The sequence below is a fragment of the Onychomys torridus genome, chromosome 11 (assembly GCF_903995425.1).
Source record: "Onychomys torridus chromosome 11, mOncTor1.1, whole genome shotgun sequence".
Lineage (NCBI taxonomy): Eukaryota > Metazoa > Chordata > Mammalia > Rodentia > Cricetidae > Onychomys > Onychomys torridus.
The window spans coordinates 40,355,992-40,428,080 of record NC_050453.1 but is presented as its reverse complement, the minus strand read 5'-3'; the positions used below and the strand labels follow the sequence as shown (position 1 = coordinate 40,428,080).

The 72,089-nt window shown below is 45.0% G+C and overlaps 1 protein-coding gene across 1 annotated transcript; it reads left to right on the top strand.

Annotated features, from left to right (window-relative positions):
• The first annotated feature begins 32,567 nt into the window (after positions 1-32,567).
• Positions 32,568-37,205, top strand: Znf648 (zinc finger protein 648). The gene is made up of 2 exons (XM_036203086.1): positions 32,568-32,605; positions 35,349-37,205. The coding sequence occupies exon 2, from the start codon at positions 35,410-35,412 to the stop codon at positions 36,994-36,996; it is 1,587 nt and encodes a 528-aa protein (XP_036058979.1). The 5' UTR covers positions 32,568-32,605; positions 35,349-35,409; the 3' UTR covers positions 36,997-37,205.
• Positions 37,206-72,089: the final 34,884 nt, after the last annotated feature.

Below are 72,089 nucleotides of genomic sequence, written 5' to 3'. Positions count from 1 at the left end.
GCAACAAAGGGGTCTGGTTGTCCTGGAAGCAAGACCATCAAATAAGACATCACCTATGGAGTCTAGCAGAGTTCAGACTCAGAGAAGGAAGGGGTGATGTTGGCTCCTTCATCCTTACTGCTCATAGATGCAAATCATCACTGAAACGCCAAGGCCGAAGGAGCATCTTTTCTTTATTTCCTGTTTCTTCCTAATAGGTTTCCTTTTCTTTGGGCTGTGTATTATCAGCTGCATTTATTCATTCTTTGTAAGAGATGACATCAGACACAGGTATGTGACCCGCCATGATCCTCAGTGCACAAAGATGACTAAGAATAAACAGGTAGGACAACAGGTCTAAAGCCTCGAATGCTCTGTGGAGAGCTGTGCCAGGTGCTGAGAACTTCAGGGAGGGGTGTAGTGTGCCTTAACAGGAAGGATTTTCAGCATGCCTGACATCTGAGATGGATGCTTGGGAAGATGAATGGGGTTTGCCTGGTGGACAAACAGGAAGAGGAGGCATTTTAAGCAGAGAAACTAACTCATTAATTCTTTCACTTATTTAACTAATATTTACTTAGTACCTGCTTGAAGACAAGATATGTCCTCATTAGTAAAATAAGAGAGAAAAAAAGAAACTCTGTCTCTGCCTTCGGGCATTTTACAGTTTGGTTTGTGATACAGATAAGAAGGAGGAGGAGGAGAGGAGGAAGATGGGAGGAGAAGGAGGAGGAGGAGAAGGAGGAGGAGGAGAAGTAGAAGAAGAAGAAGAAGAAAGAAGAAGAAGAGGAAGAAGAAGAAGAAGAAGAAGAAGAAGAAGAAGAAGAAGAAGAAGAAGAAGAAGAAGAAGAAGAAGAAGAGGCACACAGCAACATATATCGGAAAAAAACAAGAGTACAGGAGAAAATGGATTGACCAGAGCTGTTTAGAGGGCGCGAAAACCCCAGTGAAAGTTAATGCCATTGTAAGCTTAGGGACCCGGGTAGTTAGAGCAGAGGGCTCCAGGGGAAGGCAGCTGGAGAAGGCACAGTTAGAATCTTGGGTTTTATTCCTTAGGCAGTGGGGGAAGAGCAGTGAAGACTAAATAAGCCAGTGCTGTGATCCTATTTAGACACAGGAAAACTACCCGAGAGGAATACGGAACACTGCCTGGAGGGGCTCCGTGCAGAAGTGGGAAGCCTATTAACGACGACTTTAACTAATCCTGACTTTCTTCCATATCTCTCTCTCTCTCTCTCTCTCTCTCTCTCTCTCTCTCTCTCTCTCTGTGTGTGTGTGTGTGTGTGTGTGTCTGTCTGTCTGTCTGTCTGTCTGTCTCTCTCTTTGAGAGAGGGTAGCCTGAAACTCTCTATGTGGACCAAGTTGTCCCAAACTCAGAGATTTTCCTGCCTTTGCCTTCAAAATGTTGAGATTAAAGGTGTGCAGCACCATACTTTGCAGAATGTGTAACCCAGGCTGGCCTTGAACTTGTGATGCACCTGCCTAGCTATTGGCCATTTTAGCTCTTTATTAAACCAATCACATACATCTTCACATAGTATACAAATATCCTACAACACTCTCCCCATCCTGCCACACTAGGCATAATGCCCTCCATGTTCTAGGAACACACTGGCCACACGTCTTTCTTGGGCTCTTTAGCTTAGGAATCACATGGCTTAAGAAGTTCTTCTGCAATAAAACTTTACCTGGCTCCTGTCTTTAAAAACAAAGTCCTCCTTCTCTAACACTGTGTATCCTCAGGCCCATTTCTTTACCATCCCAAGTCTATAGCAACCAATTTATTAAAATATTTTCTTGACTTAGAAAGTTCTATCTATCAATCTATCAATCAATCTATCTATCTATCTATCTATCTACTTATCTATCATCTATCTATCTATCTACTTATCTATCATTTATCTATCTACTTATCTATCATCTATCTATCTATCTATCTACTTATCTATCATTTATCTATCTATCTATCTATCATTTATCTATCTGCTTATCTATCATCTATCTATCTATCTATCATTTATCTATCTACTTATCTATCATCTATCTATCTGCTTATCTATCATCTATCTATCTATCTATCATCTATCTATCTACTTATCTATCATCTATCTATCTACTTATCTATCATCCATCTATCTACTTATCTATCTATCATCTATCTGTCAAGAGCACTCACGTCTCCCTGGTATACCTATCACTCTGAAGAAGCCGTGGATTACTGTTACTGTTTACTGATGCATTCCTGGGCCCAGTATGGAACTCAACATGTGTAGCACACATGTCAAATAATCATGCAGCCACAGGTTTTGCCTGGTGTTGACAGCATTAAGAAATTTCACCTGTTTTATTTTGAAAAATAAAATGTAGCCATTCATGTCCATGCCTTCTGATGGCTGTGATATTTCTCTGACTGCTTGCACATCCCTTGTCCTTTGGGAATTTTAGCCTGTCATGCTCCTGCTTTTTTTGACAAATAAAAATTGAAGGATTCTTTTTCCTGTCACTCACTAACATCTCACCATCTATTCCTGGGGGCAGACCTAAATTCTTCTGTTCTACTCAAACAAAGCTTTAAAAGGGCTCCCACACCAGCGTCTTTCAGGCAGCCTGGTTCAATGCCCCCATGTCATCTTTCAGGTCCATGCCAGTCTTCCATGTTTTTACGCTGGCTGTTGGTCAGTAGCCACTCTTTCTGTCTTGTGTCCTGGTGCTGTCTGTCATGAGGCTCAGCTGAGCATGTCCTGGGTAGCCACACGAGAGCCTGTTTATCCACACTCACTAGACTGGTAGACGTTCTACTCTTCCTTTGGACTTGTTTCCCTCCATTCCTCCACTTCAGGAACAGCTGAGATCCTGTTAATGAACCTCAATCCACAAAGTCTCTTGTTGGGAGCTGGCATTCCTATTTGGCTGAGGCTACCATAGTCATGCTTCCTGCCCACGTTGTGCAGTTGCTGGAAAGAATGCTCCAAGGGAAGCTATGCTATCCAGACCCTCTGAGGGCAGAGGAGCCTCAAGGTTGAGCCCTGGACAGTGTAAGGTGGACCAAAGTGCTAAGCGATGCACACCATTCTCCAGACCGGCTTGCTGACTCTCCATGCCTGCTCATCTTTATCTGAGGCTAGGTGTATAGACTCCCACTGAGTCTGGAAGCTGCTTGTTGGAGAACACCTACCTCCTCCGCCAGCGCCAGCTTGAGTGCCTGGGAACATCCCCAGGCTGCATTTTGCAAGACAAAGAAGTAAACATCTATTGTACTAAGTCACTGAGGATCGAGGATTTGCATATTATAATAGCGGAGGCACCTAACTAATAGGAATCTTACAATGCTTTTTCTTCCATAAGTCTCTTGCAATCCTCTCTCTTGAGAGGGTGTTGCATACACACAAGGGACATATTTACATCCTCCCAGCCCTCTGTTTCCACATCAAAACCCACACAAAGGTCCACTTGATTTTCCTTCCCCATAAGCTTCACCTCTGGGGGACAAAGAAAATGAAACAAACAAACAAAAACAAACAAGCAATAGCACCAGCACCTCTCTGGGGATCCCGACTGGGAAAGAGCCAATTGGATCCTGTGTGGAGGAACAAGAGAGTAAGGAGAGCACCCTAGTCAACCAGCATCTAGGTTCTCCCCATTTGGAAGCCTCCTGTGAGCTCTAGGTATGAAAACTTTCTGTTGGACCCTCAGAGCCAGGCCAAGAAGCAAGTGCTTATCTACCCTGCATCTGAGACAGCACCAAGCTGCTGGCTGCCTGGCCACAGAGCGGCTTCTCCTGGGCTTTGTGTTGTGTTTATGCTGCACTGGGCCCTGCATGTTCCTGGGACAGAAAGGTGGATAAGAACAGAGCCTTGGGGGAGAGAGGAACCAGGCTGTCTGCACTCCTCAGCCTTAGCGACTGTTTCTAAGAAGGCCCAGTTCAAATGCCTGGCTTGGCTTCATAGGCGCAGTAGCATGTGGCTGGGGGGGCTAGAGCCTGCAACAATTGCCTATGGCTTGCCGGCTCTTCATAAATAATTGACTCTCCCCTTCTGCCCCTTCCTCCTCCTCCCCCTCCCCCCTTTCCTCTGCTGCTTCCTTCTCTCCCTTCCTCCTCTTCCCCTCTTCCCTTCAGCTACTCAGGTCAAGCCCTCCTCTTCCTCCCCCCTCCTCTTCCTATGCTTTAAAACCTTCTAACATAAGAATAAGGTTAGCCGGGTGGTGGTGGCAAACGCCTGTAATCCCAGCACTCAGGAGGCAGAGGCAGGTGGATCTCTGTGAGTTCGAGGCCAGCCTGGTCTACAGAGCTAGTCCAGGACAGGCTCCAAAGCTACAGAGAAACCCTGTCTCGAAAAAACAAAAACAAACAAACAAAAAAAGAATAAGGTGATTATGCAGAGAACAACTGGCATTAACAAGAATAAACTAAAGACAGTGTTGACTGTGCCAGCCACCGTCCTGAGTGCTTTATGCTGATTTACCTAACTCAAAGGAATGTGAAATGGCTACCTTTTCTAGTCACATTTTATAGATAGGGAACTGAGAGTCAGAGGTTTTACATCTCTCTCAGGTTCATGTCACACAGGTAGTCCAGGCAGTGTATAGGTTGTAAACCCAACTGACTTCTGATTCCACGTTCTCAGTCAAGGAGCTTGCCATTAGACTAATGGCCCAGTAGTACTCCCGAGTAGTACCTGGAGGAACACAGGTACTGTGCCTGATACAGTGAGTCTGACTACTCCTGGGTCCCCCGCCTGCCTTGGCTCCATGCCAGGCTTCAGACTAGATAAAGTACACTATTTGGGGTTTCAAGAGAGGAAGCTTTTATGTGGTGCCAAAACACTGAATTGAGCATCAAAAGACCTATGTCTCTGTTACTTTCGTGGTCTTTGGCAAGTCATTACAGCAATCTGGACTTCATCCCTGCACTTAGGAGGAAAAAAAGACAAAACCAACAAAATAGCCTTGTAGTGTGGTCATGTGTCCCAACCTGGAAGATCTCTTCATGCTCCCAGCATTTAAGTGAGTTACTCGAGTGTGAACCTGACCCAGAATTCAATTCTAGGTGAGCGAAACATTGAGGCCCAGGCAGGGGCTCTGGCCTGGAGAAGCTTTACCACACTGATGCTCTTCTGGAGTATAAATGTTGATGGCAGTCATTATATTCCCCCCATTACTATTACCCCCCCCCCATTACAGAGAAGCCTTATTACCCCCATTCCCTTGACTGTGGGACACAGTCTCACAGGCATAGCTGCCTCATCCATTCCCTCCTCTGGATACTCAGGTCAAGCCAATTTTTCAGAAGATGAGGCAAAGTCTGCTTCAAATGGACAGGCTGCGTTCATGAGTTATCATAGCTGCTTGGCTGTTCTCTGCCCACAGGCTGCCTCCCTACCCTCCGCCTTCCCCAGAGCCCACATTTAGATGCTCAAATTGGAACTGATGAGGTCTTCCCCCCCCCATTCTCTCTCTCTTTCTATAATAACTGCTGTTGAACGTGTGCTTACAACATGGCTGAGGCTAAGGGGTTCCACAATATGCACTGATCCGGCCTGATGAGATGGGACATGGAGTCTTTGGTACCCTATGTGGAGTTTTTCATGGATTCTCATTCATTGGAGGTATAGGATTGAGCTGTACAGTGAGCCATCACAGTTTTTAGGGTTCCCATTCCCTGGGCATGGCTGATGCTCCACAGGCCTGTCTTCCAGGTTTATCTGTACTATAAGATGCTCCATGTACGGCCGATGAGGGCTCAGGTGAGGGCCTGTATCTTTCTTGAGTATGTTTGTGACAGGTCTATGAGGTTTCAGCCATATCATCCAGCACTCATTTAAGCAGATACCCAGAAGTAGATCAAATGTGTATTAGTTTTTGTTACCACAATGAAACAGCCAAAGCAGACTACTTATGAACATTTGGCTCATAGTTTCCAAGGTCTGAGGTCATAGTGTTGTTCAGCTCTGGTGAGGGCCATCTTGGCTGTGTCAAATCACACAAGGATGGATGGTCATGGCCAGAGTGTGTTACAGAGCAAAAGAGTACTTCTTGATAGAGGAAGCCAAGGAGAGCTGTCTGGGTCAGGCTTACTCCTTCTCTAACACTTCTTTCTTGGGAATGATTTCAGAGAAATTCTGTAATCCCGTCTGGGGGCACACCTCTCATGAACTAAGTTCTTCCCACTAGGTCTCATCTTGTGAGGGTTCTACTAGATCTCAGTTCTGCCACTGCAGGCATTGAACCTCCCCACACAAGAAATCTCATCCTAACCATAGCAAGGAAGGAATTGCTAGCCCCTGTGGCTGTCTGGGGAGATATCCTGGTTTCTTACAGCAGTCTGCTCCTGAGTCAGCTGGGACCAGGACGCCAGTTGTAGAATGCATTTACCAACAGGTGCAACAAGAAGCTTCAGAAACCAGTGTCTGCAGAACCAGTGGCTTCCCAAAGGGGAATCTGGGCTTCTGGGAGGGAACATGGTAGTGATCTCACCAGTTGCCTAGGATGGTGCCAATCCTGTTATGCAGCTTGGTGGGAGAGTGAGGGAAAGGTGGTGTGTGTGTGTGTGTGTGTGTGTGTGTGTGATAGTCGTTGTGTGTGAGTTGAATACAAGAAGCCAGCTCAAGGTAATGCTTTTCCTTGATATTTTTCCAAGCCATTTATTAACACACAGTCCATCATCACACAGTGCATCTGACACACGTTGTCTCTGTGTGCAGAATCTTGTATGCTGCAAGGACTCAGGGAACAACACTCAGACTCTGGAGGAGATTTTGGGAGGAAAGAAAAAGGAAGAGAATACATTTCTTAGGGCTCCTGCACTTAGGGCCTAGGAAGAAAATCTTCAGTAGGGCTCCTATAGAGAAAGGTCTGAGCAGCACACTGCCCAAGCAGCCGAGTTAGAGTAGCAGATGGATAGATAGCAAGGGCTCCTGGAAGCAGACACAGAGGAAGGGCACATACTTTAACACGCACCCACTGGGTGCCTGGAATGGGCCAGGCGCTGTGATAAAGAGTTCAAAGCTAAGGAAGACCCAGAGTTGCTGTTGGGGAAGCACATGCTGCGTGCATGTGTGTGTGTGTGTGTGTGAGAGAGAGAGAGAGAGAGAGAGAGACAGACAGACAGACAGACAGACAGACAGAGACAGAGCTGGTATCCAAATACACACATAGATGTCAACAACATGGTTCACCCTGCCTGCAAGTAGGAAGCACTCTAAGCAAGGAGTCTGCGGTTCGCTTTAAGGTCAGTGGCTCAAGAGTCTGTGTCCACAGCGTCTCCTCCACCCCAGGGCTGCACAAGCACCAAGATAGCACTCCAGTTTGGATCTAAGCATTCTTTTTTTTTTTTTTTTTCCCAGCCAGAAGATGCCCAGGTAGGTAGCACCACACCACTCAGTGGGAACTAGGAACCTAAGATTGGAAGATTGGAAGAGCTAGGAGCATAAGAGTCCAAGGCAGGCAGAATGGAACCATGTACAAAGGTGCTGCCTCAGGAGACCAGCTCAGCCACGTGGTGCAGTTAGGAGAGGGATGAGGCCAGAGGAAAGATCTGGGGCCAGTGGTGGTACTCTTTTGTGGGAATTCACCTGGTACCACTCTGCCCTTCCGGTTCCTCTTTGTGAAAAGGTTTTGGAAGGTGCTGATGTCAGCAATGGCAATCGGGCTTTTCTCTGGGCTTCCTGCTGCTACTATTCCCAGGGCCGCTGCTGTGGCATCCTCCTGCTGTCTCAGGAACAGGCCGGGATTTCAGCTTCTGTCATAACTATGCCTCCTTGGGCTGGGACCTCCACCTGGGGTGACAAGCTGTTTGTTTTCACTGATGTTGTCCTGGTTACCTGAGTGACTCACGGGAGGCAGTGGAGGAAGGCCTAGAGCAGAGAGGAAGGGTGCTGGCTGATGGCCAGCCAACCTGGGCTCTGAGCAATGGTTATCCCAGATGCCCAGATTGTACCCCACTGGGAGGAAGGAGCCTGCTCCCACAAGGTTATGACTTTTCTGTTTATCTGAATTTAGTAATGTGGCCTGATAAAGGAGAGGCTCTGAAGGAGGAAGAAACACAGAGCAGGGAGATAGGGTTTTTTTTTTTTTTTGGAGAGGGCTTCATCACATTGTGGGGAAAGAAACACACATTCTGCCCTTGAGTGGCTGTTTTCTCCAGACGATGGGGGCAAGACCAGACAACTGAAGGGCACAGTGTTGAACAAGTTACAAGCTTACAACAGCATACTTTGTCCACATCACCCACACCCACTGTGGGGCTATGGCTGGGGCAGCTGTGCGGGGAATTCCTGGTTGAACCTTCCTTGTCTTTTACAAACTCAGAAAGACACGTGGGAGCACAGCATTCAGGGTGCAGCACAGGAAGGGACCGGGTTTATTCACCCTGTTTCCCCTTTCTCCATCCTACTCGCTGACTTCTCCAAATGTCTCGGCCTCCACTGAACAAAGACCCCAGACTTTTGAAGGAAAAGGAGCAGGTTGTTAAAATCCAGAGTCTGCCAATAATCTACTTTAAGGGCAAGAGAAGAGGGAAGAAGTCTCACTAAAGTATGGTGTTCTGGGCTCTGGTCCCAGGGATGCTACTGCTCATGACTCCCCTCACTAGTACTGGGGTACCACTTTGCTGTATGGCCACCAGGCATCATCCCTACAGCCACTTTATCCAAGGCACCCTGGATTGGAGGTCCTATGTCCTTCTTTGGTGTGAAGTGGACCTGGAACAGAAATCTAGACCCTACTGCCCTTGTGTGCCCAACCTGAGGGTTAACCTAGGGCATCAACAAGATTATGGATGCTGGCTGGCCTACCCTACCCATGGACCACTGTTATCCCACTATGGAATTCAAAACAAACATCACTTCAGAAAGGATCACACACACTGGTGACCCTTCAGCTCATCATGCAATCCGCTCTTCAAGGCCCAGGTCAATTCCTCCATCCTCTAGGGTGAAGCCTTCACTGCTTCCTCATCACCATCTGCTCCCTCCCTGCATACCCTCACAGTGGTTAGCACTTTTTCCCATTACTTACCGTGTGCCAGCTCCATCATGTTCCCACAAGCCACCAGAGGCAGAGGCAGGGGATTTAACACATTTTCACAGATTTATCTCTGTCCCTGGGAATTGCTGCTAGTGCGGCTTATGTGTAGAGAAGGTGTTTACACATGGATTCAAAACAAAGGCGCAGGAGCTGGAAGACAGACTACCCCACTGACAAGGGAGGGAAATTGAAGACTCCAGGAGGCATCTGGGAAATGATGGCCTGAAAACACATGATCTGGATGGTGGGTGGGAAGGGTCTCAGTGAAGGAAATACTTCTTGGCAGAGTGAACAAGGGTGTGGAGGCAGGGATTGATGCTTGTGCAGGGAGCCACTGAAAATGGGCTCCTGCAGGGCCCAATCTGGCCAGCTCTCCTAAGTTTCTGTCATGGCATCCGTGCCTCCTTCTCTGGGTTTTACTGCCCAACACTGTGGTAGCGAGTTGACAAGGCACAAGAAAGCAGTAGCAATAAGACCAGCTTTTGTAAAGACCAGAGACTCTAGACCAAGGCTTTCCATGAATGGGTAGCCTTGTCAGCTCGTACCCCAGTGAACCCCGAGATACTCAGCTTGAGCCTTGGTGTCACAAGGGACTTTTGGAAGCATTGCCTGCCAGACAGGAGGCAGCTGACTGGGAAATAAAAGAAACCCTCAGCATGGGTTTCTTCTTCATACTCATTGTCGACTGGGGTGAACATTAGCTGGCATGTGGTGGTGGCATGAACCATGTTAGGGTGGCTACCCAGGAAAGCTGAAGAAAGAATGGGAGGAGAGGGAGGCTACTCTGGGAAGGTGACTGTACTCCAGAAGGCTCTGGCTTTCCAGGCGTAGCTCTGCTGCAGACTTTAGGAGGCCAAGAGTGCATGCTGTGGCCTCTGTTCGCTTTCCTAATGGACACTCAACTCTGGGATTGCAAGGCAAGACCTTTGGGTGCCAGTCTCACAAAGCAGTTCAGCTGCCTCCCTCAGGATCATCTGGGGGTTTCCAGGAGGTCCCAAGTCACTGGTTCGAGGCCAAGGTTTATGTTTGTTTTTCCTCCAATTCAAGACACCTAAGCTTGGAATAAGAAAGAATTGGAAGCATCAATGGTTACGGACACATACTATATGCAGAGTAGCAGGCACCCCAGCTTTGTCTGTGTCTCCAGTCACATGCTCAGGCTGGTGCTCAAATCACAGTCATCTTTCCCAGGGCACAGAAAATTCACTTTGGGGTTTGTCTGGGTGTAGGGAGTCCCTCATCCATGTGTGAATGCTGCCACCTGCTGGTTACTTGTAGACAGTCCACTGTTCTTCCCGTGCCTGTTAGGCCTGAAGCAGGGTGGGCTGGGGCAAAGGCGCTGGAAACACTCCCCTCCAATCTCAGTCTCTCTCTCTCTCTCTCTCTCTCTCTCTCTCTCTCTCTCTCTCTCTCTCTCTCTCTCTCTCTCTCCTTCCCTCCCCTTGTTGATTTTCCTCAACAATGGTGTATATATAATGGGTGCTTTTATTGTTTTATTAATAAATAAAGCTCGGGAGTCAGATATTAGGATATAAATATGATAGATCCACAGAGTGACAGACATGATCAGCTGACCCTCTCCTCCACCTGCCCTGATTGAAAAAGCCTGAGACTCTTTCCAAGCCCCCTTCTTATTTCTTTCTGTGTCTATCTTCATCTGGGTCCAGCAGGAAACTCTATGGTTTATTCTGACCCGCTGAACATGGACTCCACCCTCTGAATCAAGGTTTTTAACTCCATTGGCGGTCCCAGAGTGACAGTACAAACAAGTCTCCCACAACAGGAATGTTGTGTTTTGAGAGCTATAGTGTCTCACGGTCATGTGCTTCTCTTGGTGCCTCACATGTGCTTCCCTGTCCCTCCCAAAGAGCCACAGCCAGCAGGCAGATCTTGCTCACCCAACTCCTTGTCTTCATCTGGACCACCTGATAGGAGCTAAGCATGGGCCCAGAGAGAATCTGAATTGCACAGGAGGGGCTGGGAAGTCAGAGTCATCAATGAATAAGAGCAATTTCTATCTGAAGTGTCATCTGAGCAGAAATCTAAAGTATAAACTGGAGTAAGATATGTTGTTTCCAAAAGATGGACTATGAACATGTCCTTTGAATTTCTGGGCAAATTGAAGAATCAAGCAGAAGTGAAAAGAACTTCTCAGTTGCTAACAATTAGATTCTGAAGCTAAGGGGCTTCCACGTCTGTTGTGAAAGGACAAGGGCTGCAAGAACTATATCATGGCTGGAGGTCACTGCAGGCAGAGAACGCGTCTTCCCCAGCAGAGAGTCCTCCAGACCATCACAACAAGAGGAGTCTAGATCACTACTCCCACATTGGTCCCTACATACCTCAAGGCCAGTGTCAGCACTCCAGAAAGAAATGGATTCTCTCACAATGAATATATAGCCTTGCATGATTTTTAAGTTCCAAGGATGGCAGAGACATCTTGGAGCCAACAGGCCTATGACTTACAGATTGAGAGGGCCCAGATGTGACCCTGGCTCTCCATGTGGAAAACACCCAAGGACAAGACCTCTTAGGCTTATGAAGGATTCAAGAACCTTGGCATAACCCTAGAAACAGAGAAATACAAGTTCAAATCAAGATGAGAAAATACAAGAACTTAATGTTCTGGCAAACCTAGGGCTGACAGCCGATTTGTGCAGGTCACGGTGTGAATAAGGGCAAAGCAGGACCTCTGCTCTGAGCAAAGTTACGAGAGCAGTACAGTGCTGGAGGTATCGTCCTGTTGGCCTTGGTGTTGTCTCTAGTGATAGGATGGAAAAAAAAAATGTATGACCTCGAAGTCTATGGGGGACACACCCAATGTGTGATGGAAAAGAAGAGGGAGGGACTCCCAAGTCGGTTAGTGTCCAGAAAAGCCTTCATGACTGGCTTTGGAAGACAGAAAGAATCAGAGAAATGATAAAGGCCGCAGAGTTGAGGTGGTGCAGAGTGTTTGCAAGGAGCTGGCGTGCCTGGACTACAGCACAGACATGCCTGGCTTGGACAGGGGTTTAGAGGGAGGAACAGCACAGCCAAGGAAGAGGCTGATGGGATGGGGTCAGAGGTCCACCCTCTAAAGAAGTGGAAAGGGCAGAATGTAAAGTTAAAGAAAAAAATATTCATCACACCTATCCTTCCAGAGTTTCTTCTTTGCTCGATGCTTTCTGGAACAACTCAGGTGCTGTATTCTCATCATTGACAGTATGGGGTGTGTTTTCATTGGCAGTATGTACATGTGCCAGGAGGAAGGCACACAAGGCATCTACGGCTACCACTACATACACGCTATTGTGGACTATGTAACTTTTTGCTACTGGCCACAGAAAACAACTACTGAGATCCTTGCTGGCCAGGCCAGTGGTAGCCAAAAGCAAGCAGCCTTCCTTCTACAACCCACTGCCTGCAGAGTTTTGCTCTTGAGTCCCCAGGCCTGGTCAGGAGCAAATGCCCCAGCAATGAAGTGTTCTGGTCAGTGATGTTTCACATATGAAACATGCCTCATGCCTGTGCTGTTGGATTAGCACTTAATCTTATTGAACTTAGAGAGAACCAGATTTAGAAGTGGTGTAAGTATCAATGAGACCGTGGACTCTGGAATCAGACTACTTGAGTATGAATATTTGCTCTGCCACTTATTAGCTTGAGAGAATTATGGAGCCGGGGTGCCCTTGTTTTCTCTTAAGGAGACACAGGCAGCATACTCTGTGTTAGGATGTGAACCCAACACCTGGGAAGTGCCTAACTCATGCAGAGAAGTGTGGTCTTGCAAGGCTTTGGGTGCTACTTTGTCATGTAAAACTAGAGAGAGGAAGCTTAAAAGTTTATTGTTTGTGTAGGAGACCTGGAGAGCTCTTCAATGACTAGTTAATTGGTTTCTTAAATTTGGCTCTGGCTTTAGAATCAAATGGACAAGGTGGGTAATGAGAATAAATGGTGGGCCAGAGGCCCAAAGTTCAGGACATTCTGTGGCTCAAGAGGTCCTGGAAATCTGTCCGAAATTTCCCCCAGCATTTAGATGTATTTCATCTTCCAGAAAGCCATGCTCATCTGAGGCCAAACACAAAAAAGAGAACAAATTTGATGCTATTTTTAGTACATGAGTTACATACTGTCTAAAGATTAAAACACACACACACACACACACACACACACACACACTTCAATGCCTTCTCATTCTTGGTTCCAATACATCTCAAACACCTAGGCATGCCCCTCAGGTCCTGCCAGGGTGCCCCTATCAATAAGAACCCCTGTAGCCCCCAATACTCATCATGCAGAAATGTTCACAGCTCCTTGTCTGAAATCTAGAGAGTTAAGTAGCAGGGCCACAGGATTTGGTTTTCAAAGCATAGTGGGAAGGACCGACGTATGTTACAGAGGATGGGACAGTTTCATGGCCTCAGGACCACACTTTCCCCTTCTGCTTTTATTGAGCATGGCTTTCTTTTGCACCTTCTCAAGCAGTGACTTTTCTTCCACATCCTCTTGAGGGGCAGGGTGGGGGGTACCTTCTTCACACACCCTTGCAGTTCAGATCATTCTCCATCTTTGTCTAAACAGCCTAGCTTTGGGCCAGAAGATAGTCAGTGGGGGAATACTCTTGCCACACATGCCTGACAAGTTGAGTGCCTGGAGCCCATGTAAAGAGCTGGACACAGTGGTATGCATCCATGATCCCAGTGTTCCTCCTGTGAGACAGGAGAATCAGCTGGGAGCTCCTGCATGAGCTAGCCTGGGGTATGCAGAAATGACAAGAGAGACCGTGCCTCCCCACAGTGGAAGGTAAGAACAAATTTTCAAAACTTGTCCTCTGACCTCCACACATGCATGGTGCACCTTTATGTGCTCATGCAGCATGTATGTACACACACACACACACACACACACACACACACACACACACACACACACACATACACAGTAAATAATAGCTCAGCTTTGAATGCCAAATAGCCTGCAGTATTCACTGCCTCTCAGTGCTGTAGTGGGTAGCCATCCCAGCATTGGCCTGGAAGTTCCAACCCCCACTGAGGCTTTGGTAATGGTCACGCCCACAAGGCGGGGCGGAGGAGGAAGCGGAAGACGAAGGATCGGGAAGAACTCACGCTCTTGGTTCCGGGACGCGGGACGCTAGAGGTGGACCGAGCAGAGTTCTCCAGAGAACGCTGCCGGACTACCCTATACCTTTGCCAGACTCTGCGACCTACCCCTTCATTTGTAAGTTACCCCACAAAATAAACCTCCCTTTTAACTACGTGGAGTGGCCTTAATAATTTCACCAATACAGTGCTGTTTCCCAAGGGCCCCTGAGTACTTCTCATTCATTCAATTAGCTTGCTTTTGTTTGTGCAACAAAACTCTGTCTTTCATAAATCCTGTGCCCCATCCTTACGTGCACCCAACAAAGCTAACCTTGGCTAAAGGAAAGCACATATTCTTCGTAGCCCATCTAACTTGAACTCACAATCCTAACCTCAAGTGGGCCTTTCATGATGTCTGGCAGTTACACAAACATTAAACATCCTTTTTCTCTTTAGACTTCCCACACCTTCTTTCCCACTGGCCATCTCAGCTGACCACCTTGGAGAAGAAGTAGCCCTCACAGTGAACTTCCTCAATTTGACTCTCAGCATCAACCTACACACCTGATTGGTGTCTGATTCTTACCCTTTCCTCCTACCACTGTAGATGGACTCCCTGGGCAGAAGACACTCCATCGCTAGGACCCTGGATCTCATTCTTCATCATTTCCTTGAGTATACCACCACGTCCCTGTTTTCTTTGCAGAAGAGCTCTCCAAATGATGTGTTTTTCTCATTGGCTGTGATTCCTCTCCTGACTTACATCTGCTCCAGTCAGGCTTTGCTCCCATGTGACTAGGTGAGTGACAGTTCTGAAGCCATATTAACACGAATTCTTCACAGTACTGTACACAATGGGCCGTGCCCTTCCCGGCCATTTTCTTCTCTTGAGCTTCAGGACATCACATCTTCCAATCTCTTTTCAAATTCCTCTTGCTCAGTTCTCTTTGCCTCTTTTGTGGTATGCTTCTCATTTCCTCTGTCTGTTCAGATTTAATTGGCCCACAGTGAAGATCTTGAATTTCTTGATCAATTGTGTGGAATTGAGGACCCACATATAACCCTACATTCTTACAGCCACATGATTTTTGACAAAGAGGCCAAAAATGCATATTGGAGAGAAGATAACATCGTTAACAAATGGTGCTGGCCAAACTGGATAGCTGTATGTACAGGAATGAGGCTAGACCCTCGTCTCCCATTCTGTACAAAGCCCAACTCCAAATGGAACAAGGACCTCAGCACATGACCTGATATCCTGAAACTGACAGAGGAGAAAGTAGGAATGTGCTTTAGCTTATAGGCACAGGGCTTGTGAGCAGGACCTCTGTACTGCACATCTTAAGAACTACCGGCTGGGCAGTGGTGGCACATGCCTTTAATCCTAGCACTCAGGAGGCAGAGGCAGGCAGATCTTTGTGAGTTCGAGGCCAGCCTGGTCTACAAAGTGAGTTCCAGGAAAGGCACAAAGCTACACAGAGAAACCCTGTCTTGAAAGACCAAAAAAAAAAAAAAAAAAAATAGAGTAGCTACTGGTAAATAGGACCTCATGAAACGAAAGCCTTTTTGTACAACAAAGAACACCATCATCTGAGTGAAGAGGCAGCCTACAGAATGGGAAAAAGTCTTCATCATCTGCACAACTGCCGGAGGGTTGTTATCTATAATGCAAAGGACTAAAAATATAAATACAAGTAACTATTAAAAATTGGGGTCTGGAGCTAAACAGGGAATTTTCCTTTTTTTTTTTTGAACTGAGGATCGAACCCAGGGCCTTGCGCTTGCTAGGCAAGCACTCTACCACTGAGCTAAATCTAAATCCCCAATCTGGGAATTTTCAAAAGAAGGACTACAAATGGCTAAGATTAATTTTAATGGTCAATGTCCATAGCTATCCTAGAAATTAAATAAATAAATAAATAAATAAATAAACAAACAAACAAACAAACAAATAAAACAATTTTGAGGTTTCATTTTACCCAGCCAGAATGGTTAAGATCATTAAAACAAATGGCAAAAATTCTGACGTGGTTGCCAGGAAAGGTCACATTATCCACTGTTAGTGGGAGTGGAAAGTAGTGTAGCGACTATGGAAATCAGTGTGGAGGTAGTAAAGCTAGAAATAGATCTGCCATAAGATCTAGCTGTACTACTCCCCGGCAGATTCACAAAGGTCTCTCCATCCTGTTACAGAGACACGTGCTTATCCATGTTCATTGCTGCTCTAGTCAACCACATTCAGGAAGGAGAAACAACCTAGATGTCCAGAATGGATAATGTAAATGTGCTTTACATACACAATGGGATATCACTCATTTGTGAAGAAAGTGGAAAGTGGCCTGCACTGCCACCTGAGGCCATGGTGATGTCTGGGTCTGGGGTCCGACTGTAGCTGGGATCTGTGTTACCACCGAAGGCTATGCGGATGTCCATGGTCCGTGTTGCTGCTTGAACCCATGTTGATGTCCATGGGCTGTGCTGCTGCCAAGGGTCATGTTTATGTGAGTGGCCTTGGCTGCCACCTGAGGCCATGTTGATGTCCTTGGTGTGTGCTGTCACCAGAGACCAGGTTGAGGTCAGTGGTATGTGCTGACACCAGAGACCATGAGGATGTTCACAGTCCTTGTTGTCTCCAGAAACCATGTGTAAGTGCATTGATCCGTGCTCCCTCTGACTGTAAAGGTCAAGGAATCTACCTTTGCTATATTTTAGTGACTGCAGACTCACAGAAAGAAAGAGGGATGTAGAAGACTTCTGTGACAACCCCCCCCCAAAGTAACAGCCTAGACAGAAAGCATCAAAGAGAACTCTTAAAAACTGTGATAAGGATGCTGAAGTATAGCTCCTCACAACTGATGGCTTCTGGTGGGGGTTCAGTTCAGGTGGGGAAGAACTCAGTTTTCCTTTTTCTTTCTTTCTTTCTTTCTTTCTTTCTTTCTTTCTTTCTTTCTTTCTTTCCTTCCTTCCTTCCTTCCTTCCTTCCTTCCTTCCTTCCTTCTTTCTTTCTTTCTTTCTTTCTTTCTTTCTTTCTTTCTTTTTTTTTCCCTGGAGCTGAGGACTGACCCCAGGGCCTTGCACTTGCTAGGCAAGCGCTCTACCACTGAGCTAAATCCCCAACCCGAGCTCAGGTTTCTTTAAAGAGCTGGCCACTGGGAGTTTGACCATGCTCCTGTGAGTATATGGGCAACACAAACTGGACTTGTTTAATTTTGTTGTTGTTTGTTTGTTTTCTTTTTCTTTCTTCTTTTTTGAGGGAGATGTCTCAAGGATTGGGGACAGACCTGGGAGGACTGGGAAGTGAGGGTTCTTGGGGTTCATTATGTGAAATTCCCAAATAATCAGTAAAATACTATGAAAAATAAAAATAAAAGGAGGCTGCAGAAGAAAATTGAAATTATGAAATTTTCAAGTAAATGGATAAGGCTAAAAAGAATCATTAATCAGACCTAGAAAGACAAATGTCACATGTTCTCTCTTATAGCTTTGAATCTTTATATATGTGTATTTAAATTGGAGCAACCACAGAAGTCAGGAAACTAGTGAGGGGCCATGTGGGTAAGACTGCAAGGAGAGATAGATGGACCACAGGGAGTATGAAGGGAGAAAGGAATAATGGAAGTGTTCAATGAGGGTGGAGAATGGGAGATCAAGTAAAGGAGGGCATATGGAGAGGGACTCACACTAAAGACCTTTGAAGATGCCATATGGAAAGTTACTACTGTAGAAGCTTCCTAAATAAATGCATTATACATAGACATCATATACATACGCACCATATACATCACGTACTTATACACCACATACACATACATCACATACATATATCCATATACACATACATATACAGTGGCTTCAATGGAATCATCCTGTAACAGGCACAATGGCTCCCCCAGACACAGTGGCTATCACATGAAAAGGTCCAGTGTCAGATACAGACTACCTGTTTTGGAGTTGTTCGTTAGTGGTGTTCTGTGGAACAGGCTCTTGCTATTGTTCTTGGTGACCCTTAAGAACTGGATGGTAAGACCCTATTGCTGGAGACGTCACATACCCAAGTCACAGTGCATGGGAAAATGAAGCACTGACCTGGAAGCTAGTTCCTGTTGACTGGCTTTCATAGTACTCCAAGTTTCTATATGCTACCTGTGGAGAGAAGTCCTCAACGGTCTTTCAGCTGTGAACCCTGTGAGTTATGACAGCTGGCCTGGCGAGAGCTGAACTCAGGGCCTTTGGATTCCCCATTCTGTGTGGAACACCTCCCTCTCTCCAAAGGCATCTCTTCACCTCCTTTGGCTCTTTGCTGAACGTCTCAGAGGTCCCCTTGGCCATGCCCTGCCGGCTCCCACTCCATTCTCTTGTTCTGTCCACGCTCCTTGTTTTAGTCTTCTTGATAGCACTTCATGGGTTTTATCACCCTCTAAAGGACTTCTTAGCCCCCTCTTGATCCTGCCAAGACTATGAACTAGCACAGAAAAGGGTCTGTCTCCTTTGCTCCTCTCTCCTTTTTTATTTTTTAAAAAACTCCACTATATCACCACACTCTGGAACAGTCCACAGCAAGTTCTCAATACAGGTTTGTTGAGTGCATTCATGACGTTTAAAAAAGATTACCGTGGTGGTTGCAATAGAGAGAACCCAAATAAGGGCAGGACTCCTATGTGCTGATTCATGAGATAGGAGGGTGAGAGAATCCACAGTGGAAGGATAACTCCCAAATTTAAATCAGCTGGATTGCTGATGGTGGCATTTATTCGAGATAGCAATGTCTGGGAGAGGCACAGGTTTGGGAAATTCAGATTGGGACGGTTAAGTTTAGAATGTTAATGAGTTTAAGTAGGCAGGGGAATATACAGATTTAGAATTTGGAGATGTATATTTGGTAGTTTTGAGAATAGAGAAGGGATTTGAGGCCATAGATATGGATGAGATAAATGTACAAACTGTAGAGAGAAATAGGAGGAGGGAGGAGGAAGAGAAGGGAGACAGAAGGCGAGAGAGAAGGGGAGGAGGGAGGGGAAGGGAGAAGAGGAGGAAGCCAGAGGAAGAAAGAAAGGAGAGGAGAGCGTGGACAAATTCCCCGAAAACGCTGACATTTGGAGCTAAGAAGTGGCGGAGAACAATGGGAGTCACAGTATCACATAAGGAGGCCGAGGAAGGAAAGGGTTTTCAGGAGCGAAAGACCTCCCAGTTGGTTGAGGCTGAGAGCTGGAGCAGGGGACTGAAAACCATGAATCTTCTGGAGCATCCCGTTTCCCCGTGGCGGTTCCAGTTAACTAGGGGATGGGAGCCAGAGTGTGGAGGGCTTGCAAAGTGAATGGGCTGAGGGGAGGTGAAGAGGGCGTGTACACAGGGAAGGATCTGGAATCTGGAGCTGAGAAGCGGCTCTCAGGGAGGCAGGGCAGGCAGGCCTCTTAGCCACTGACTCGTGATGGGAGGACGAGGATGTAGGTGTCACTCCTGGGTTCAGAGGTCATGTTCACACGGTACTGCGCTGTCCAGATCTCCTATCCAAGAGTACTCTCTGTGTAGATCCAGCAGGGAGTGTGGTCAGTAGCGGGACTGGCCTCAGCTCATAGGAGCCTTCCAGGACCACACCCTCTGCATGCTCCCTGCCTCTCCTAACGTGTCCTGGAACACTCTCACCTCTCAGCCTAACGCTGTGACCATCAAGCAAGGTTAAAGCTGTCGGTTTAGCCAACATCTGACTAGAAAAAGGAATGACCAGTTCTGCTCTGCTACCAATGGCTAGATCAGATCAGTTTGGGGGCCACATGTGGAGAGAGTCGCAAACAACCTTAACTGAGTGGAGTCAGCATAGATGGCAATGGGACGCTTCTTTCTGCTCCCCCCACCCTTATCTCTGGTACTTCCCGTTTTCTGTCTCCAACTCCACACAGTTGCTACACATTGAGCTCCTGCCCTGTGCCTCGCGAGTTCTCTGCTGTGGTCTGAGGCTAAATTTGGCCTCAGTTCACCCTGGCCGGGAGAATCCACACGTTCAGCGAAATACAGCATCAGAAAAGGAAATTTCTTTCCAGAAACCTGGCTTCATACCCACAGCCAGAGCTGGATGAAGAGAGGCCCTCTCCAGCAATGTGCCACGCAGCGGTTGAAAGAGGAAGAGGGGGGTGTGTTTTTATGGAAACCTCAGTCGCCTTTCCTTCTCTTCTGTGAATTGCTTCTGTGTTCAGGCAGCCGACTTAGACAGCTGTGAGGAGAGGCATGTGGGCGTGATGGGGGCCTTGGGAAGAAAAGGCCTCTTGTACCCCTGCCAGTATCTGTAGGTGGTGTGACCTGGGAAGACTGAAGAGCCCAGAGCTTCTCAGCAGCGGTGATGGAAGCCGGAATCCCAGTGGCAATGTTCTTGTGAGCCACAGGGGGCGCCCGAGTACCGGGAGTCAGGAGGAGCCAGCCTAGTCCAGAGAGAGCTGGGGCTGCTCTTCCAGGAGGTGAATGGAGACCAGAAAAGATGCGGAGGAATTTAGAAGCTGAGAGACACTTGTCCTTGTCCTTGTCCTCTGCTTGACAAACACAAAATCCATCCTTTGAAGCCAGCGCAAAAGCCTTCTCTTAAGGGAAGACTTCTCAAAGTCTAGGCAAAGCCATTTATCCCTGTCTTTTTATTATCCGCCCAGTTGCCGTCATAATGCAGTATCTACAGATGGCTCTGAGTTCCTGCAGAGCAAGACAGGACCCGGCTCCTCCACGTGCCAGGCTGGTATCTGGCCTCTCCTTGGTGCAGGTGTCATTCATGCTTCAGAATTATGAGGGGACTTTTTGGAATGCAGATTCTAGATGCTCTGTGGACTCAGTGAGCCTTGAATTATCATAATTAGTCGTCCGTCCCCCCTCCCCACCCTGCTCTTATGCTTGTGTACAACACGGTTAATATAAAGTTGATGTTTTCAAGTGCTTTGTTTTTGAATTAATTTATTAATTGATGATTTCATTTATATATATAATACAGTCGGATCTCATTCATCTCTTTTCTTGATCTTCTCCTACCTCCATCTCCCTAGTCTCCTTCCATCTTCAACCAAGTCCCTATCCTGCTTTCACACTTTTTTTGTTATGTTTTTGTTTTTGAAATGTGGCCCAACTGGGCTTAGCCAGGGTCACTGGCATGGGTATGGATTTGATGCTGTCCACTGGGTCATAAGTAACTCACCGGTGGATACATGGCTAAAGACAATGACTTCCTCTTCCCCAAAGTCCATAGGCTGCTATTAGCTCCCCTCACAGGGTAGGAGCCCCATGAGGCCCTCCCCATCAATGAATGTTTATGGGCTCTAACTTGTACGGGCTTATGCAGGCAACCACAGCTGTGGTCAGCTGATGAGTGCCTCGGTCATGCCTTGTCCATCAGAGAGCATTTCACTGCTCTCCTTCCCACCCTCAGTCTCTTACAGTCTTTCTATCCTCTCTTCCATCACATTCTTTGAGCCATGGAGGGGTGGTGTGCATGTCTTATTAAAGGCTGAGTAGTAAATAGTCATCTGTTCTCAGTACCTTTTACCGAACATGATTTTCTACATTGGCCATTGTTTGCTTCAAGGTCCACGGCCGGGAAAGACCATTGCTGACTTTTCTCCCCAACTCGCCTGTAGAGTGACTTCCAGCACTATAAAGTCTATCCAGCAGGTAGAAGCTTCCAGCTCAGTTCTAGCATGGTTTCTCTGCATTGTGCAACCAAAGTCTGTGGTGTCTTCAGCAACACGATATTACTATCCAATTCTAGTGGGCAACCAAGGGTAATGGCTTAACCTATATAGTTTGGGGGACCTCCAAGGCCACAAATATTTTTGACTATGAATCAAAACAACCAGAATATAAAATACAGTTTTCATTATGTCTTAGTTGGGCTTTCTAATGCTTTGATTAAACAGCATGGCCAAAAGCAGCTGGGAAGAGAAGGGTTTATTTCAGTGCACAATTCCATACCATAGTCCACCACAGAAGGAAGTCAGGGCAGGAACATGGAGGCAGGAACCTAGAGGCAGAAACCTAGCTGAATCCGGGGAGGAATGCTGCTTATTGATTTGTTCCTCATGGCTTGTTCAGATTTACCCAGGCTGAAATTCTTTGCTTGTTTGCGTTTCGTTTTGCTTTGGTTTTGAGATAGAGTCTCTCTATGTAGTTCTGGGCTGGCCTAGAGCTCATCATGAGACTAAGCCAGCCTCTAACTCATAGAGACCCTCCTGCCCCTGCCTCCTGAGTTCTGGGATGAAATGTATATGCTACTATGCCCAGCTTCAGCCTGCTGCCTTATACACACAGACCACCACCTCAGGAGTGGCGCCACCTTCAATGGATTGGACCTGTCCTTTAAATCACCAATTAAGAAAATTTCATGGCTTCCCTACCCCATGGGCTAATCTATGGAGGCATTTTCTCAATTGTGGTCCCCACCTCACAACTCTAGCTTAGGTCAAGTTTACAAAATAAATAAACAAATAAAATTAAATTAAAAAAGAAAAACATCAAGACACATTATAATGTTCACATACATATTTCATATATATATATATATATATATATATATATATATATATATATATATATAATTAAAATCAAAATAACCTAAACAGTCAGTTTTATACTGTGTGTGCGACATTTTTGGTATAGTCTGTTCTAAAAAGAATGTAGGCTGTGGCTCTAAAACGATCCTTGTTCTATTTGCAGGTTCTGTCCGGTAGTTGGACAAACACTGACATAATGGAAGTGAACAAATATTAGATGAATGAATAAATGCATGACAGAGCAAACAAATGATCATGCATATTTCAACATCCGGAAAACAGAGGGCTGCATCAGATAATTTCTAAAATCCGATTTCTCAATCATTTCTACTATACCCTAGGACTCTGGTAATCCAAAAATAAAGAGATTCCTGTGGACATGAGATCAGAATGTTCTATTTCAATTTGTTCACCAATTAGAGATATGTAGTGTCTCATAACCTCCCCAAACCTTTCATCCCTGAGCCTGGGAAGACCAGCAAAGGCAAAAGAGGGCTGGAAGTGCAGGAATCTTACAAAGGTGTCTTTTGTAAGGTCCCCAAGCTGATGCCCTATTATTGTTCTGTTGCTGAGATAACACACCATGACCAAGACAACTTAGAGAAGAGAGAGTTTATTTTGGGCTTACGTTTCCAGAGGGTTAGAGTCTATGGAGGCAGAATGGAAGTAACACGAAGCAGGGAGAAATGGTGGCCGGATCAGCAGCTAAGGACTTTTATACCTACAACCACAAACAGGAAGTAGAGAGAAAGCACAGAAAACTGGGCTTTTGAAACCCCAAAGCCTGTCCCCAGTGACACACTTTCTCTTGCAAAACCTCACCTCCTAAGCCTTCCCAAAGTAAACAGGGCTACCAACTGGAGACCAAGTATTCAAATCCCGTAGACTTATGGGGGACATCTCAAAGCACCACAGCTGAGATGGGGTGTGGACCTGGGAAAGTGTGTTTCCCCTGGACCAAGGAAACCTTAAACCAAACCAATAGAGAACATGAATATTTGGCCTATTTTTATCTTTTCTTAATAACCACCCACTGCTTGTAGCTAATTCTCTCATATTCATGGGCTACAGGCTTTAGAAGTTCTTAGGAAGGCCACCACAGTGCAACACGGGTCTCCAGGAGCTAAAGGAAGGCTGGTGGTGTTCTGGGAGTTCACCTAAGAGTTCTAGATAATTCACTGGGTCAGGTTCTTGGATAGCATGAGGAAAAGATGGCAGTGGGAGCCAGAGGTAGGGGTCTCTGTATTTGGACTGAAGGTGGAGGTGATCCCCACTCCAAATTACATTCTCATTAATATCGATTGTTTATCTGTCCAGTGTGTTCTGTAAAGCACAGCATCTTGTTTAATCCTCCTAACTCTGTGGGTTCTAATCTATCATCCACTAAGACAGAAGAAGGTCTAGACAAATTACAAGGAGTAAAGACAAGGTTTAGCCGGTAGCCAGGCTCCAGGGCAGGCATACTGGGCCACCTTCCTGTGCAGAGGACAGTATGGTGTGGGATAGGGAAGAGAAAGCTTTCAGCTGGGCACCAATCTGAAGGAGCTACTGGGAGAGCTGACCTATGGAGCCCTCTGGTGCTTGACATCTCATCTACAGGACGAACCTCCCACCCCATCACTAATTGCCACACACGCCAAGGGTAACACACAATGGAGGTCACATATTTATGACATTATTGCTTCGGGGAGCACTCCTAGGTCCCTGAATGGCTGTTTGGATAGTCTCTTGATGACAACATGTGAAGCAAGGGGAGGAGGATCAGAGCCAGAAGAAGGACTCCCTTTGAGATCAGAGCAATCCAGGGCAACTTCTAGGGAGGGAGAGATGAGGCAAGGACATTGGCAAGCTCCTACTAGTTCAAGGATAAACTGTAAGAGTTATGAGCTGTTTGAAAAACCAGGAGGCTGGGGCTGGGCACAGTTCAGTCAGTAAGTGCTTGATGCAGGGGCATGAGGGCCTTTTTTTTTTTTTTTTTATGTGGAGCTGAGGATCGAACCCAGGGCCTTGCGCTTGCTAGGCAAGTGCTCTACCACTGAGCTAAATCCCCAACCCGAGGGCCTGGGTTTAATGTCCAGCACTGACATAAACAACAATACACATGGGTCTGGTGGCAGACACTTGTGATCTCAACACTGATGAGGCAGACATAGGTGGATCCCTGGAGTGTGCTGGCCAGGCAGCCTAGAATATTCAAGTGAATTCCAATAAGTGAACTCTTATTGGCCAATAAGAGGCCCTGTCTTAAAAATCAAGGTGGTAGGCCCCTGAGGAATGACACTTGAGGTTAATCTCTGGCCTCCATATGTGCCATGTGCTCACACATGCATCTATACACATATATGAATGCATATACTCACACATTTACATGGATTCATAAAGAATGGTGTCTTAGTTAGGGTTTCTATTGCTGTGGTGAAACACCATGACCAAAAGCAAGTTGAGTAGGAAAGGTGTTTTTTGTTTGTTTGTTTGTTTGGCTTATACTTTTATATTGCTGTTCATCAATGAAGGAAGTCAGGAAGCTGGGAGCAGGAGCTAATGCAGAGACCATGGAGGAGTGCTGCTTACTGGATTTGCCCCCCATAGCTTGCTCAGGCTGCTTTCTTATAGAACCCAGGACCACTAGACTAGAATGATACCACTCACAATGGACTGGGTCCTCCGCCATTGGTCACTAATTGAGAAAATGTGTTACAGCTGGATCTCATGGAGGCATTTCCTCAACTGAGGCTCCTTCCTCTTTGATGACTCTAGCTTATGTCAAGTTGACTCAAAACCAGCCAGTATAAATGGTTACTATATAGCTAAAACTGTGCTTAGTGCTTCTAAAAATGTTTTAATGTTGCTTTGCAACAATATAATTAAATTACATACATACACATGTATACTTTGAGAAAGGGTCTCACTTGTATCCTAGGTTGGCCTTTGTCTCAACACAATATGTATCCCAGACAGGCACTAAACTCAACATTCTCCTGCCTCAGCTTCCTGAATGCTGGGATTACAAGTGTGGGCCACCATCCTCTGTCTTCATGAAGATATTCTTATTCCTATTTTATACCTGGGATGTCTGAGGCTCAAAGAAGTTAAATACATTGACCAAGACCAAGCAAAATGGAACTGAGATTTAAAACCAAGTAAGTCACTTAAAACTGAGTGATGAATCCTCTTAGGACTGAGTTTGGCTGTCTGTGGGTATACTCTCACAAATGAGCTTTATTGTCTGGTAGAATAAGAATATTCATCCATGCAGGGTGGTAGTGGCAGCGCACACCTCTAATCCCAGCACCCGGAAGGCAGAGCCAGGCGGATCTCTGTGAGTTCGAGGTCAGCCTGGGCTACCAAGTGAGTTCCAGGAAAGGCGCAAAGCTACACAGAGATACCCTGTCTTGAAAAACAAGAAAAACAAAACAAAACAAAAGAATATTCATCCACACGTAGGACACTCAAGTGGATCATTGACTCTTTTTCAAGGGTGATAAAGGGCTAGGGCATGAAATAGATGGTACTGTACCTCACCAATTGTTCCCTGTGTTTGACAGCAGCCAGGGTCCTGTGCTGACAGTTGGCCGCAGAGAACAGGGAACCTGGAGAGACAATCCTAGCTGCAGAGATATAAATAGGACTTGGGGGACTTCTCAGGCATCACAGTCTGGTCCTGGGGCCGGGCATAGCACCAGTTCATGAACTCAACTTAGAGTCCACAACATCCTTGAAGGCGAGAGACAGCATGGCCTCTCTTCCAGCAATGCCCCTCAGCTCCATCCAACCTGTGTGGCTGACAGGCAGCTCTGAGCTCTACACTGCACCTCTTCAGAGGCCAATGCCCCATCCCATCCCTATGCTCCAGGCTTCTCTCTCAATGGCTCCTTTCTTCCTTCTTCCCCAACAGGCAGGCAGATCCTTATTTACACACTGCCAAGTAAGACAGCTCAGGGGAGAAATGCCAGATTTTAAAGGAGACCCGCAAACAGAAATGAAGACAATACCTCCCTTGTTTGCACGCCTGAGGTACTGGGTAGAATGACAGATTCCTTATTTATTTATTTGTTTGTTTGTTTGTTAATTTATTCATTCATTCATTCATTCATTCATTCATTCATTTATTGTGTTTCTTGTGTGTGCTTGTGTGTGTGGGGACAAGTACGTACACACACACACAAACACACACACACACACACACACATGCACGCACGCACGCATGCACGTATGTACACGCACACGCACACAGAAGCCAGAGGGCAAAATTGGGTGTCTCCTTCAATTGCTTCTCTATCTTGATTTTTTATTTCCAGTATCTCCTATTAGTCTGGAATTGACCAATTAGGCTAAATTGGCTGACCAGAAACCCCAAGGGATCTTCCTCTTTGGCCTCCTCAGCATCTGGACTATAGATGCTCAGCTGTAGCTGGCTTCTTGTGCGGATGCTCAGGGTCCAGAGTCACTCAGCCGCCGCCACAGTTTTCAGTTCCAGAAAGGAAGGGCAATAGTGTGGTCTAGGCCAACTCTTCATGCCCTGTGGCCCTAAGAGTGAGCTCATGAAGACAAAATGAGACAGGGAATGTGCTTGTGTTGCCCAAAGTGCAGAGGACCCAGGATACAAGATATTCCAGAATTCACTTCTCAAGCTCCACCTACCCATTTTGTGTAGGTCCTTAGCATGGTAAAGAATCTCAGGCAGAAAAGATACAAAACATTTGGCTCAGAGGGCATTGCAGGGAAGAAATTCAGGCACACGGGGGCTCATATTATCTCCTGATGCAGGGAGCACCCAGGCCACCTCAGATTCTATTTACCACAAGGATGCCTACCTCATATCATCGAGATGGTAAGAATGCCAACATTTCCTGAAAACCAGAGAGGAGTCTGGTCAGTTTCACATGGAGAGCCCATGGCATATGGAAATTAGTCACTGGTTACAGTTTCCTGAAAGGGTGACAGAAAAACAGACAGTTCAGGTTCATGAGAATGGGTTAGACGGGTAGAAATCAGGTCAACCAAGTGCAGAGACAAGAATGTCTTCCAGGAGAGTGACTGCCAAGCCACACACACTGCTGTGGGATGTTCTGTATGTCAAATGTGTTGCTCTGATTGGTTAAAATAAATAAAGTGCTGATTGGCCAGTAGCCAGGCAGGAAGGATAGGGTAGGCCAGACAAGGAGGAGGAGAATGGAGGGAAATGGAAGGCTGGGGGAGATAGACTACCAACTGCCGCCATGTCAAGCAAGATGTAAGGTACTGGTAAGCCATGAGCCACATGGCAACTTATAGACTAACAGAAATGGGTTAATTTAAGATATAAGAACTAGATAGTAAGAAGCCTGCCACAGCCATACAGTTTGTAAGCAATATAAGTTTCTGTGTGTTTACTTGGTTGGGTTTGAATGTCTGGCAAGTGAGAGAAATTTGTCCTGACTGTGGGCCAGGCAGGAAAACTCTAACTACAACACACAGTCACACAGCTCTGAGGATAGGCAATAAAAGTTTCCAAGGGAGAATGAATCAGGAACTGAGCCGAGGCCATGGTTAACAGTGAGGACCCTGGGTGGGGCTACGGCTCCAGCAGTAGAGTGTCTACTTAGCATGAGCAAGACCAGATATAATCACTGGGGCCACAAAAAGAAGGGGCGGGGAGGTATCTCAGCAGTTAAGGGCACCCGTTGCTTTTATAGAGGACTCAGGTTTGATTCCCAGCACCCACATGGTGGCTTACAACCATCCATGACCTGAGGGGATCTGATGCTTCCTTCTAACCTCTATGGGCACCAGGCATGCCTGTGGTGGTGCGCAAACATAAATGCAAAACACTCAATTACACAAAACAAATAAACCTTTAAACAAGATCCATAAGAGAAGAAAAAGAGTAAAAGCCATAATATCTTGAATTTACATTGTATCCTTGATTTTTGGATAGGATAGTTCAGTGGTCTGGGCCTCAGTGTCCACAAGTGTTAGTGAGGCCAACAGTGATAGTGACCACTGCAATGGAATGTGGTGAGGAGTAGCTGAGATGTTGGGGTGTTGTATTAGCATTAGCTGAGTGTTAGAACTAGTCAGTGTTTGAGGTATCTGTCACACACATCCCAACTCCAGCAGCCTCTTCACAAATCAACAAAGAATTCACTACTTACCTGTATACGTATCTAAATCCCAAAGCCTGAAGGATACTGTCACCTGAGACCCTTTGACTATGGACAAGCATTGGGATGTAAGCTCCCCGGAACCCGTTTGGACTTGGAGAGTAGGAGGCACATCTACACCTCATGCCTCTTACCTCTGAAGTCATACTTGCAAAACACCAAGTAATCTGCTCTCTGGGTCACACCCAGAGGATTGTTGTTGGGCGCCAATGTTCCTATCAGATTTACAGCACTAACAAGGGTCATTGGGGGCATAAAAAGAGCCACCTTATCCAAGAAACCAACAACATCCACATAGTCATGAAACCATCTAGTCACTCTCCCTTCATCCCTTTTCTCTTTCCTTCCTCCAAAACAGGTCTAAGAATCTATTGTATTATGCATGTTAACTTCACATGCAATCTTCTTGCCTCATCCTCTAAGGGCTGGGATAACAGGTATACTCCTCCATACAAAATTAACCAGCTAATTTTTCTGTGTACTAACTATGTTCTGGACACTTTGCTGGTTTCTTGCTGTGTATCATCAACTTAATCCTTCCAAGCTTTCCCTGATGGCAATACTATCCTGATCTCCATTGTGGTGGTTTGAAAGAAAATGGCCCCTCAAAGGAGTGGTACTATTAGGAGGCATGGCTTCGATGGAGGAAGTATGTCAACATGAGGGCAGGCTTTGGGGTTTCTTTTGCTCAAGCTTCCCTCAGTGTGTCTGTCAGTCAACTTCCTGTTGCTTGTAAGATGAAGGACTCTCAGCTATTCCTCCAGCATAAAGTCTGCCTGCATTCAGCCATGCTCCTGGCCATGATGACAATGGACTGAACCTCTGAAAAGGTAAGCAAGCCTCCCCAATTAACTGTTGTCCTTGTAAGAGTTGCCATGGTCGTGGTGTTTTTTCACAGCAATAAACCGAGACACCACTTTTTAGATGAGGAGCTAAGAGACACAGATATTAAATAACTTGTCCAAGGTCAACCTAGTGGATAGTAAAATCCAAACCCAGACCCAGAACCTTTCTGACAACCAGCATTAAGTTTGGCCACATAGTGACATCACAGGTAACACATTCCAAATTCCCATTTTAATGTCCTAAGCATTCATTCCAACAAAAGATTAATAAGTATGTGGGGTTTTGTTTGTTTGGATTTTTTTAGCACATTAGTTTTGTACTGGGGAATATTCCTATACACTTTGTAAACGATGCTGATTGGTTTAATAAAGAAGCTGACTGACCAATAGCCAGGCGGGATAACGTTAGGTGGAAAAACCAAAGTAAAGAGGGGAAGAAGGGCAGAGTGGGAGAGACTCCAGTGAGCCAACCAAGAAGTAAGGTCCTAGAGGACAGGTAAAGCCACGAGACATGTGGGAATGCACAGATTAATAAAAAAATGGATTAATTTAAATGTAAGAACTAGTTAGTAATAAGCCTGAGCAATTGGCTGAACATTTTGTAATTAATATAAGTTTCTGTGTGTTTATTTGGGACCAGCCAGGGGGGCCAGAAAAACTCCACTTCCATTTACAGAAACCAACGACATCAACTTGGACTATGGACAATCATTGGGATGTGGGCTCCCCGAACCCCGTTTGGACTTGGAGAGTAGGAGGCACATCTACACCTCATGCCTCTTACCTATAAAATTCAAAACTACTGAGCCTTGCAACTGTTCTCATCACTAGAGACTGGCATGGGGATTGGTGCTGAGTGATGGAGAGAGATCCAGGGCAGATTGGACTCTATACCCACAAACCATATCCCTGTACCTCATGCACCAGCTAAACTGCCACGAACATTCCTGAGTCAATAATTAGAGTAATAAAAGAATTGGAGGACCACTCTCTATCCCTGCTCACCCCACAGCTCTGTATAGGTGGGCACTGAGGGGAGGTGGGGACTAGAGTGAGGGGAGGTGGGTACTAGAGTGAGGGGAGGTGGGTACTAGAGTGAGGGGAGGTGGGGACTAGAGTGAGGGGAGGTGGGGACTAGAGTGAGGGGAGGTGGGGACTAGAGTGAGGGGAGGTGGGGACTAGAGTGAGGGGGAGGTGGGGACTAGAGTGAGGGGGAGGTGGGGACTAGAGTGAGGGGAGGTGGGGACTAGAGTGAGGGGAGGTGGGGACTAGAGTGAGGGGAGGTGGGGACTAGAGTGAGGGGAGGTGGGACTAGAGTGAGGGGGAGGTGGGGACTAGAGTGAGGGGGAGGTGGGGACTAGAGTGAGGGGAGGTGGGGACTAGAGTGAGGGGAGGTGGGTACTAGAGTGAGGGGAGGTGGGTACTAGAGTGAGGGGGAGGTGGGGACTAGAGTGAGGGGAGGTGGGTACTAGAGTGAGGGGAGGTGGGTACTAGAGTGAGGGGGAGGTGGGGACTAGAGTGAGGGGAGGTGGGGACTAGAGTGAGGAGGTGGGGACTAGAGTGAGGGGGAGGTGGGGACTAGAGTGAGGGGGAGGTGGGGACTAGAGTGAGGGGGGAGGTGGGTACTAGAGTGAGGGGAGGTGGGGACTAGAGTGAGGGGAGGTGGGGACTAGAGTGAGGGGAGGTGGGGACTAGAGTGAGGGGGAGGTGGGGACTAGAGTGAGGGGGAGGCGGGTACTAGAGTGAGGGGTAAGGTGGGGACTAGAGTGAGGGGTAAGGTGGGGACTAGAGTGAGGGTAGGTGGGTACTAGAGTGAGGGGGAGGTGGGGACTAGAGTGAGGGGGGAGGTGGGTACTAGAGTGAGGGGGAGGTGGGTACTAGAATGAGGGGTAAGGTGGGGACTACAGTGAGGGGGAGGTGGGGACTAGAGTGAGGGGGAGGTGGGTACTAGAGTGAAGGGGAGGTGGGTACTAGAGTGAAGGGGAGGTGGGGACTAGAATGAGGGGTAAGGTGGGGACTAGAGTGAGGGGGAGGTGGGGACTAGAGTGAGGGGAGGTGGGGACTAGAGTGAAGGGGAGGTAGGGACTAGAGTGAGGGGAAGTTGGGGTCTAGAGTGAGGGTAAGGTGGGGACTAGAGTGAGGGGGAGGTGGGTACTAGAATGAGGGGTAAGGTGGGGACTAGAGTGAGGGGGAGGTGGGGACTAGAGTGAGGGGTAAGGTGGGGACTAGAGTGAGGGGGAGGCGGGTACTAGAGTGAGGGGGAGGTGGGGACTAGAGTGAAGGGGAGGTGGGGACTAGAGTGAGGGGGAGGCAGGTACTAGAGTGAAGGGGAGGTGGGTACTAGAGTGAGGGGAGGTGGGTACTAGAATGAGGGGTAAGGTGGGGACTAGAGTGAGGGGAGGCGGGGACTAGAGTGAGGGGGAGGTGGGGACTAGAGTGAGGGGGAGGTGGGGACTAGAGTGAGGGGGAGGTGGGGACTAGAGTGAGGGGGAGGTGGGGACTAGAGTGAGGGAGGTGGGGACTTGAATAGGGGAGACGGTGGGCACTTGAGTGAAGGAAGGGTGTAACAGGCTTTTTCCCGAAATATTCCCCCAGAAAATGACCTGAAACTAGAGGATCATGAGCACAGCAGGGCTGGGGCGCAGGAAGAAGGGCTTGCTCTGTGGGAGGAACGGTGAGAGCAAACAGGAGGCCCAGGACCACCTGCAGGAGGACTGAGAGGCCTCTGGGAGGGAGTGGAAAGCAGGAGAGCCAGCTGAGGCAGGAAGGGAAGGCGGGAACTGCGGGAGCCTGAGGTTCAGTTCAGTTCAGGCAGAGAGAGGGCAGCCCCGCTGTATTTCCCAGGGACGCTACACAGATGCAGGCAAGAAGGTTGAATGTCTTACTGTGGCCCCACCTCCTGCGCCTCTCGCTGAAGCTGCTGGTTTTTCTCTGCTAACGGGAAACCGGTTTCAGGAGCTGAGAGGCTAAGTGTGACGAAAAGCGTGCGCAGGGTGCTTCACACCGTTTTCCAGGTAAGCGGCTGTTTATGTGAAAGCCAGAGATAAAGAAGAGCCAGGGCCTAAGTAGAGGTTGTAGGAGGTGGCCAGAGTCAGTGTAAGCTGGAGAGAGTGTAGGGACAGGAGCAGGGGCTTAAGCAGGAGCAGGAAGCAGGCCAGGCTTCTGAAGAGTGTTTATGTATGCAGTGGGAGAACCTGGGCTGCACCAGGTCCATGGCTGCTCTCGTGGCCTCCGACCCTGTACATCCGGAGAGCAGAAGTTCCAGCCACACCTCCTTCTCAGTGGTCCTCTTTCTGACCAGGTATATTTGTGCAGATTTTGCCAGAGCTCCTGGTCTCCTAGCCTTCCCTCTGAGAAACAGCAAAAGTCTTCAACTTCAATAGAAGGAAGAAGGCAGGGAGACTATGTTTATTCCCTGGAGATGTGGCTTACCAGAAAAGGGATTCTCTGTCAAGAATCTGGCCTGAGGCTCCTGAGAAAGGTAAGCTAGCAGAAGCCTGCCTGAGACTCTGAGGAGGCTTACCTGTGGCCCAGAGAAAGGGAACAAGATACAGGCTGTGGAGAACAGGGTGCTTATGGGTAAGGAGAGTGGTGCACAGTAGACCAAAAGGAGTGTGCATGCATGCTGTTACAGAGAGAGGATGAGACCTGGGCCATCTGTTACATACAAACCCAGCACCCCTGTATTTCCCAGCTGGGAGATTCCAGACCTGACCCAGCATGCTAGTCATCTGGAGCTTGCTAGCTGTGTGTACACATGCATACAGTTGCTCTCTAAGAGCCCCAGTGTTGAACATATTTCAGACTTGGTTTCCTGTCAAAACATACACCAGCCACACTCTGGCATGTTATGAGGCCAGTGCATTCGGATGAGTACCCGCTGGGCTTCAGGACCCAAAAGGACATGACATACTGAACACAGGCAGGTCTACAATATGTCTTCCCTTACTCCACAGCTTCTGTGTGCAAACTCAAAAGTAAGGCTTCCTGTCCACCTTTCCCACTCCACACACACAGTCACACTGGACAGTAAGCAGGTAGGAGTGTGGAGAGCACCGTTGAGTAAGACAGGTATAGGACATACCAAGTTCAGAGACAGCTGCTGTCATCCCTGCTGAGGTGGGGGTGGAAAGTGGTGCCAACAGGGGAGTTTGGTGGCAGTTACTCTTCAGCAACTAACATTCCTGGCCTCAGAAGTCTATACAGCAGGCTTCCTGACTCAGCCAGCCCTGGCCTCTTTCTCCTGCAGAGGGCAATCCAGGTCAGTGAGCACAGGGAAGAGTCGGATGCTGAGCCGGCACAGCCAAGGTTTCCCTGGCCCAGCAACACAAGGGGCTTTGATGCCTGCAGCAGCTCTTCCCGCCAGGATGCTGTGGCTGCTCTTGGCACAGCCCCACACAGCCCCTGCTCTGGAGGCCTCAGCTAAGAGGTAGTAGTGCTTGGGTTTAACATACAGCCATAGAATTTGAGAGGAATCCCAGAGCTGGTGTCTGTGAGCCGTACGGCCTTGAGCAGGCAGAAAACCTCATTAAGGTTCAGGGTCCTGTCTGGAAGATGGGAGGAAAGACACAGTTATATTGATCTCCATCTGGAAGGTCTCTGGAAGGAATAAGGGAAAATGTGTCTGTCTGGAAAGCAGTCAGCATAGAGTAAGTACTCCCCCAAATGGGAAAGTCAGTGTTCACTGTATCTGGCATTCTCAGGATGTTCCCTCAGAACTAAAGCAAGCTCACCCCACTGGCCAGTGACTAATTCTCACTCCAAAGCCTTCATTAAGGTCTCCTTTTGGAAGCCACTCACCCACACATACACTTCTTGTTAACTGGTACTCAGCAGACTTTGTGTCTTCCAGCTAAAGCAAAATTAAATTGAAAATAAATCTCAATGGCTTCTACATCTCATGCCTTGCTGTCCAAACCTTAAGTCCATGCTTGTTAAACTGGGGAACATTGTACCCTTCTGGATATGTGGGGTATTCTAGGCCTGTGGTGCCATGGGGGTTCACATGGCACACTTAGGGGAAGGTTAAACATTGGAGCTAAAGGTGAATGAACATAGAATATAAATTCACACGAATGTCTAAAATGGAGCCTTTTAAATTCTAGGTGGGCACCCCTTTCTCCTTGCCTGCCTTTGTTCACTCTTCATGGCAGTTGGGGCCTTATCATCCATTGCAAAGATATTAAAGGCCTTGCTTAAGCAGACAGGTAGCTTGGGAACCCATCTGGTATCTTACGTTCTCATCCTGATTTTCTGGGGACTATTCTTTGCCTTCAGAAGAGGTGGCCTATATAGCCCAATGTCTGGGAGGCAGCCCCAGATTACCATTACAGGATAACTCACTTGCCTTCCTGGCAGGGACAGCAGGAGCTAGCCTGGTCTTCCAACTGGGGGACACCCTAAGAGTGCTGAGTTGTCTCTAAGGCTGTTTCTTGCATTTCATCTAGCTCTCCTAGCTCAGAGAGCATCTGTTTTTGCTAGCATTTGAGGTGTGGGCACCTGGTAAATCCCCCTGCCTCCAGTGTCTCTGACGGCACTTTCTCTGGGCTTCTAGCAAGCAGGATTTCCCAAGGAAAGATGGGTGACCATAGCAGTTTCAGCAGAACCCATAGCCTCCTTCATCCCATGATGCTGGACCATACACCTGGCATGGCTGTCAGTAGGAAAAAGAGCCATGGTGGGAACCCCATATCCTCTGGCTATGAAGGAGATTAACTACACTCACAGTTTACTCCCCATCCTTTCCCCCATCTTCAGGAACCCTGAGCCAAGCGAAAGCTCTTTCTAGGAGGAGCAGACAACTGAAGTGCCGCACACTATGGCACAAGCGGACTCCCAGGACAGGTGGAACAAGGTGCTCCTTGGCACTACGATTCATGACACCCAGATGTTGACCATGAACTTGGAGAGTGAGGACGAGGACAGTAGGGAGGGGGGCTCTCTAGGAACCCAGAACAACACTGGCACCCAGTCCTGCAAAGAAGAAGAGAAATGGCCTGGGTCCTTCTGCGCTGGCCATGTGGAGCAGAACCCTGGGGAGATGCCTGGGAGGACCACCAACCGGGGAAAAAAGGAATCGAAGATAACGCAGACTCAAGACTTCCCTCTATTAGAGGAGGCTCTCAGTGCCCCTTTCAGAGGCTTCTCACAGAGGCAGCCTCATAGGGACTCAGCAAGCAATGACGGGAACCAGAAGGCAAACAAGGACATGACCTTGGAAGTCCCAATCAGTTTCTTGGATAGTGGGGGGTCTTTTTGGTCACAGAACAGTGCAGATGCATCCTCCCCAGACAAGATCTCTCTGGAGCACCTTCCCAGGTCCAGGAGCACCCCAGCTCAGACTTCAGCCACTCCTGCCGGCCCGGCAGCAGCGTTGGCAAAAGCGCAGGGCAGTAGAAAAGTCCAGGACCAAGTAGGTCCAGGAAGCAGAGGGCAGGAAAAAGAGAGTCCTGACAGGTGTGTGCAGGACAGGCGGGCCTTCCAGAAGTCCAACAAACTTCAGGTCCCCGAAGAACACCGTGGCGCCAAACCCTATGTGTGCCAACTCTGCGGGAAAGCCTACTCCCACCGCAGCACGCTCCAGCAGCACCGGCGCCTGCATACGGGCGAGCGGCCCTACCGATGCCCCTTCTGCGACAAGGCGTACACCTGGTCCTCCGATCACCGCAAGCACATCCGCACCCACACCGGCGAGAAACCCTATGGGTGCCCGGACTGCGGGAGGGCCTTCGTGCGCTCCTCCGATCTGCGCAAACACCAGCGCAACATGCACAGCAACGACAAGCCCTTCCCGTGCGCCCAGTGTGGCTTGACCTTCAACAGGCCGCTGTCGCTGCTGCGCCACCAGCGCACGCACCTGGGCGCCAAGCCTTTCCGCTGCGCCTCCTGCGGCCGCGAGTTCTCCGTGGCCAGCCGCATGGTGGAGCATCAGCGCGTGCACTCGGGCGAGCGGCCCTACCCCTGCTCCACCTGCGGCAAGTGCTTCACCAAATCCTCCAACCTGCAGGAGCACCAGACGCTGCACACCGGCCACAGGCCCTTCAAGTGCGCCGACTGCGGCGTGGCCTTCGCGCAGCCCTCGCGCCTGCTGCGCCACCAGCGCATCCACACCGGCGAGAGGCCTTTTCATTGCGCCGAGTGCGGACAGGCCTTCGCCCGCTCCTCCACCCTAAAGCGGCACCAGCAGATCCACTCCGGAGACAAGGACTTCCTCTGTGCCGAGTGCGGCAGGGCCTTCCGCATCGCATCCGAGTTGGCGCAGCACATCCGGATGCACAATGGAGAGAGGCCCTACCAGTGCGAAGGCTGCGGCCAGGCCTTTACCCGCTCCAATCACCTCCAACGACACCAGGCCAAGCATGACACCTGCAAGAAGGAGCCTGCCCCATCCTCCTCCAATGAGTGAGAGCGCCATTGGCTTGCTGCTAAGAGAAGCAAAGATACCCTCCACTTCACATTGCAGCAGCAGCAGCAGCAGCAGCAGCATGGAATCCAGTCCGGTGGGCCCACCCCCATTCTGTTCTACCCTCAAAGCCAGCCAGGCTCACTGGTCACTCCCCTCCCTCCCTGGTTTCTGGCCGCGGGGCGGTCCATGTACTTCATGTATTTGATGTGTTGTGAGACAAAGTAACCCCAAAGATATTGTCCAGGTGTGCAGTTCACTCTGGTCTCCCACTGCTCGAAGGCCATGAGCAATTGGAAAAGAATAAGGTAAAAAAAAAAAAAAGCAGGGGCTGGCCAATAGTCGGATTCCTTAGGTCAGGGGGTTTCCGTGAATGAGAAGGTTTAGAATTCTGTGCTGGGCTCTGTGCAGGACTCCACGGGGACACTGATGAAAAAGGTCTATTTTCTTCTTTCCTCAAAGCTATACCAAAGATTGAGAAGACCATCTTTAGAGAAAGATTCTTTTTGATTTTTATTATATAAAGGACTCCTTAGAAATGATTCCTGTGACGGACTCTTCCAAAGAACAAAGCCAACCTGCGGTAACTCAAACCAAGCCAGACATCCTATCATGTCACTTGACTTCTAAAATGACTTTAACTTTGAGGTCTCGGGGAGCGGGGGGAGAGGTTGGCTTTGAAGTACAGATGGCAAGGATGGGGGTTTGTGCTGTGTTTGGCAAGCCGTGACTCCAGGAGTTCAGAACAGTCTCAGCAACAGAAAAGAGGAGGATGTGGTAACCGGACCTCACCTGGGTCCCACCCATAACGTCCCCAGGTGCCTCCTCTCGGCCACTGCTTCTCCCATGCACGGGATTTGAACTTACGCCTCAAGTGTCATTTGTAGAGAAACATTGAATTCCTCCGGATAAGCCACAGTTTGGTTCATTTAAACCTGCCTGGATCATTAGCTGTGATTTGAAGGAAATAAAACAAAGCACAATTTTCCCAGGTGCCTATGGGCTTATTTGTGTTGTTTGTATCAAAGTCCATTAAAATCAGCCGTGAACATCTCATGGAACATCATTATCGAAGTTTCCTCTAACGAATTCATTCAAAATCTGCCCTAACAGGCATTCCTCAAAGTGCCGAGATGGCCACTGATTCTTGTAAAATCAGTAGTTTGTGGCTTTGGGCCTTGACTGTGAGGAATCTGTGGCTTCATGAAACATTTGATGCTGACAGACAAAGGACACTTGTAATCCTTCCAAAGTGGGCCGTGTAGGAATTTATCTTTTCAAAGTTTTTCTTTCTATGTGTGTTGTATGGGGTATGGGGTATGTTGTATGCGTGTGTGTGTGTGTGTGTGTGTGTGTGTGTGTGTGTGTGTGTGTGTGTGTGTGTGTGTGTGTTACTGGTCTAAATATCCCAGGCTATATTTATTGATTATTCAACACGAGCCTTTCAGTGGATGTAAGAGAACACTGGTTGGGACAACTTTTCTTAAACATGTGACTTATGCAACAGCCTGTGAATGTGCATGCAGAAGCTGAAACAGGACACGGGGAGACTTTCTCTGTCACTCTCCACCTTATCTTTGGAGACAGGGTCTGTCACTGAATCTAGAGTTCACCATCTCAGCTAGGCTGGCTGTCCAACATGCCCCTGGGATCTTCCTGTCTCCATCTTACCTGATTGGGGGTTTGTCAGTACGTGCTGCCACACCTGGCTTTTATGTGGGTGCCGGGAATCTAAACGCAGGTCCTCATGTGTTTGCTTACCTAGCGAACACTTTACCCACTGAGCCATATCTCCAATCCCCTATGTATAAAATTCTCTCCGATTCCACCCGATTTGGATCCAGGGTGTGACTGTTAAAAAGCATTCTCATGATACATGAGGCCAAAGAGTAGTAATAAGTAGAGCCGTGCCTTGCTGGACATAAGCAACCTTTGTAAGCTACAAGCCTGAGGGCTGTGTGCTAACTCTATTAGATAATCTGCATATCCAGATGACTAGTTTAGTCTATCCTTATCATTCGCTGATCAAGCATCTTGAAGTTTGACTTTCTGCTGCTGAGTGGTGGAATGGGATGATGGCAATAGATAATAAAGGATGGAGCTGTCTTGGCAGTTGACAAGGACTGTGGCTGATTCAAAAGCATTAAACAGGCAGAGACATAAGAGCTAACTTTTGACTACAAGTAGAATAAAGGCTAGTATGTAATCAGTGAAATATTTGAAGACTGGTTATTCCTCTGTAGTTTTGAAGATGGTTGTTAGTATAATTTTCAGTAGTTAAAAATTTGGTTTGGCTCTATACTTTTATTGAGTTTCTAACCTCGAGGATAATTCGTATAACATCTTCATAAAAGTCAGAATGGTTATTATAACCACTCAACTTGCTGAATCCTAGCTTTGAGTATCTGGATAGGATTGCAGTACAGTCTCTGGGTTTCACTTTCAGGTCTGCACACCTTTAAAGAAGTCAGAAAAACAGGATTAGCATGTGCTGGGTATCTTTAGTATTCTATATTATGTTTCTGAAACATAAAGATGCAGAATGAACAGACTAAAAAGAAATTCATGAATTGTTCAGACCCTGGCCTAAGAAAAGTTGTCTCAACTGGTTTTCTCTTACATCTACTGAAAGGGCTCATGTTAAATAGGTAATGGATGTAAGGCAGGAAGGATATTTAGACCAGCCAAACATGAACAAGGGGATTGTAATAACAATACAGAGAGCAGACATGAGAGAAGCCAACCAGTTGTGAGAGAGCTTTACACAATTCTGCTGAGTGGAACCTGACATCCCAAGTAGGGTAAACTGAAATATCTTTGGAGCATAATCAATGCTTGAAGACAAGTCATGCTAGCTCACATTGTTGCTCCAAATAAGTTAGGGCTGATTTCATCTGGCTTTCTAGAACTATACTCTACATCACAGTTGACAAACTCATGTCCTTATTTCATAATTCAAAGTCAGAGCTGGGGCTTCTTTGTTAGATTACTTAAAGCTTCTTTCTGGGCTGATACTGTTTTCACAGATTAGCTTGTCAATGCTGATTTTGATATACTTAGTATAGATGTTCACTTATGTGTTTCCACTCAATAAAAAGTCACCCGATATAGTGTCTCAGTTAGGATTTATTCTATTGCTGTGAAGAGACACCATGGCCACGGCAACTCTTCGAAGGAAAATATTTAATTGGAGGGGGTTGCTTACAGTTTCAGAGGTTCACTCCATTATCATCATGGTAGGGAGCAGGGCAGCAGGCAGGCAGATGTGGTACTAGAGAAACAGCTGAGAGTCCTACATCTTGCAGGCAACTGGAAGTCAACTGAAAGTCACACTGAGGGAAGCTTGAGCAAAAAGGACCTCAAAGCCCACCCCCACAGTGGCACACTTCCTCCAACAAGGCCACGCCTCCTAATAGTGCCACTCTCTTGGGAGCCATTTTATTATATATGGGCCAAACCACCACATAGAGTCACCAGAATCCATAGTAACCATGACCTGCGTAATACAAAAATGCGATAAGGCTTTACAGATCACCTTTTATCCACAGGAACAGTCTGTCTGTTTTACATGGAGGAGCTACTGGCAGTTGTGATGGTGTATACCAGTAGGAAGTGCAGACAGGTGGAGGCACAGGGAGCATGAGTTTGAGGCCAGCTTGGGCTATACCTGGTGGTGGTGGTGGTGGTGGTGGTGGTGGTGGTGGTGGTCATGGTGGTGGTGGTATGGGGAGAGATGATTTGGTGGTTAAGAATGTTTATTGCTCTTCCAGAGGACTGGAGTTTTAGTTCACAGCACTAATAGCAAAAAACTCAGGTCCTTCTGCAACTCCAACTCCAGAAGATCTGATGCCCTTCTTCCAGCTTTCATGACCATGCACAAATGTAGCATACATTCACACAGACACACATGGAGCAATAAAATGGTAAAAACAAATCTTTAAGAGGATCTTATTTTTTAAATCAAATGATGGTGACTATTAACCCTATTTTTTTTTTTTTTTTTAAAAAAGATAAGGACTGAAGAAGTTAAATTGTCCAAGAGCAGTGACTAGAACATGGCTGGCACAGCTGCCTCTGCTTCTGTTTGGTATGGAAGACTATTCCACAATTGTTGATGTCATGCACATAGAAGAGTTGGGCAGTCGCAATTGCAAAATCTAGTAAAAGTTGGAACAGTGTACGGGAAATCATGGTTTCATTCAGGGAAGACCGAGAATGATCTGAGAATGGGTGTGGGACAGCTTGGGTTGGCAGATGTTCATCATTAGTTCTTGGGCAAAACTAGTAATAAGCTGGCCAGAAGGAATGTAATGGAGCCAAAGGAGGGATGGTTCCTTGAAAGCCCGCTAATATTTTCTTGGCTAAAGAAACATTTTGTGCCTGTGTAATATACAAAGAAATACACCGGGAATGAATAGCTCTTGGTATTTACACACATTTTAGAATCCCAGTGCATGCACATTGTAAAGCTATATGACCTTGCTCCTTGCTATGACCAGAACAGATCACACGGGGGCTCCAAACAGACCTTTAAAAACTCTTGCTTAGAAGGAGTTGGTATTAAGGGTCAGTTTAATTGCTAGAACACTGGAGCAGATGCCGTTGCTAAACTCAGTACTCAGATGTGAACTACAAACTCAACGACCTGTGAAAACACTGCCAATGACGGAATGGGAATGACTCGAACCTCGGACCAGAAAAGGGGTTCCTGTTTAACTATTGACTGCTCTCCGTCCTTTCCGCATGAAACCACTCTGGTTCAGTTTTCCTACCTGCCTGGGTTGTATTTTGTAGTGCTTGCCCCTCTTTGATTCTCTTTAACCAGCTCCCATCTGTCCTCATTTGTATCAGTTCAGAATTTCATGGTCCTCAGAGTGTCAGGAACTCAGCTGATTGCTTTGCTGAGTAGGTGGAGGTCCGCTCACCACTTCTTGCCTTGCTCACCCCAGATCTCCTCAACACATCCTCCCCTCCCCCTCACACTCTGGCACTGCCTCCTCCTCCTTCCTTATAACCCACTGAGCTCAAAGAATGCCATCCTTACACACACACATGACTGTGGAGACATCCACTGGAACATGGGCACCCTATCTGAAGCCACACTCCTGAAGAAAATGATTCTCCTTCCTCTAGGACCCATAAACTGTTGGTAGCTTCTTACCTAGAGGTAAAGATTCATGAAGCCCTCTACCATCTATCTTTTAAAATATCATTTGTGGGATCTGGGTAAAATTTAATGATAGAATGCCCATTTAGTGTGTGTGAGGCTGTAGGCTCAATGGTCAACAGCACAAATACAAACAGACAGACAGACAGACAGACAGACACACCCCTTTTGTAATAAGTAATTATTTCCCTGAGTTTTGTAAACCATTCTAGCAAATTAATTGAACCCAAGGACATAACTCTATCTCATGGCTAGTTTTTCTAAAACACAGGGGAAAAAAAATCACAGAGCTTGTGATCAGCATTTGAAGTTAGGAGGAAGTAGTCTTAGGAACCTCTGGAGAGTGGGATCTAACTGTATCTATATGGACTATTGAAATTACAGTGAATCAGAAGACACACAACTGACATACGTATACTACACTTTTGCTTGTTGGAAGAGAGAACTACCATAACTTTGGGAATCACAGAAGACTTCTATGTTAAATGCTTTCCACGATATTTAAAGACTTGTTTACAAAAAATGTCTAAGAAAATTGATAAACCATGGGAACTAAACACCAGATTAGTTTATTAAAAACCAACAAGATAAATCAGATTCATGTTCATAGTTGGAAGGACTCATCATCCTAAGAACCAAATTATTTGTTACTTATTACATCAAGTTGATGTAGTTTCAATCGAGACCTCAAGCTTACTAGACCTTGAAATGCTAACTCCCAAGCTTGTACAAAAAGGTTGAAGGCCTGTGAGCGCCCAATCATTGAGAGGGAACACAAGGAGGGTAGCTTGACCCAGGAGCAAAGCCCGGAGGCCACACATCACTTCAGAGTTACTGTCAATTTTATATTGACATAAGGACAATAAACAGCTTTATAAAACCAAACAAAGAACCCATAAACAGACCTGAGCATTTATAGACTTTCAATATATAACAGTGAAGCCATGACAAGTCAGTGGAGAAGGAAGCTGTGTGCTAAGTGTATTGGGACAACCAGGCCTAGACAAAGACAACTGAAATCAGATTCATTCTTCATATCATAAAGCACTAAATGACTATGGTCATCAAAATGTTCAGACTAGAAAAAACATAAATGAGCATTTTTATTTTATTTCAGTTTACTTATTTTTAATTTATGTGTATGAGAGTTTTGCCTGCTTCATGTTCGTGTACCATGTGTGCAGTCACCGGCCCTTAATGACTGAGCCATCTCTCCAGTCCCCAGACTTTTTAAAGACACCCCAAAAAATTTGTAAAAGAAACAGGTGTAATTAAACCACATCACAAAGTTAAAGATCTGACTGTACATTGGGTATGTGCCTTCCAGTCATGACACAGTGGAGCATGAGGCAGGCAGATATCAAATTCAAGGTCTGCCTGGGCTGCACAGTAAAACCCTGTCCCCAAAACCCATTCCTTTGAAGATCTGTAAAGGAAAGGGTAGCACAGGTAACATCATGGCAGTGTAAGAGAACTGTTGAAGGACTAGTGTCCATCATCTAGAAATAAGTCAAACAAATTAAGAAAAACACGTCTTAAAAACCAGAAAAATGATGAACAAAATCTAGAAGAAACTCAAATTCCCAATAAATAAAGGAGAAGATGACCAGCCCCAGCGGTAATAAAGGAAATGCACATCCACTGGATTGGCAAACATAATAAAAACCAAGACCCTCTGATGCTGAGAGAGGGGCCATATCAGTTATGCGGCACTTCCTGTTCAAGATGCCCGGCCTGGTCCAATGATAAGTAAAGCCAAAGCAATACACACACACAGCAGTGTAACACCCTTCAAATACGCCAAGGTCACGAACATCTCATGAACTGTTCTTGATAAAAAGAGGTTAGAGAGCCAGGACAACTCAATGCAATGTGTGTCCTGGATCAGAAAATAAAGAAATGTGATAAAAAGGACTTACGGGAAAGCGGGTGAAGCTTACAGTTCTGTATAAACTTTAATGTTCCTGAATCTTACCATGGTTACATGAGAGACGTTCTTTATTCCTGGGAGTTATATTTGGGAATTTTTAGGACTGAAAGGTCACGGTGTCTGCAACTTAGAAACGGTTTGAAGCAAAATGATGGAAATAAAAGTAAAAGTATGAGAGGAGGAGGGCAGAGGGACAAAAGGAGAAAAGGGAGTGTGGCAAAGTGTTAATAAATTGCTGGATCCAGGTGAAGATCCAACGGGACTAACATTATTATGCCATTTTAAAACTTCTCTGCTGGTGTGTTTTTTTTTTTTTTTTTTGAAATAAAATGTCAAATGAATGAGCTTGTTTGAAGTGTTAGTAAGTGTGTAGAGAAATGGAAATTTTCTTACCCTGCTGGAAGGAATGCAAAGGATTGGTAGAGTTCTTTGGAGAGTAACACAATGAAATTGCTATACTCACACGATAAAATTAATAAAGCATGAGGATAGGAGCATCATATAAGTCAGCATGAGTACATTCTCCCCTCATGGCTTCAAGTCAGATGAGATGTGAGTAGTAAACAATTTTTGAACATTTGTTTATCTTACATTTTAGAAAAAAATAAATTTTATGATGATGTTAAAAACTAGCATGATAGGATATTTCTACAAATATAGCAATGTTGAAGATAAGATAATTTTTAAATTGCTACAGTCAACAGGAGACTATCCCATTAAGAAATTAAACTATTCGTGAGAAAAAAAATATATATATAACATGAGAATATTAATTTCAGCATGATTTGTAGCAACAAAAATCTAGAAATAACCTAAGTGTTCACAAGAAAGAGAATAGATAAACAAATTATGTTTTATTTATATGTTACGAGACTAAATAGCAGTTAAGTGCAATTAAGCAAATTTGTTAAATTCCTACAGGATATTCTTTGAGCTATTAATGAAAAAGGCAACTGCAGAACAATAGTCTATTCACATATATTGTATTAGTCAGCACAGGCTGCAATAACAACATCATATTCTTGGAGGCTTAGGAACAACAGGAATTTGTTTGATTTTCATAATTCTGGTGGGTGAAAGTTGATAATCAGAGGTCTATTATGGCCAGGTGGTGATAAGGGTCTTCCAGACTTCAGGCTGCTGACAAATGGTCTCACAATCAAGCCAGCACTAATTCCCAACCACAGGGCTCCATCTTCACTATCCATATTAGGATTCATTCAGGTTTTAACACACAAATTTGGGGGTGCATTGAAACATTTAGATCACAGCATAAATTGCATTTTGAATTATCCTTGCTAATCGAGAATCTTTTATTCAGAGAGCTGTGGAGAAGATGGCCATTTACAGTCCAAACTGAGAGGCCTGGAATAGATTCTGTTTATATCCCTCAGGATGAACCAACCCTAAAGAAACCTTGCTGTCAGACTTCAGCCCCCACAAAGAGCTGCAGCGACATCATATATATATATATATATATATATACCATTTAATTGTTGTAGTTCTTTCTTCTGCTAGCCTAGTTCATCTTTGTCAACTTGATACAAGCCTAGACATATCTGGAAAGAGGACATCTTAATTGAGAAAATGCCTCCATAAGATGGGCCTGCAGGCAATTCTGTAGGACATCTTCTTGGTTAATGATTATCATGGGAAGGCCCAGCTCATTTTGGGCAATGCAATTCTGGGGACCATCACTTCTCCCTTCTTTTCCTTCAGTGATGGACTGTGACGTGGAAGTGGGGGAAATGAATGCTTCCTTCTAGCTTTGGTCATGGTGTTCTATCCCTTCAGTAGAAGCACTAACTAAAGCAGAGCCCTAGGAAACAGCCTTTATAACTTACCAGGCATTTGCATTCATTAAAAATGTTCCAACAAATAAAATAAAATTCCCTTCTGTTCTCAAAAGTGTAACACAAGGAACTAGAAGTTAAGAAGAGATTGATATATTATTTAATAGGCTATCTTCTTGTACTTTAACAGTAAAGTTAATTTTTAAGTTTAGTGTTAGGGAAGACACTTATTTTAAAAGTCTGGTGGGTCAGTCTTACTGAGCAGGAGAAAGTGATTCCTACATCTTCAGAATTGTGTTTTACATTTCCTAATTAGGAATAGGCAAGACAATTTCCAAGTTGCCTTCAGAGAAGACTGGTGTAATAAGTATAATTAACTCTCAGAGGTTCAATAATAAATCATCAGCTCTTACGGGCATAATAAATACAGTGAGGGGATTATTTGAATATGGCTCAACAGAATACATACAAGTTCAACTGCCGCACAGCATGTCTTAGAAAGGTAGAGCAGCAGACACACACATTTTAAGGGAAGTCGTGTTTTAAAGTTCAGTTTTCTTAGCATAGGTTTTAGGGAATTTTGCTTTTAAGGTCATTAGTTATCGGACAGTTAGGGGCAACTCTAAGATCATGACAGACAGGGTGAAAACATCCTTGTACAAAATTTTCCTGTTCCTCACTGGGGAGAAAATATAAAGCTGGATAAAGCACAGAGCATGATCTTGATCAGAGAGGGAGATTTTAGACTACCTAGAGGACTCTGCTAGCACACACACTGGTTTTCTTGTGAGCAATGTGTCTGTTCTGACAATGTCAGGATGCTGAGGCTCTTATGTGCTTAGAATGGTGCCTGGGGTAGGCATTGGGTAGACAATCAACTGATGAATGAGACATCTTGATGTTACATCATATTTATTGAACAAGTTTATTGAAAATAAGAAATATACCCATCAGTTATATCCTTATTCTGACACTCAATCTAATATGATAGACATGTAGACAACTGGGCTGAATCAATGAAAGTCTGATTTAAAGTATTTCGATTTAAATATTTCCAAGTCAGAAAGTTGATAAAGGGCCACTTATGTCTTCTTTAGTTCACAGGGTGGTTTTTGTTTGTTTTTTTCAGAGATAAGCTCTCATTACATAGCCAGAGCCAGCCTCAAACTCACAGCATTTCTTCTGCCTTAGCTTCTTGGGTGCTGGAATTCTATGTTGCATGCTAATTCACAGATACAGAATGGAAGAAGAATCTTGGGAGCCATCTTCACTAAGTACCAACTAGATGCAGTGAACTGATATAATGGCCTACTAACCTCTTTCTCGATTATACTTGAAGTAGTTTCAACATCAAACACCTCACAGATTCATTGGATATTTATTGTTCCACCTGGCTGCTCTACTTATTAGAAATACTTTCCCTAAAGTGGGCAACAAACTGCCCCACAGTGAACCTACTTGTAAGTCTCAATTTGTTTTCAGGAAGGAAAGAAATTACCTTAGAAATGACAGCTATTCAATATCTAAGGAGAAATTGTATCTCTGCTAAGCTTACAAAATAAATGCATTTTTATAATTCAATAAATTCTAGGAAGAGGGTTGATCATCACAATAATGGTGATGGAGAAAGTGAGGGCAAATGATTAGACCAGAAAGTGACTTTCATAAAAGGATTTCAGCACCTCACTGAGACCTTGCCATTGTAGATGAGATCATTTGAAGTCACAGGAGGCCAAGGAAGCACCCAGAAGACAGGAAGTATCCAAACTGGGGTGAGAGGGGTGTCTATGGTTTGGATCTGGATGTCACTCAATGTATTAAAGACTCAGTCTTCAGTTCATGGTGCCACTGGGAGGTGGGACTTAGTAGAAGTCTTCTGGTTATATGAAGGCTACCCCTTGCATCAGATATTGGAGACTCAGCCTTTCCTCTCTTTCGTTTTGTTTTCTGGATGCTATAAGGCAAACAGATTCCTCCACGGCACAATCCTACCATAATGTACTGTACCCAATCCTGGATGGAAACCTCCAAAATTGTGAGAAATATGAATTAAGAGAAATAAGCCTTTCTTTGATTAGATTGACTTATTTTGGCTATTAATTGCAATAATGCAAAACCTAGTAAAATAGGAATCTGGAAAGGGCCCATAGAAAGAAGAATGTTTAATTAATAGATTGTGTGTGCTAGCTGTAATCCCACAATTTTTTGGTCACCACCCTTTAATGTGAACAAGGATGATCATACTAAAACACTGAGTTCAAATTTTGTGAGATTCTTCAATCATGAGTAACCAGGAATTATATTTATTCAGAAACACGTTCTCAAAATCAGTTTTATTGAAGCTTTTTTTGTGGGGGGAAGTATGCATATCAATTTCCATTAAGCAGTAATTTGTGTAATATCTGATCTCAGTCTTTAAAGTTTTTCAGTTTAAATCTTGAAAGAAAATTGTCTGAAGAAGAAGTGAGATGGCATTTGAAAGTGAACTCAATAAATAGACGTCTTCTCTCACAATTCTGGTTTCCAGTAATAACAACCTCTCCCCTCCAGCACAGAACATTATTGATTTTAGGTCACTAGATTTTGTGTATGAACATCTTATACTCATATTAAGAAACAGAGCTATACTGAACATTGCTGTATAATGCTTTTTGCACGGCAGAGGTGCATATTATCACCCATGGCTAGAAGCACATTCCAGATATAAAAATAGGCCAATATCTATCCTTGGATGTGCCCTTCACCTTCCTGAGCTGGCACAGCTTATACACTGAGGATCCCACTGCTCACGTCTCCAGTCTGTCACATGTGCAAAGCTACAAAACATACATGATGAACTGTTTCCTAACATGTAGTTCTCTTCACTTTCAGACCCAGCTTGTTTAATCAACAGAGCTGTGTTGTTATTAGCATAAAAAGTATAGTTCAATGTCATTAACATCTCTGATACACCAGATTGTCAATGTTCCAACTACTAGGAGAAGGGATGACATTGCTGTACATGTACTCCTTCTGATGGATGATCATGACAGAAACAAAGCTTCTATTCAAAGGCAGAGGGAGCAGAGGAGGAAGAGAGAGCAAGGAAGAGGAGGAAGAGGAGAGGAGAGGGAGAAAGTAAAGTCCCAGCAAAAAATTATCAGACACTGAAATGTTTTAGTTTTGAAAACTAATTCCTGTTGAACTGCACTATTCCATGAGAAGAACTAGTGTTTTGATGTTGGCCATAAGTTCCGTTCTGGGATTATGACGACCCAGGACATGTTTTCCTCGTGGACGTGGCAAAATCACAAGAGTCAGGCTGCATCATGCAGACTTCACATCTCTGCTTAGACATGAGCACTAACAACCCATTGGGCAGGAAACCCAGAGAAGTCAGTGAGTCAGAGGTGAATACCGCACTGACCCTACCTGAAGATATGCCAGTCAGTGAGCAGGGAGAATGAACAGAGAAAAAACAAAACATAACAAGAACACCACCAAAACCCAAGAGGGGGGCAGGCAGCACCTGATTTTTCTCTGTCCCAGGTGATCCTAAGAATAACAGATAATGACTCTTGGATCCCCTTCTTCTTCATCTACAAGAATTTCAAGTTACCTTGGAGAGATATTATGAAAACCAACTGTGCACAAAAGGTGTCAGTACTTCATAAATCTCTCCATATACCCCATGTCTTAGTTACAGCACTATTGCTGTGAGGAAACACCGTGACCAGAGCAACTCGGGGAGAAAAGGGCTTATTTCACTCACAGTTCCATATCACAGTTCATCATCAAAAAAAAAAAAAAAAAAAATGGGCAGGAACTCAAGCAGGGTAGGAACCTGGAGCCAGGAGCTGATATGATGCAGGGGCCATGGACAGTTGCTGTTTACTGGCTTGCTCAGCCTGCTTTCTTATAGACCCCAGGACCACCAGCCTGGGATGGCACCATGCACCATGGGCTGGGGCCTCCCCACATCAATCACAAATTAAGAAAATGCCTTACAGGCAATCTTAAGAGGCATTTTGTAAATTGAGGCTCCCTCCTCTCAGATGACTTTAGCTTATGTCAAGTTGACATAAAACTAGCCAGTGCACCCTACTCGTTCCTATTATTTATTTTTATGTTAGTTACATATACATATATATGACATAATAAATATAGAAACAACATAATGTATATAATATATATGTCATGATCCTTCGTTCTTTCTCTCGATTCCCTTCCTCTTCCCATTGATTCCCTCACTCCCTCCAGTTAGTCCCTACTACCCTTCCCCCCTTTATAATGTCTTATTTATTTCCAGCTTCCCTTAAGATCTTTCCCTCCCATCTCATGATCTCCATTCTAGTTTCATGATCTACAAACACACATGAATGTGTGTATATATATATAGTTTTAAGTCTAGGCTCTGAATGTAAGAGACTACATACAGCATTTGTCTTTCTGAATCTGGCTTACTTTGATTCACATAATGATGTCAAGTTGCATCCCTTTTTCTACAAACGCTGTGATTCCATTTTCCTTACAGAGTCCCAAAATTCCGTCGAGCGTCTGCACCGCACTTTCTTTAGCCTTTCATCTGTTGGGGGACACATAGGCTGCTTTTGCTTCCTGGCTACCGTGCAGAGTGCAGAAGTAAACGTGGCTGTGCAAGCATGGTGCGTTGACTTAGTCTTTAGTGCGTGTACCCGGGAGTGGTATGGCTGGACTGTAGACAGTTCTAGTTTCTGATCTGAGGAATCTCCATACCGATTTCCACACTGCCTGCACTAGTTCACACTTCCGCCCTCAGTGTGTACAGGGCCCTTTCTTCACACTCTCCTGCTAGCGTTTGTTCTCTTGGTGACAGCCATGCTGACCAGGGTGACATGGAATCTCAAAGCATTTTAAGTTTGCATTCTTTGGTAGCTGGGGGGTTGTATGCCTTTCAAGGACTGATTGACTGCAGTCTCCTGAGGATTGTCAGTTCAGTTTACTAGCTGAAATGTGCTGGCTAGACGGTTTTTGGATGTTTAGTTTTTGAGTGTATTTATATGTCCTAGATGTGAGTGCCCTATCTATTTTGTTGTTGGCAAAGCCTCATTCAGTAGGCTATTTCTTGACTCTGGTGATTATTTCCTCTGCAGTTCAGAATATGTTAATTTCATGTAACCCACTCATCAGTTCTTGGGATTATTCCCTATGCTATTGGAGTCCTTTCCAGAAAATCCTTGTCTCTGTCTGTATCTTTTTTTTTTTTTTTTTTTTTTCGAGACAGGGTTTCTCTGTGTAGCTTTGGAGCCTATCCTAGAACTCTCCAGCCCAGGATGGCCTCGAACTCACAGAGATCCACCTTCCTCTGCCTCCTGAATGCTGGGATTAAAGGCGTGCACCACCACTGCCCCGCTATGCCCGTATTGTGCAGTGTTTTGCCTGTGTTCCCTTCTAGCTGTACATTAAGGTCTTGTTCACTTTAATTTTTGTGCAGAGTGAGATCTCTGGTTCTAATTACATTTTCTACATGTGTCACGTATGAAAGAGATTGCTTGTCCTCTTACCAATCTATCCTTCGGCAGCCGTGTCCCAACTCGGGTGCCTGTGACTGTGTGGTTCACTCTTGGGTCCTCTGTGCCATTCCATCAGTCTACATGTCTGCTTTGTCCCCGTACCACACCGTCTGTGCCAGTGTGAATCTGCGGTGTGACCTGAGATTGGTGATTGTGATCCCCCAGCATCCTGCTTCCATTTCCTTCCTGGTTTTTAAAGGCCGTGCTTTTCCTTTTAAATCAACTTCTTTGAATTTATATCAAGATTGTTTTAGCTTTTTCTCAGCAAGAATTTCTCATATGGACTCATTTTCTAAAAAAAGAGACTTTCCCCTCCATTCACTCACTCAGCAAACTGTAATCCTTGTAAGCAGAGAGTTGCTGCTAGTCTGAGAATTTCTCCACAAGGTTCTTTCCTGTGCAGCAAAGTGCAACCTAACATATATAAGCAAGTTTAGGTCTTTTTTTCCCCTAAAAATATAGCTCTACTTTATTTTCACATTGTGAACATCTTTGTGTAACTAGACCTGATACAGAGAAAGAAGATATCACCACCATCCAGTAAATCTCCTCCCTGTCTCTTCCTGGTTATCATTTTACTATGAAAAAGGAAGCCTATTAATTTTTGAGAATTTCATACACACATATAATGCATTTTCATCATATACATCCCTTCCTCCTCCCCCTAACTCTTCCCAGATCCACTTCCTGCTCTCCTAACTTTGCATCTTTTCTGTCTTTTTATACACAGCTCACTGGTTCCAACTGGTGCTCATACTCGTGGGTGTAAGGCCATCATTGGAACCTGGTCAACCTACCAGCAGTCATAATCTTAGGACATATCTTAACAACAAATAGCTGGCCTTCATCAATCACTAAAAGTCAGTCTTTAATAACAGACAGTTAACCGATCAGACCATATCAAAAGAGTCCAGCGTCCTCCACATGCCCAATCAAGCAGTTTCTCTGGTTGGTTTCCATGTCCAGCCTGTAAACTACCACTACTCCACTACTAGACGGAGCTCACGGAGGCTTTTCTGGTACGGAGTGTGCCTGATTAATTAGTTGTTTTTGTTTGTTTGTTTGTTTTTTCTCTGCTAATTTTAAAGATTTTCATTTAATGGCACCATTCTGGAGGGAAAGAGGTGTTATTATTAAATTGTTGTCTTCAGGGACCAGAATCACAGGAGTAATTCGTTAACAACAACCGACTTTGGATAACCTGAGTAATCACCCTGAGGCCTGGACAGATAGCTCAGTGGGTAAACGTACTTGATTCATAACCATAAGGACCCGAGTTTGGGTCCCAGTGCCCTTGTGACAAGCCAGGCATGGTCTCATGTTTGCCTAATGCCAGCACTGTGGAGACAGGCAGAAACGGGAGGATTGCTGGGACTGGCTGGTCACCAGCTTAACCAAAACATTCCAGCTCGAGGTTCAGGGAAAGACCTTGGCTTAAAGGAGTAAGAGGGAGGGCACCCAAAGCCTTCCTCTGGCCTCTGAGTGTGCACACAGGCCTGTGCACACACCCACACATGAATAAGATAGTCATATTGACAGGCATACGTATATCACGTTTACTATAGCTATTAACTTCTAAATATCCTTATAGAGATTAAGAAATACATGGAGACAATTAAGAGAGAAATGCTAGCATTTATTCCTTAAATATAAATAATGTCAAACTAATGTTATTATCAAATTGAGGAGCAGCGTTTATTAACTTTAGTATAGACTCTGTTGATATTTTTTCCAAAAGAAAACTTTCAGGAATACATACTCAGCTATGCCCTTCCATTTCCATCAGATGCCCTGAGCTCAAGCTGAGATCATCTGTGTTTCCCAAGACTCTTAAAAATTCTCTACAAATTAGCTTTATTTCATTTACTTACTTTCTCAGTTTAATGATTAGTCTTTTTTACTTTAAAAATCATTTTATAAAAGGAAAAAAGGGCAGAGGCAGGCAGATCTCTGTGAGTTCGAGGCCAGCCTGGTCTACAGAGTGAGTTCCAAGATAGGCTCCAAAGCTACACAGAGAAACCTTGTCTTGAAGAACCATAATATAATAAAAAATAAATTGTGTGATTTGCCTGCATGTGTGTCGGGGTACCACATGTCTGTCTAGTGCCTGGGAAGTCCAGAAGAAGGTGTTAGATCCCCTGGAACTAGAGTTACAGACCACTTTCAGCCACCATGTGGATGCTGGGAATTGAAGTCAAATGCTCAGGATGACAGCCGGTGCTCTTCAACACTGAGCCACCTCTCCAGCCTGTGAAAGTTAGTGTTCTCAACTTGGTGGGATTTAGGATCAGCAAGGAGACAGACCAGTGGGTTGTCTGTGAGTGTGCTTGAAAAGATCTGCCTTGAATGTGGGTGGCATCATCTTTATGAACTAGGGGCTAGGAAGGAATTAAAAGAGGAAACTGTGGATGCCAGTTGAGTCCCCCCCCCCCCCTCACACACACACATTCCTCTCTGCTTCCTGATTGTGGATGCAATATGATTGGCCGCTTCCCACTCCCACCACTGTGCCTTCCCTGCCAAGGGTGGACCGTGTTTCCTCTACCTGGCAGCCTAACAAACCATTCCTTGACTTGCATTTGTCCAGTGTTTTGTCCTTGTAACAAGAAAACTAGTGTATCAATCTTCAGTCTAAAATCCAACTATTCACATGCTCATCAATCACTCCTCTCCAACCTATCATATAAATACTCCCTTCTACCCTCTTTCCATCTGTGTGTCTGTCTATCAAGCCAATACTTACAGAACACTGAGATAAGACACTGTCTGCCCCGTTGATTTGATATAGAAACAAGTAAATAGGAAACAAAACCCTGGTGTTGAAAGTCCCAGTGAAGATAAGCATCGCAGAGTACTCTGGAACTACTGAGGGACATCTGCCCTGGGAGAAGACACTGGACTTTTCTAGGGAAGTGGTCTAATGCTGGAAATTTGAAAGAAAAAAATGTACCAGGGAGGTGAAGAAATAACATGTAGAAAAAAAGCACAGAGCAGTGATATAGCAAGGTCTGGGGACACTGCAGCAGGACTTGAGGCCTAGGAACGATCAGCGATCACTGAGGAGGTGGAAAAAGATGGCAAGTGCCTTTTCCTTTAGTTCTGGGTTCAAATTCCACAAAGCGACTGCCAAGTTTCTATGCACAAACACATTTCAAGTGTTTTAGTTACATGCGTTTCCTCAAAGGTATGCTCTATTTCTTCTTCTTTCCCCAACTTTCAGGTGAGGATGTGGAGACCCCCTCCTCACAGATTTATTCTGAGAATCGAAAAGTTTCTGAAACAGCTACATGAGTAAGTGAATTAATTATCCAAGGCAGGAAGAGGCAGGCCTAGTTAGTTGCTTCAAAGAAAGTAAGTTACTGAGTAACTTGCCAGGCACTTGAGTCCAAGTCTTCCTTCCCACAGGTTCATGTCTCTATGCCATACACCTGTGTGTCGTACATTGGGTATTAGCTGTGGTCATGCTTCTGCAAAGGGAAACATTTAAAATGTCTATTTAGAACTATGTATGAGGAAGTGACAAGCTTCTCAGTGTGTCTTCGGGGTAGTATGCCATCTAAGCTGTGGTTGCTTCTGTTCCCTAAGTAAAGTCGAGATGGCGAGCCTAGCCGCTCAGGTGGGATGAGGGGAAAGAGTAAGATTTCTGGGCAAACACAGAGTCTTGGCTGTTGAAAGGATTTGTTTTTTGTCATTTCTCACGTCCTCAGAATGACACCAGTGATCTTCCTAATGAACTGCTCACCTGGGTACTTTGTAGTGCCCCCAGGTCTGGTAAGGGAACTTAGTGAAATTTAAAGACTATGGAGGTAAAACAGTTTATGTCCGTAGCTCACTCCTGGGTGCTGCTTGGAGGAGTCTTCCTGCTCCCTTCCCCCTCCAAACAGGTGTCCAGACTTGGCCTCCCTGCCTTTGGTGTAGAAGCAACCAGAGGTGGGAGCAAAACCCACCAGCGGAGGGTGCTGCCTGTTGAGGCTTCAAAACCCACAGCACAAGACACTAGGCTCAGTGTTGCCTGGCAACAGGCTTATTCAATTCTCCCAACACCAAGGTCTCTCCAATCTGCCTCCTGGACCAGACAGACAAGCCTCTTAGTCAACCAGGCTTGGAATCTTTGTCTACTTCCTGTTCCCTAGCTCTGCTCCAGCACTGATGCTCTTTGAGGAGTACAGGAATCTGTCCCCACCCTCTTCAGAGGAAAGGGGGTTCCAGGCAGGTAACCAGTCTACTCACTCACCCAAGACACTGAGCACCTATTGATGCAGGACTCCAACTCACGTGGCTCGAGGGACTGATAAGCTGGTGCCTGTTCTTCCCAACTTCAGGACATAAGAAGGACTAATTAAATAAGGGAACGTGGACAGTAGGGTTCCAGTAGAGAATAGAGACCTACGAAAGGCATTTGGGTGACTGATTGTTGGGGGATATTCGATCACACTGTGAACACCAAGTTTGCATTTGCGTTGGTGAAATAAAATTAACCTTCAGTTAGGAGGCTGAGTTAGCAATTAGTTGGCAGGAAGTAATCATAGAGCATCCGAGGGCATCCCGGAGAGATAGAGATATAGTCACAGGATGCAGTTGGGAGTGGATTTGGAGTGGTGCAGGATTTTCTGGTTTGGTGGAGCGAAGCAAGGGGAGAAGGTCAGCGTTTTGCTACTCAGCCTTTATGAGCTCACAGGTTTTTCACCCCAGCCTTTGAATTTCAAGTCTCATTTATAACTCAACGATAGAGATTTAGTTAAAGTTACCTTTAGCAGCAGCGACAGAGCGGATGCCTGTTGGGGGAACAGAATCCCGCCAGGTAACTCTATACAGAGTTGCAATTGCTGGCTGAAATAGCGGTAGATGGTGACACAGCCATTTTGCAGAAGTTAAAACAATTGTTTGGGGATGCTAAAGAACTTTTCAGGGGGTGGGGTCTAGCTGGAAAAAGTAGGCAGCAGGGGTGGGCCTTTGAAGGCTCCACCCAGCCCCTGGTTCCAGCATGCCTGGGGCCTCCTCCACCATATGCTCCCGCTGCTCTTCCCAGTTGTGACAGACTGAAACTGTGAGGGGCAATAAGCCTCCCCTCCTGTAAGGTGCTTCTGTCAATATTTCCTCACTGGGCCACAGGGGTAACATGTCCCCACAAACCAGGCCCCAAAGTAAGAAGGTCAAGGTCAGGTTGGTCACAGCCATGACCACACTTGTCTATTATCTGTGGTTTTTGTTAATTTTGTGTATGTGTGCCCAAAATTCCTGAAAGAACAACTTAATGAAAAACAATTGTATTTTGGCCCACGGTTTCTGAGTATTCAGTAATATGCCCATACGCATGAGCAGAACATTGTGGTAGCAAGAGTGTATAGTGGAGATTTTTCTTTTCTTTTTTTCTTTAAACTCATGATGGATTGTAAGTAAGGAACAAAGAAATGCATGGTGTATGATTTTGTGGGACAAATTTTGCCAAGAGTTTAATTAACTATATTTGAAAGAAGGTATTAATAATTGAGAAGTGGATAAAATTTAAAAACACGCCATACCATGGCATTAGTATAATTTCCTAAATAAATTCATACTATGTTGTTTTTGCGGTTGCTATATTTGTTAAAAAAAAAAGAACAGATGTGATTGCATGACAATATAGCATGATTTGACTGATTTCTGTAAAATTGATGTGCAGTCAAAGGTTAAAAATCTTTGCAGTATTTGTTCTTACACTAAAAGAAATTGATATTTACACCATCTTTATTCATGTGCCTCTATTTAACACCTTAGATATAGATGACTACTAATATGTCATCATAGCCTTACAAATAGGTATATTCTTTTTTGTGAGGTGGTCAAAATTTTAAAAATATCATAAATGCATATACCTTTTGACCTAATAGTTTAACTCTTAGAAAATTCAACTATTCTAAAGAAGTAATATAAGCAATGGAAAAACCTGAATATGTGAATTTACATTTACATTATATATATATATATATATATATATATATATATATATATATATATCAGTTGTATTTATATTTATAGTTTTTTAAAGGAAAAGAAAACACTCCAGTGTCCACGGGAGCAAATTATAGTTTACTTGTATGTGGCTGCTAAATTTCTAGTTGGGGAATTATTGTGAGGTAGGTGGGGTGCTTTGGATAGAATGTCCAGTAAGACAGTGCAGAGGAAAGCTAAACAGACTCTCATTACAATCATGCAGAGGAAAAGAACAAAAGTAAATTTGCCCAAATATTCACAATAGTTGTGAATAGACCAGGTGGGTGTGGCCCTTTGGAAAAGCTGCACTTTCCGCTGTGATGGAGAGGAAGGCAGACCATTAGCCTCCGGCAGCATTGGTCAGAGGAAGGCAGAGACAAAAGATGGAGAATGAATTGGGGAACCTTAGCTTCATTGTGGGACCTAACTGTCTGCTGCTGGACTATGCCTGAATTCTTTTTCCATTGCATGAGCCTGTGACTTTGTTTTTAGCCTAAGTCAGTCTGGTTTTGTTTGGTTTGTTGGTTTGGGGCTCGTGATTTACAACATAAAAAGCATTTGATTAATCTAGCAATGAGACTTTGTGACTTTTATGTAGCTAGAAAAGGAAATATACATGAGCAAACATTCTAAAGCCCATATCCATTCTTGGCCTGGACTGGAAGTATAGATAAAATAACTTCAGAGTTCAAAATTTCAGGAATCTTGGCTCAGCCAAGACATTGCGTTCTTAATGTTTCAATGGAGGGGACCAGGGAACACAAGACATTATGTTCTTGATGTTTAGATGGAGAGATCAAGGGAACACAGGGACTCTCCTATGAGTTAGGTCTGTGTTTTAGTGTGTAGTGATAACGTTCACCATGTCTGAGCGAGGGGCTGTGGATCGGAAAAACAGAGACAAGAGACAGAGGGTCATTCGTCTCAGCAGAATGCCAAATGCCGTTTATTGAAGGAGGGAGGAAACCTTAAATACAGGCTTACAGCACAATGGGAGAACCCCAGAGGGCAGAAGTTCGCTACTGATGTTTACAATCTTGCATCTAAGCTGTTAACGCCCAATATGCAGGATACACGAACAAGGAACGTCCCTTAAGCATTCAGGAGAGTGAAGACGGGCAGGGAATCAGCATAGGGAGGACATCAAGGTCAAGGTCAGCAAGCAAGGCAACAGCTACCCAAACGGGGTCAGGGCCCTACCTTAGTGTTTTTGTCTTTCTAGCTCCTTGCTCTTCCTCTAACTGCAGCCTCTGCCCTTTCTTTGAGCCAGGATCCATTCCTAACTCTGACCCAGGTGAGCAAATTAAATAAACTAGTTCATTCACTACTCTTTGGAGACATTTCCAAACAGAAACTCTTATCTGAGGCAGGAAGATGAGCCTGTAAAGACAGCCTTATAGAGGATGCTTGTTTGAGGGCAGGAAATCAGAAGACACATGCAAACAGTGATTCAGCACTTGTCAGCCTCAAGAGTAGCAATATCCCTGCCCTTTCCATAGTTTTATTAAATAGTCAAGAAGTACGGCTCCTTCCACTCCCACTGAGACACATTTCACTGGGTTTTCTCATCTGCACCTGCTAGTCCCAATTCAGTGGTATGTCTAGCATCTCTAGTTCAGGGCCTGAGTGAACCTTGGCAAGTGTGTGCAGCTTAATCTAAAAGTCACGGTGTTTCTGTTTCTCCCTGAACTTTCAGCTGGGTCTTACCAGTTTAGAGTCAGTGACATTCATTTGGCCAGCCAAGGATGTTTTACTCAGAGCACAGCTGAAGAAGACAGAAGTCACAGAAGATAGCAGTGAGTGCCTTGAAGAGAGAAAAGTTTTAAATATTCTTTTATTCTCTGAATCTTTCATGCACATATCAGTGGATTTTAGCAGTTTTTCACCCCATGAACCTTTCATAGCTCCTCCCCCTCCCAATGAAACCCTCATTCTCCCAACAAGTCTCCCTTCTATTTTCATGACTTCCCCCCTTCCCTGTGTGTGTGTGTGTGTGTGTGTGTGTGTGTGTGTGTATGTGTGTGTGTGAATTAAGTTGCATTGCTTACATGAGCATGGGTGGGCAGTCCTTTAATGGAGCATGGACAACATATTAGAGGCCACATCACTGATAGATATGACACACCCTCCCCAAGCAACCCTTAACTGCCATTAGTCCCTTAGGGATTGGTGAGACCCATGAGCTCCTCCCTTTTCCATGATGAAATGCTGGCAGGCCAGATCCTGTGCTGATCTTGTACCATAATCACAGTGGTAGTAAGCTCATGAATGAACTGCAGGACCAAATTCAGACAGCATCTTGTTGTAGCCTACCTGCTGTCCATCCTCCGGCTCTTACATTCTTCCTACCTCCTCTTCCAAAATATTGCTTGAGTTTTATATGGGATGAGATAGATGTCCCGTTTAGGGCTGAGCATGCAACAGTCACATATTTTCCATATTTGACCAATTATGAGTCTCTGTGTTAATACTACACACTGCAAAAAGGAGCCTCCCTGGTGAAGGTGGGAGCAGCACTAGTCTGTCTGTGTGCACGGCATGAGTACTTAGACATCAGTTCAATACCATATGAGCACACACACACACACACACACACACACACACACACACACAATTATGAGTCTCTGTGTTAATACTACACACTGCAAAAACGAGCCTCCCTGGTGAAGGTGGGAGCAGTACTAGTCTGTCTGTGTGCATGGCATGAGAACTTAGACATCAGTTCGATACCATATGAGCACACACACACACACACACACACACACACACACACACAGCAATAACCTATGACCTGTTCAACTGTGGGCTCTTAACCAGGTGTACAGTACAAGGCCTGAATTTCCTTTTATGGACAAGCTTCAATCCAGTCAGAAAGCAGTTGGTTATCCCATCATTGTTATATCACCAGCATACCAGTAGGCACATTTCACCCAGCAGGTCATTATTATAGGCCAGACATTCAAAGCTGGGTTGAAAGTTGAGGACCTTTCTCCCTCAGCAGCCAGCATAGCATCTTCCAGCAGTGGGGAAGCTTCTGTGTCCTCTCGGTTCCAGCTTGCTTCCTTTCTGTCCAGTAACTAATGTATCTAATGTGTGTGGGGCTGAAGAGAGAAATCTCTAATCCACTTACTCGCTTGGATGGGGGAGCAGGGGGACCACAAGCTAGCTTTAGCTCTCAAAAGGAGGAACATCTATAGCTGGGAAGAAAAACGAAAAAGAAGAGAGGAGAGAAAGACAGATGTTTAGTCTGGAGACAAACAGCATCCGTTTCCCTTCTCGTCTGTGGAACACCGAGAAGAACAGCTGCCGCGGTCTATGGCCCAGTCGATGACCTGGAACCCAGCTGGACAAATAATCCCTCCCCTTTGGCCAAAAGAATTGAACACACAGTGGCAGAAATGGCTCACCTCAACCTCAGCACTTGGGAGACCTGGGCAGGAAGATTTCTGTGAGTGAGGACAATGTGGGCTACAGAGTGAAACCCTGTTTGACACAAAATTAAAAAAAAAAAGTGGTAGAGGAGAGATTGGGAAAACAGAAGATACAACAAAATTTGCCTTCTTTCTAGCCAAATATGGTTGATAAGCACTTGAAATGTGGTTAGCACTATTGAAAAACTGTACTTTCATTTAATTACTTTCAAGTTCAAGACTGTAGTAGTGTTTTTTTCTATTATGCACAGCTTTGTGTACTTGGTAGGATTGTATTTCATTTAGCTACCATATCATCTGTGCTCTATAGCTGGTATCCAGAATGTGCATCATTTTAGTATCACACATCACTGATCTACGTGGTGATGACTTGCTAATTTAGTTAAATGGTTGTTTTACTAAAACATTGAATGCATTTATTGGAATATGCAAGCAGTGTGAGGTAATGTTTGTGTAAACTGTAATCAGTGAGTAAGTTGAAATACATATGATAATGCAATTAAATTATTTCTAGGTAAAAATAAGTATAAACAGATTTTAAATTTTGTAACAAAAGCATAATATTTATGCCAAATAAAATAAAAATGCAGAAGCTACTACTGTGATCAAAACAGTAAAGACAATAGGTTTCAAATTTGAGAATGAATTGCAACTTGCTGAACAAAAACATCCTATTTGTTATGCAAAACTTACTTAAGATAATAGCATGGGGGCTGGGGAGATGGTTCAATCCATAAAGCACTTGCCTCACAATGGTAAGGACCTGAATCCAGATCCTCTACCCCCATATAAAAGCCAGGCATGGTGACATGTACATGTAAATCCAGTGATGACGAGATGGAGACAGAGGGAGGCTGATCCCTTGACGCTTGCAAGTCAGCTAGTTTAGCCTGTGTGGTGAAGTTCCAGTCCCCAAAGAGACTCTGTCTCAAACAAAAGATGGAAGGCTTCTGAGGAATAGCACCCAAGTTGTCCTCTGACCTCCACACACACACAGACACCAATATGCACGTGCAAACCTCTACCTCCATGTGCACCCCTGAGTCTGCCCACAAACACCACAAAAATAATAACATAATCATTGCTAGCAAATAAATAGTAAATCTGGCCTGTCATAAAAGAGAGAGACAGACAGACAGAGACAGAGACAGAGAGAGCGAGCGAGCAATTAAATTAACTGCCTTAAATCAGAATTAAAGAACCAAAAACATCTCTTAAATGATTTACAACAACAGGCTGGCCTTGTAACATTAGCCAGTTTATAAAACAGCTTGGTTTTTGGGCCAGTTAAAAGTTCTATGTGCATTTGGGATAATTTTGGTATGTAATGTGTTTTCTTAACTGTAATTTTTTTTAAAATGAAAACAAGGTCTTACTTTGTATCTCACACTGGCCTCAGACAAACACTCATACACAAACACACACACACACACACACACACACACACACACACACACCACACACACACACACACACACACACACACACACACACACAGGGAAATAAAGAAAGTATGTTATTTGTTATGGAAATTTTGTTAAGATATTCTTAAGAAACAACTATAATGAATTTTACAAAAATCAAAGCATCTCGCCTTTAATCCCAGTACTCCGGAGGCAGAGCCAGGCAGATCTCTGTGAGTTCGAGGCCAGCCTGGTCTCCAAAGTGATTTCCAGGAAAGGCACAAAGCTACACAGAGAAACCCTGTCTCGAAAAGCCAAAAAAAAAAAACAAAAAACAAAAAACAAAAACAAAAACAAAAAAAACACACACAAAAAGCATCTTTGGTAACACAACGAAATACTTTCTCACAGTAATAGCATCAAAGATCATTGATTGAAAATGTGAAAAATTACTAACTCAAAATATTTGCTTGCTTTGTTCCTCTGTTTGATAAGTATTAAAAAAAATATGCTCAGTTTTCAAAACCAGACTGTCTGAAAAGTGTTGCAGATGCAGTTAACATTTTATACTCTGTATGTACAAATGTGTGTGAATCATCGCTGGTTTATCAAGCTGCTGGAAAGTGAGGGGACAATAAACTCAATGATCTTATGTTCTTTGCCAGTGCGTGCTGGTTGAGTAATGGAGAAGTGTTCCAACCATTGACTCTACTATCACTCCAATATTTTAAAACAAAAGGAAGGCTTGCCAAATACCCAGTTGTCAAAGAAAATGCCAGTATGTTATTTACAACTTCCCTGATAGCACACTTCTCATCTGAGCGACTCAATTTGAAGCTGGGGGAGGTGGGGAATGAAGACCTTGTGTAAGACTTAGCTAGTTAGCTGCCTTTGTTGAGAATGAATACATCACTCTAAAAATGTCAATGGCACCAGTTGATGGTGGTGCACACCTTTAATCCCAGTACTCAGGAGGCAGAGCCAGGAGAAGCTCTGTGAGTTCAAGGCCAGCCTGGTCTACAGAGCGAGATCCAGGACATGCACGAACCTACACAGAGAAACCCTGTCTCGAAAAACCAAAACAACAACAACAAAAAACCCCCACCAACCTCAATGGCTTTTACACTTTGTGTTATATGGACCAAGTTGGGCAAGATTTTAGGTTATTGGCTTTTAGCAGGAGTGGTGGACGGCCATGTAAAGCCCCATCCCTAACTGAGGCAGCTGATGGCTACTGGGAAAGAAAGAGTCATTTTCTCCATGGCTGTGACTCCTGGTAGGCTGTCCATGCTTCAGTGGATGGGGCTATGTGTAAGGATTCTGTCCTTAATTACGTCATCAGCCTGGGATGCGGCCCAGCCTAAAAAAGCAGGTGGGCCCTCTGTGTGTCTCCTTTTTTTCTCCTTCCACTCTCTCCCTTTGTGCAGTCTCTCTGTTTGTCTGGTCCTTTCTCTCTCTCTCTCTCTCTCTCTCTCTCTCTCTCTCTCTCTCTCCCTCTCTCCCAATAAAGCTCTAGAAAGGTAACCATGGCCCGTGATTCTTCCGCCAACCAGCACACTCCTCAGTTGGCATGGCCAACGCAGGCGGCAGCCAGTCACGAGCAGCACCAATTTAACCAACATTTAGTGTTGTAACTGAGGACCTGCTGACTGCTGTCGCTTGCCACCTTCTCCCCCATACAGTGAGAACACGAGACTGAGAGTGCGTGCATGTCCCTCGCTGCCTCGGCTGGACCCCTATACAGCTACCCTGCTACCTCCATGATTCTTCACAGTGAGTCTGCCATTCTCACGGCTGTAGTCTGAGCTATATTCTTTGCAATAGACACCCAGGGGCTGTCCTCAGGCTGCACTGGAAATGACGGGCACATTTTCGCTCCTGACGAGCTGTGTCAATGTTGTCCTGGGTCTACCGGGTAGACCAACTGCAGTGAAGCCGCAGCCCTTCCCATCCCTTGATGAAGAGGATGGTGAACTTGAGCTGATTCTTAGATCTCTCTCCACTCTTGGGGATGCCCAAGATTGGAGTCTGATCCCAGTTTGTTATTTTAATTTTTTATTTTTCTCTCAGTTACAGCCATGGGACAAAGGGGGCGGATACATTCACCACCTACATTGGCGGATAGGGGCGGGCACCGGTAAACCTGGCCGCATAACAGCGTCACAGGAACTTCTGAGAGCGAATGGGCAAATAAGAGTTACTTTATCCCCAAGCTTTCTGCTAAAGCTCTAAGCCCTTCTCCCTCCCCATTTCTGAGTCTGCCACATGCAATCTTTTCTGTCTGACTTCTGCCAGCAGTGGGCAGGCTCAAATGGGCGGGCTTGGGCGGCTTCTAAGACTCTCGCCCTAACTCACCTTAACTCCACCCACTCATTTTCAACTGCCTTAAGAAGCACAGACGAATCTGAAAGCAGCTGAGATCCATACAAATAAGTTTACAATAGTCAGGATGGCTCCTAAGCCAAAAAAATCAGCTTATACCCTCAGACTAGTCTTCCAAAAGGATCAGTTTACAGTCTGCCTACTGGCAGATCTTCCAAAAACTGTCCTTAAGCCACCAATCATCAAAAAAAAAAAAAAAAAAAAAAAAAAAGTCCAGGACACAGAGTAAAATCCATCTCTTGTTCCCCAGACGTCCTTGACTAAAACTTAAGCATCTGGAGAGCAAGGCTCCTGACACCACAGGCAAAAGAGTCATCTGTGGCATTTAAGGTGTGCCAGGAAAGAGATAAAAGCCGGAAAACAAAATTGCCAAGCCTGGCACTTGCTGACTCCCAAAAGCTGTTGGGTCCCTGTTTTAAGTGAAAAATGGCCACGGGCTAGTGAATGCCTTGCCAGGCCATCAACAGCCTTGTTAAGAGTGCCGCCTAGAAAGACAACCAGTCAGCTGACTGCCCCCAGGCACCAATATGGATGGGTACATCAAGCTAAGACCTCCAGCAAACCTAGGCTTGGCTACAAACATGGCAGGAAACCCAGAACGCATCAGGGAAGTGATACATTTCTTTCCTTCTGGACACCAGAGCCACTGACTCAGTCCTGGGAGTTTTAGGATGTCACTTCTCCTTTTCTATTGTTGGGTACAGAGGACAGCCTTACTTACCTCACCAGACTTAATTGCACTTTCAGAGTTATTTAATAAAAAAATGATTTCCAACTAAGATAAGAGCTCATTGTCTCACTTCAAAGTTACTGCCTGTGTTTCTCACATGCATACAGACAGGGCCCTGATCTTTGTCTTGTCCCTAATTCCAAAAAAATAAATTCTCATGTACCATAAGCTTTTTCTTCCCAGTTCCCTGCTCTAACTCACTGTTCAGCTAATGGTACAGGACCACCACATAGCCAGAGTCCAAAGATCATCAAGTAAGAAATTGTAACAGCTAACAGGTATTTACACCCCCAGACCCAAAAGTGTCTGGGTGCTACAAAAAAGACTTTAATGTAAACATCGATTACTATGAGATGCTTTAAAATAATCTGTCTCTGATAATGCTTAACATGTTTCAAAAAATCCTTCTGGACAGGCCGGATCTACCAACATAAAATAATAATGATTGTTTTCTCTCTAAGCTTTTTTCTATGTCACCAACATCTTGTCAGACAGAAGGTTCCAGGCCACAGCCAAGAGGGATAGATGTCTCCAGAGCAAAGGGATGACAGACAGCACCCTACAATACCTGTCTACCTCGGAAGACTCCCCTTCTCCATTCCCCTAAGAGCCAACCAATGTCCAAAAGTCAGCTGGAAGCAGTTTTTGAGAGGAATGATGCCCCTATTCCCATCTACCTGCTTTTTTTTTAATAATAAGTGAAAGTCTGGGATGTAAGGACTATGTCCTTAATTATGTCACCAGCCTGAGATGATGTCCCAGCCTAAAAAGCAGGCGGGCCCTCTGTGTGGTCCTTCTCTCCTCTTTTCTCTTTCTCTCTCTCTCTCCCCTTTCTCTCCCAATAAAGCTCTAAAAGGTAACCATGGCTCATGACTTTCCTCCAGCACTCTCCTCTATTGGCATGGCCACCACAGGTGGCGGCCAGCCATGATCGCCAGCCAGCCACCAGTGCTGCTGCTGTAACCAACACTATGCTCATGAACACACAACCAAAACTAACTGGACTCAATGAGGTTTAAAAAAATGAAAAGGACACGAAGTTGGGATGAGGATACATTTGGTCAGTTCCAGGAGGGGTTGGGGTAGTCGATATAATCGAAATTCATTGTATACATTGTATGAAATTCTCAAAGAATAAATAAGAAATATTGCTGCAGGCCTCAGAAATATATCATAAGATTTCAGCTGGTTATGGCAAAGTCACTACCTGGAGGGATCAGGGAATTCCTCCAGAGGAAGCCAAATTCCAAAGAGTTTTTGGTGTTATTTGGCTTGTTATATATCAGCTGTATTCTGTTATGAAATTCATGTGTGCCTTCATAGTTTTCCCAGTTGACTTTTCCCTAAGAAGTGCTAACAGTGTGGACTGATCACTCTTTGGACATACACATTCCAGGTATTTGGAGAACAGTTTTAAGAAAGGCTTTCTTTGGAATCAGATATCTCCCTTAACCACTTTCAAGGACTAACAGTGATAACAGCCCTTATGCAAGTCTCCTGATTTAATTTCACAAGGAGACACTGCCTAGGTCAGGTAGATGTTAAATAAAAGCTTTACACAGTTTAGCTTGGCTCCTCCTTTCTTATACAACCTTACTAATAGGCCCCTAACTTCTTTCCTAACCACTTCTGGGACTGTAGACTGAGTACATAGATCCCTTTTTGATATGCTAACTGGTCATTAGCACTCAGTTGACCTTTTCTTTTACCACTCCCATTTGGGATTGTAAAAGAAAGCCTGGTGGTCACTGACTGAGGAAAAATTCTTACCTGCCTTTATGACCCTGTAGAATTTAAGCCTGGTGACCTTGCTCGACCAGGGGCTTGCTATTGCTTGGGTTGGATAACTGGATCCCTGGGAGACTTAGGTGGAACGTGGAGGACGGAGAAGAGAAAAGAGAATGGAAGAACTAGATGGGTAAGAACTTGAGAGGAACAAACTGAGATGGAGAAGAACTAGATTGAAGGGCTAGAAGAGAGTACTAGAGGAATGAGATGGAAGATGAGGAAGAGCCAGATGGGGAAGTACTAGCTGGGTAAGAACAAGCTGAAAAGGACCTAGTTGAGGCAGAATTAAGATGGGAGAATTAAGATAGAACTTAGAGGGAGCAATAGATAAGTATAGAGAGAAATCAGGCAAGAAAGGAGCTAGGCACGAGAACAGAACTGAAGCTGTGTATATAGGATGTTATGCCAGAGGAATTAAAGCAAGTGAACTATAGAGCTTGGTGTGCTGAGATTCTATTTCCCAAAAATAGTCCTCACCATTAGTAGTTCTCTCTCCTGAGCCCCTGGGATGTATAATATTAAGACTGGTCCTTCTAATATTATACAAAAAATATAAAAGAATATTGTTGATTATTGAAAGTATGATTAAAAATTAGTTGTAGTGTTAATGGAAATTAATTGTAAAAACTAAAGAAAAACTGAAAACAATTTGTTAATATTTTATAAACTTGGAGTTTCTGTTTACATAACCCCTTTAAAAATATGATACACTAAATACACACACACACACACACACACACACACACACACACATATACAACCCCCCCCCCCACACACACACACATATGCACATGAGCTTTTAAAAACAAGGAAGGCCACAGGGCAATGTTTTTGTTTCCTTAACCATGAATCAGTCTGGAAGAGAGCCATCTTTCTGATCAGATCGTTTCGGCTCTGCTTGCTGGCAGGGGTGTTGGGTGTCGGGTAGTGGCGTACCAGACTGTAACATGTCACATGATCTTCCACCACACAACTTAGGAAAGCACAGTGAACAAAAGCTCCCAAGGACATTGCTCTCCTACTTCCTTGAGAGAAAGTAGTGAACTAGGATGTCCCGTGCAATAATTGAGCAGTATGTGAAACATGCTGAGCTGCCGTGTGGGACAGTGGGCGCCAATGCGTGGAAAGCTAGAACAGTGGAAGCAGAAACATTTTGCCAATAGGTGTTCATAATGTTTCACTGAATGCATCTATTTATCTCTCTCCTTTAGGTGATAAACTTCTGGCTACTGGATGGGATATGTCGCTAAGTTTAGAACCTTTTGATTTCAGGAGACTCCTTGTTTTAATTAATGTTCTGAGAAATACTGGTTCCAACAGGTACCACATTAGGTCAGGGAAGGGATGACAGCAGATGTCCTGAGACCTGTGTGTACATATTGAAGGCCCCGAATGCCTGTGGAGTATCTGTTTGGCTGGGCCAGTACCTCCTTAGTCATTTTTCTGTTCTGTCATCTTGTCATCTTTCTTCATGAGGCTCAAGGAAGAGCGGGAAGGAAGGCAGGAGACTTATTGTGTTACCACTTAACTGTGTTACCATTCTCAATCCGCACAAGGAGTCCTAGCTGTGGGAGCCCGTTTTCGGGTTCTTCGTGGCTTTACCCAGCAGGTCCACGTAGAGGATGATTAGGGCCACAGGCCTGATTGCAGGTGTCTGAGATGGTCTGCACTTGGCTGTGCTGGGGGGAGGGGGAGGTCTTTTGCTCCACCCCTTGGCGTCTCTATAAATACCCTGGGGCAGAGACAGTCAGGGCCAGTTGGAAAAGGTTCCAGGCCCTCTCCAGGCTATCCTGTATTTTCTATCTGTTTATCTCTGCACTATAAATCCTTCTATCTAATATTTCCTGCTGCGCACTCTCGAGAAAACTCTGGGGAGCTGTGGGGTTGGTGGGTAAACGCCCCACAGAATAGCACCCAAACAGGGACTGAAGACAAAAGGAAAAAAAAGAGGGAATAAAGAAAAAGGAAAATAATAGTTTTATTACAAAGTTTTTGGTGAAAGTGTGAGTCAGCATGCTAGTGTTATATAATATATAATATATAGGGGCAGGGGTTTCATCCTCTAGAGAAAAGGAAAATGGACTGGAAGGATGTCCGAGGCTGCAGCGCAAAATTCTCTTCTGTCAAAATTTTCTATCTCCTATCCCTTTCTCAATTTTTCTGTGAAAAATATAAGGCATAGTGTAGTAATATAGTGTAGGAAAAACTTAGAAATGTAAGACATTAGTATAAGAATCACCTGTGATTAGTTCTAAGCGAAAACAACAAACATCTTAAGACAGCAAAGCCTCTCTAAGTTCTCTTTCCAGCTTTAAAAATCATCCCTGCAAGGCAGGAGGCAGGGACAAGTTCCTACAAACCTCTTCTAAGCTCTGTCTCTTCAAGCTAGTAAAAGACAGGGGGTGAGAGTACCCTGAGGGAAACACTTGGGAGGGTGTGGGTGAAGAGCTACAGAGAGCCCAAAAAGGCAGGAAACGTTACCTGAGCAAAGCAAAAAAGCCAAGCTTTTCAGTTACAGCCCAGCTGAGGCATCAAGGGTGTTGTTTGAGCATTTCAGGACGAAAAGGTGCTCCTAATCGTCCTAACGCAAAGATCCCCTGAAGTGATACAAACTCTGTTAGCATTGTATACTTACTTCTGACCAAAAAGCCAGAGGCGACTGGCCAGCGTCTCTGAGTTGGAGTGCATTTCTGGGATACTAGGGTACCTGCAATTGTAAACTTCCTGGAGTGCACAGCTGAGGCAGGAAGGTGCAGGACCCAGGGGAAGATTGCTAATGAACAAACAAAGCTAAAGCAGGTGGGAACGGCACAATTGTCCACTTTCCTACAAGTCCCAGGTTGATAAGTCCACAGCTGCAAAAAGAAATCTGAGAAAAGCTTTCCTACCAGAGAAAAGACCTTTCTGGGAAAACAGTAAAGCTGAACTATGTCTGAAGCAGTTGGGCTGCTGAGTCAGAATGCTGTCTGGGGAAAGAACCCAGCCAGGGCAAAACAACTATCCAGGAGTAAAGCTTTCTTTTCTGTCAGAGAAAGCATCTCTTTGCGAAGAAAAGCTTTGTTTCAACTGACTCCTGGTGAGATGGAGTGTAACCCTAAGGGGTGACTGCCTCTGGCATAAGCTCTGTCCTTGAGCACCCAGACAAGCAAATGCAACCCACTGGGGGACTGGGCCAGATGAAGGCCCGAGGGAAAACCATCTGTCCTAATGTGAGCTTAGATATGGCAAAAACCTCCCTTGCTTAGCTTTATTTATGAACACAAACCTCAGACCCGGAAAACAGAAACAGACTAAAGCCCCTACTTTCAGAAGCAAAAAAGCTGTCACTGTGGCATTGGGATGTTTCTGGGGTAGAAGGGATAAATTGAGATCAAACTGGGAACTGTCTGGGAGAAACACTGAAGAAACAGAGAAGGGAACAGATTCCTCCCCAGAAAATGCATGACCTGTGAAAGCTGCTAAGAGTTTGAGGCAGATTTGGGGGGAAGAAATCCCCTACCTCCAAAGGCAGCTAGCAGAGGTACAGAGCCACAAACAGATACCTGGGTTGGGGGCGGGGAAGGAACAAGCAAAATGAGAATAAAATCAGTGGGAGAAGATCTCTCCAAAGGAGCTATGGGAAAGCTCTGTTGTAAACGTTTTTCAGTGACTGGCTAAGGCAAACACAAGCCCCCAGGAAAATTGCTATCAGGAATGTCAGCCTCAATGCACACTAACGAGACAGGTGCAGTTCTAATTCCCGGGCCAGTGTCAAATGAAGGAGAGACACCTGTTAAAGTCAGCTGAGGAGAGAATAGAAATCTCCCAATGTGCCATGGCTGAAAATGTAAAATGCTTGTTCAAATCTCCCGTTGCAAAAGCAAAACTTCTAAAATAAGCCCAGTAAAAGAGAACCAGTTGACTCCCGGACCCAAAAAGAAATATGGGAAATGGAGTCCATAAACGAGCTCTTAACAGTGAGCGGTTGAAGAGAAATGCATTCTGGGAAATGTATTTCAGCTAAAGATGATGATACTGTCCAAAAAATTTTCAACTCAAAATGAAGTTTCTTCTCAAAGCAATACTAGAAAGCTTAATCTTACCTCTTGAGAACTCAAATCAGACAAAAAGCTACCAAGAAGAGCAAACGAGCCATTTTAAAATCCTTAACAAGGCAAAGCAGTCCATATACTGAACATCGTGTTAGAAGAAATGTATGGGAAATTAAAAAAGTTTTTTGCCTTGAATGAACAGCCTGCAATGAGTGATTCCTTTGCAAATCTAATAAGGAGGCAAGGGGACAGGCATTCAAAAAGAAATGACTGCTTTATAGATGGGAAACAAAAAAAATCTAGCTGTCTTACAAAAGAGTTGCTTCACCTGGAAGTTCCTTATAAGAAATCAATGCTAAATATCACAGCTGTTAATAATATCAGGAGTTACAGCTAATGAAGTGAAAATACTAAATCCTGAAAATGCTTTTTCTGAGAGTAAGAGAATGAAGGATGTGTTTCATGAAAGAACATCTATTCTTGACTCCTTTGAATAGTAAGTTTTGGTGAAAATATTGGAACTAACAATAATCAAGTCAAAAGGTTTCAACAAATTCAAGGCACTATTCACAAAAGAAAGCTGCCATGCTTTGTGGGCCATATTAGAGCTCACTCCAACCTTCCTGGTCCTTTAGCTGAGGGTAATGCAATGGCTGATTAGTTAACAAAGATAGTAGCATTATCCCAAGTGGAAATGGCTCAACAGTCACATGCTCTTCATCATCAAAATAGCAAAAGATTAAAGCAATTCAATCTTACCAAAGAAGCAGCTTGTCAAATAGTTAAATGATGTGGGGTATGTCCAAAATATTTTCCTTACTTAGGGGCAAACCCTCAAGATCTTCTTCCTAACCATCTATGGCAAATGGATGTTACTCATATTGCAGAATTTGGCAAATTAAAATATATACATGTGACCATTGACACTTATTCAGGA

Excerpts from the sequence above, each read along its gene's own strand:
- Znf648 (XM_036203086.1), top strand. The coding sequence starts at position 35,410 with ATGGCACAAGCGGACTCCCAGGACAGGTGGAACAAGGTGCTCCTTGGC.